Source organism: Aristolochia californica, unplaced genomic scaffold, assembly GCF_029961685.1.
Source record: "Aristolochia californica isolate CCGP_79_NKW_82.1479 unplaced genomic scaffold, dmAriCali1.0.hap1 SCAF_6, whole genome shotgun sequence".
Classification (NCBI taxonomy): domain Eukaryota; kingdom Viridiplantae; phylum Streptophyta; class Magnoliopsida; order Piperales; family Aristolochiaceae; genus Aristolochia; species Aristolochia californica.
This window is the reverse complement of record NW_027182257.1, coordinates 28,039,449-28,111,537: the sequence shown is the minus strand read 5'-3', so window position 1 is coordinate 28,111,537 and position 72,089 is coordinate 28,039,449. Positions and strand designations below refer to the sequence as shown.

Genomic DNA, 72,089 nt, shown 5'->3' with positions numbered 1-72,089 from the left:
CAATGCCTAGACCCACTACCTAAAAAGTATAGAAATGTGTCCTACATCCAGATTGAGTCAAGTCTTTTATTCTTCACCCAAGAGATTATTTGTGTTTGAGTTACCCTAAAAAAGTGATTAGTTGTTATGCCCCATTTCCATGGATCGATCCACCTGACGATCTTCTCTCGGGTCCTGATTGGAATACGTTTGAGAAGATGGGTTGAAGTTCTTGTAATTCCGGATAGGATACAAGGGCTCGTAGGCAGGGTACCAACTAAACCCGTAGGGAGACATGGAGAGGAAAATGGAGATGGTGAGGGATGAGAAACTCGGGATGAAGAAGGTGAAGAGGCATCGGTGGATGAGAGCTTGTGAGGAAGAAGATGAAGAAGGTGAAGAGACGTGAGGATAACCAAGCTTTGAATAAAGCTTGCACCTAGACCTCATTGGGAGAGAGAGCATCCAATCTTAGGCCTCGTGAGAGAAAGAACCCAATCTCATTTACTATGCTCAATGCTTACTTTCCATTCAAATGATGCCCCTATAAATAATAGGAACACCCCCTTACACAACCGACGCAAACCCAAGTTCTGAATGAAATTACATAAATGCCACCTAAGAGAACATTCAAAAAATTACCTAAATTATCCTCTATGTCTACCTACTACTCTAGTCATAACATTACTCCCCTCCTGGAGAACGAGCTTGCCCTCAAGCTCGAAGGTAGGTGTGCTTGTTCGTGCTGTTGTTTGGATCCAGGCACAAGTGTCAACTGCGATAGCTGTGTCAACCCGCTAGACTACAAAAGTAGAGCATTGCGGTATCCGACGAGCTGACAACACAAAAGCTAGAGATGGCAGCATACGACAGATTGTGTAGAGAATCCCTACGAACTTCGCCGATGAAAATGAGATGATGACCAGCTTACTGAATTCCGGAGGGTTGGAAATAATTATACCCAGGATGTAAGTCATCATATCCAGCAAGGAGTGAAGGGAGTTTTGGACTCCGCCCACAACACATCAATCGGATTCAAGGACTAAATCCTGCATTAGGTGCATAACAGATAAATCAAACATCCACAACCCAAGCTGAGAAACTGCAACTCTAGACATCAACATCCACGCTGAAATATGGTCACTTTGAACCCATATTGATGCAACACATACCCCCAAAAAGCACCACTAAAGCCATATAGACCCTAGTCCTGTTCTTAGGGTTGAGCTAGGAGAATGCAGGACTAGGTATAGAAATGCTGCACTTATCCCTACAACAACAGTTACACCTCGAGCTATTCCAATAACATAGGCAGGTAGCTTTTTCCATTCTAAAGTAGTTGTCACCAGTGTCCCAAAACGGAGAACTGTAAAATATAGTAGAGCCAAAGCCACTCCTAGAAGCACCACTTCTTGCTTTAGGTAGACAATCCATGCATCCATACAAAAATATTTTGTGATCAAACAAGTTACTTTTCTGACATACCCATTTTTCGATGACGATGAAATTGTCGCAGAATAAAGCAAATCCTTTTCCTGAGGAATTAAAGAACTCTCCCATGTGGCATGAGATGCAAGTTCCCAAGTCCTTTGGCTGGTTTCACTCAAGGCCGGATATCCATTATATACAGAAAGCAGAAGCCAATATTGTAGCCAAAAAGATATAGTGTTCCAAAGAGCCAGGATTTCAGAAGCCAATATTGAAGCCTTGAGGGAGATAAAACAAACGATCAATCAGGTAAATACAGGAGCCCTTAACTTGTAGATGAGATCAATCCGTCTAATAGTGGATTTCATTTTTGTTAGGACGTCGTGAGATGTTCCACTTCTCAACCACCCATTCCCTTTCAATCATAATGGTGCCAGCCATACTTGAAAGAACAACAGTTGCTCCAGTCAGATTGGTTAAAAGAAAATAAATGCTGAGAAGGTTGTTGACTTCAAGTTGTGATAGAACAGAAGCAAAAAGACAGATAATCCAGCCACCGCAAAGGACATATTTTGCGTCAACAGCCATGCTCGACGAACCTGAATGTATGTAAATCGGTCTAAGCATCTGCCAACAGCTGGACCCAATAATGCAACATATCCGGCTACATCGACACCATAAACAACAGCAAAGAGCAAAGAGTTCGGCCAGACATTAATCCTGTATTAACCTACTGCAAATTCCCACCTTCTAATTTGGGGCCTAGCAACCCCGAATTGAAGGTCGTGTACTACACCACGAACAGGGGCCTCATCTTGTTGAAGCCATCTCAATCCAAAATCTGTTGTGCGAGACCTCTCTTCTGCCGCCAGGGTCACGATTTCAACTTCGAAATCGAAAGCTCTGGGTTTTGGGGGTGGCGCGTTGTCGTATGTTTGTGTCCGATGGTGAACCTCGGCAAACTGGTGCTGAAGTGTCGAAAGTGGCTGGTGCTCGTGGGTCTGTTCCGGCAGAATTTGTGGTCTATAAGCTGCAAATCATCCAGTGTCGTGGGTTGCGTCGCCGGTGGAAGTGGGATGGCGTTCCATGAAACAGGGGTTGTACAATACCCCTCCGAAGTCCACCAAATGGGGTGGCCGCCACCCAATTTCAGAAATTTAGGGAGCTTTTCCGAGACAGAGAACGCCGGGATTTCAGGCGACTTCGGTTCGGGAAGACGCATGGCGTCCAGTGAGAAAGTGTTTGACGGCAAATCCCCCTCCGATTTTGGAATATCGGAGTCCCCGATTTCGAATGTTCACTGATTTTTGGCTTTGCCGATTTCTTTGATTTCGTTTATGCGGCACAAGCAGAAATCCGAGCAAATTTGTGCGTCAATTCGAAGATTGAATTGAAGCATAAGCTCCCTTATCTCCTTAATATCGGTGCGGATTGCGGCGAAGCTGTTTAGTGTTTCGATCTGAAATTCCACCAGCAGAGTGCGGCAATCATTTTGAGAAGATAATCGTCGACGGTGGTCAGCTCTGATACCATGTTGTTATGCCCCATTTCCATGGTTCGATCCACCTGACGATCTTGTCTCAGGTCTTGATTGGAATACGTTGAATACGTTTGAGAAGATGGGTTGGAAGTTCTTGTACATAGGCAAGGTACCAACTGAACCCGTGGGGAAACATGGAGAGGAAATTGGAGATGGTGAGGGATGAGGAACTCGGGATGAAGAAGGTGAAGAGGCGTTGGTGGATGAGAGCTCGTGAGGAAGAAGACGAAGAAGGTGAAGAGACGTGAGGATAACCAAGACTTGAAGGAAGTGCACCTGGACTTCATTGGGAGAGAGAGAATCGGATCTTAGGCCTCGTGACTCAATGCTTACTTTCCATTCAAATGATGCCCCTATAACATTCAAAAACATACCTAAATTATCCTCTATGTCTACCTGCTACTCTAACCATAACAGTAGTCTCTTTGTTAACCTCTAAATTTTGGCTATTTTTTCGCTTTTAAAATTGAGTAGAATGTGTTTTAGATTATAACCATTTTGACTAGTGTATGGAGTTTTATTGTACGACAATGAGTAATTTTATTCTCCCACATTGTATTTTGTGATAATAATCCTAATTGTGAGAGGTCCTAGGTCCTTATCGTTTCTAAAAATAAAAGGAAAAGTTGCAAATGAGAGGTTAAGAGAGTTGGAATAAGAGAGAAGCAACGAAGAGAGAAGTAAAATAGAGGAAGAGAGGGAGATAGAGAGAAGAAGAGATGAGAAATAGGAGGGAGGTGCTAGGCCCGAATTTTAGAGGGAAAAGAGAGATTTGGAAAAAGCTTGATTGATTTTTCCTTCAGCCAACACCCATACTTTTACTTTTTCTAATATATTATTTGGAAACTCCTAAATCAACTAGGGTTCCCTAATTACATAATTTTGTTGAATTTATGGAAAAGAGAAATACTTCATTAACTTTTATAATTAGAGTACATGAATCCCTAATTATAATAGAGGAATGTAGTAGAGTCCAATTGCAATTAAACTACCATTGTCCCAATTACACCCAAACTTTAACACTTAAAGATAAGTCTTAGCATAATTAAATTACTCAACATAAATAGAAGACAAACATAACTAAAACACCTTTAAACTTAAACTCTTCTGTGAGACCTCCTTCCATAATAATTGTGGCTCTGTAAGACTTCTTATTGTGAGAGTCATGTAAGACTCTTCCATATTTGTTATTCAACACTCCCCCTCACGATGGAGTTTACAATTACTGCTTGTAATGAAAAGGGTTCCTGGTCTTCAATTTTCTTTTTCTGAAAAAAATTCTTGACAAATACAATTCTTCGCAGATGCAAAAACTTCATCTTTTGTACTCCCCTTTTCTTGAACATTTTGGTCACAAAAAATTTACCACAACATATGGAATAAAATACTTATTTCTTGTACTTCTTCTTCTACTTCTCCCCCTCAAGTTGGGAGGTAATGGCAGTTATTCCAGCTTGAACCAAATAACATAGATGTAGTAATAAGCTCCTCCATCATGGTGTCCCAACCTGGGCACCGACTCTCAAAGGTAGAAATAGGTGATAAGTGGGTAATGCTTGTCATTCACAAGACAAAGATAAAAGACCCACGGATACATATAAAAAGTCTCAATGAACTTAAAACACTCATCTCTCTCTCTCTCTCTCTCTCTCTCTATATATATATATATATATATATATGTAAAGGTAAACCAACCGCAGCAACACATAAGAGGTTACCCCAAAGGGGTATGTGAGAGTCAAATAAATGATGGTAGGAGAAAGGTTGCCAAATAACCAATGGGTAATTGGTAAAGAGGATGATAAGATGCTGAGGCCACCATCTGCTTTATTTTTCTAATAAATTCAAATTCTGTATCAAACAAACCAATGTCGACAACAGTCAGGAAATAATGAAGCTAAGGCAAGAAATCGAGAAATTCTTCAGAAATAATGTCTCAATCAAAGAGACACAATAGCAGCAGCAGAAATGGGTCAATGCCCAAATAACATGCACCACATGTGTAGTTGTATAGTAGTGGATAACCGGTAAATAATGGAAGCCCTTAAGAGTAATAAGGACACATGAAATAGTCCGCAACAAGTCCATCATTAAATAAGGAAGTTTTACCAAATAGTATATTGGAACTGAGTAATAATCCAAGATAATAATCTAGCTAGAGATCAAGAACCGAGTTGAGCCGACTCAAATATCTGACCAATATTGTAGAGTCTCAGGAGGAATCGGCATAGAACTTGGGACTTGGACCCGTATATCGAGGCAAAAAAACAAGTGGACCAAGTCAAGTTGACCCAATTCGAGTTGGTCCGAGTTGACTCGGTCATGAATAGAACCAGTAAGTAGCCTCGGGTTGCTGGGTTAACTCGGCCCGGTCCGGGTTGCTCGCCTGGCACTCGACCTGACACTCGATTAAATCAAGATTCCTAACTAAGGAAACTTGATATTCAGCAACAGATCTTCTTCTTCCCCACAACGCTTATCAGAGCAGTCGTCTTATTCCCCGTGACACTAATTCTCGAACAGCATGGGACAGTAAAAAAAAAAACTCGGCAGACTGGTGTGGCTTGGTTTCTAGTGGCAGCAAAACAATCCAATAGAGAGATCTTGAAGACGAAAACAAAAACTTTTCAAACAGAAAATTTTGGAAATTTCCTGTTAACCAGCAAAGAGGCAGAGACTTTCAAAGACAACAACGAGAGTCGAAAAAATCTCGAAGATGAGTAATACGACTTCCGAATAATTTCTGAATTTGGCTGACAGTAGAGAAGATACGATTCTATCTTCAGAAGGTAGCAGAGGATACGAGCAGGAGCTAACCAAGAAAAAACCATTCCATAATCTGAATAGTAGTTGAGTACTACAAATCATCAATAACTTGTTGAAAAAAAACATCAAACAACAACATCCCAATATAAATCAGTAAGACTTTCCTTAATTCAACAACATGACCTGCTGGATATAAACACGTATCTTGCTGTAAACTTTCCAGAATGATAGCTGCATGCTGGAACTTCTCCTGAAAACCAGCACTGTGCTAAAAAAATTTCTTTAACCAGTGATTAGTTTCTGAATCACTTGCTGCATCCAATAGGGGGCCTTGTGATTCTCATATCACTTTCTAGATTACGAAAGTCTCTTAGCAGATATTATCGTATCTTGATTTCCAACAAGGCAGCAACAAGTCTTGTTAGAATTCCGAACGGCAAATTATTCTCGAAGAGGCAACAATGAGCGATCTCGGACAACAATCACGGTAGGACATTTTTGAGAAGATTAGAGATATTAGGCAAGATTACCAATTTTGATTCTTAGAATAAAACTCCGTCAATATATAATATACAATATTAAAAGCTCAGTAAAGAAGTGAAAACGTACATCAAACAATGGGTATAGGGACTGAAAAAGAGAAAAAAAAGGTAATACAAACCTAAACTGCTATAGATAATAGATCAGAAAAGGATCACATTATCTCTGTGGGTTGATCGAGTCAACTCATAGAAACTGCTCTAATACCATGTTGAATTTATCGAAAAGAGAAATAATCCACTGACTTTTGTAATCAAAGTACATGGACCGCTATTTATAATAAAGGAAAGTAGTAGAGTCCAATTACAATTAAGCTACCCTTGTCCCAATTACCCCCAAACTCTAACACTTAAAGATAAGTCCTAGCATAATTAAATAATTCAACATAAATAGAAGACTAACATAACTAAAACAGCTTTAAACTCAAACTCTTCTGTGAGACCTCCTTCCATAATAATTGTGGATCTATAAGACTTCTTATTGTGAGAGTCATGTAAGACTCTTTTATATTTACTCTTCAACAAAGTTAAGTAAATATCCTAGGAGATTAAGATATTACATTAATCTAAGAGAGATTCTAGGAATTTAAAAGATCAAATCAATCAAAGGAAAAAATATTTCTATTCTAACAAGAGAGGCAAGTTTGACTCTAGATTTCACCAACCCCTTAAGGGGTAAATTTATATTTTTACCCTTGAGCTCTTACTTTCAAGGATGTGGCACCACTTTCTAATGTTTGGGTGGTGCCACTTTCTATTTTCTTTCTTCTTGTTTTCTTCTTCTTCTTCGTTGGGGGTAATTCTGGGTCTCTATCATTCCACCCCTCTTGAGAATCAACCTTTTCCTCAAGGTTGAAGTTGAGGAATCATAGAAGGAATTCATCTTCATGGGTCCAAAGTAACACACTCTAGATTTTCTGGAAAACAAAGTCAAATTGCCACTTTTACCCTTAAGATGGCACCCCTTAGATTTTTTAAAAATAAATGTCCTCCAAATTAAAATTTTTACCCATCCCATAGCTTGTTACATGCATGTTTTTACATAAATTTGGGTTTTATCATCTTGTCCAAGTTGGGTCTCTATGTCATTTTTATCCCCAACTAGACAGGAACGAGTATAAGAAAGTGGTATTTTGTTCCACATGTTGTGGTAATTTTTTATGTGACAAAAATATTCAAGAAAAATGAGAAAAAAATTTAAGTTTTGCATATGTGGAGAATGTTTCAGCAAAATAAAATCGATGACTGTTAGGTTCTTCCCTTGTCATGGATCGAGTCACCCTTCTTTCCTCTCTTCCCTCCATGGATGATCTTGACGTTGGAAGAGAACCCTTGTTTCTTGAACGAGTAATGGTGGAACTCAATTAGAATGAAGGAGCTTTGGAGGAAGCTCAAACTTGGACCTCAAAGGGAGAATCCGACCTTGACCTCTGAGGGAGAATCAGACCTGTAAAATATAATTTTCTCAATACTTGCCTCTCTTTTCCTTCACGTCCCCCTAAATAGGGTTGAGGACGAAAATACAAAGATGACCCATTAGGTCAAGTGGTTCACGCCACATTACACTGAACCAACCCAAAGTAAACCAACCCAAATAAATTAAACCAAACCGAATTGAAATTACATGAAAAGTAAATTGACATAATTTAATTCCTATGCCTATGGATAACTCGTGATGCTATGGAGTCCATAACATCACCCCCAACCCCCCCCCCCCCCCCCCCCCTGGAGAAAGAGCTTGTCCTCAAGCTCAAAGTATGGGTAGAGGGTGCGAAACGCCGCTAATGGCTCCCATGTCATGTCACTGGGGTCAGCATCTGCCCATTGCACTAAGATCTCCCAATCACGCTTAATACGACGAGTTTGTAATACCTGTGCCGGGGTAGAAAGTACACGTCCCTCATGGAGTGGTGGCAGCGGGGTGTGCAGCAAAGGCGAATCTCCGTGGAAGGCCTTTAATTGTGAGACATGAAAGACGTTGTGAATTCTAGCCTCTGGCGGAAGCTGCAATCTGTAAGCCACTGTCCCAATGCGGTCCATCACCTGAAAGGGACCATAATATTTTGGAGAGAGCTTGTGACGTTTGGAGGCTATCAACGATAGCTGCCTGTAGTGTTGGAGACGCAACCAAACATAATCTCCAGGAGAAAAGAAGACTTCCCGGTGCTTCTTGTCATAAAGGTAGGTGGCCAAATACACTTTCTCATCCGCAGTTGTTTTTTGATGGTAAAAGAATTGATAACACTTGGCTAACCAAATCAAAGGGTCCTTAGACCCATCATACGTAGGAAAGTCAAGTTTTAAATACCTAGGCACAGTGATTGGTCCTTGAACGGCAGGCCCCAGATGGGAATGGTGTTGACGCATTGGTGGTTGTGGGGGAGGTGGTGGGTTGAATGGATGGTGTTCGGCTGGTGGAGAGTAGGCAGCTGGAGGGTGGGCTCGTGTATCATGGTCCTCTTGTCGCCGGAGGAGAGCTTGGATGGCAACATCCATTGATTTTATTGCCTCACGCAAATCAGAGGTTGTTTAACGCACCTCTTCCAGGGCATGAGCCTGGTTATCTGTCCTTTGCCTATTATCTTCCACTAACTATCTCAAATCGTCAGGGGAAGAGGAATCCCCAAGGGTGGACCTGACTGATACCAAGATGTTAAGTTCTTCACTTGCCATGGATCGAGTCACCCTTCTTTCCTCTCTTCCCTCCATGGATGATCTTGACGTTGGAAGAGAACCCTTGTTTCTTGAACGAGTAATGGTGGAACTCAATTAGAATGAAGGAGCTTTGGAGGAAGCTCAACCTTGGACCTCAAAGGGAGAATCCGACCTTGACCTCTGAGGGAGAATCAGACCTGTAAAATATAATTTTCTCAATACTTGCCTCTCTTTTCCTTCATGTCCCTAAATAGGGTTGAGGACGAAAATACAAAGATGACCTATTAGGCCAAGTGGTTCACGCCACATTACACTGAACCAACCCAAATAAATTAAACCAAACCGAATTGAAATTACATGAAAAGTAAATTAACATAATTTAATTCCTATGCCTATGGATAACTCGTGATGCTATGGAGTCCATAACAATGACCAAGAATCCTTTTTATTACAAGTTGGAGTTATAAAATCCATCTTGAGGAGGAGTGTTGAAGATCAGGTATGGAAGAGTCTTACATGACTCTCAGGAAGAATTCTCACAACCAACATGGGTTTTTCCAAGGCTACCCCTACTTTATTCGCTGCTCTCATCCCACACTCCAATATCTCAACACCCAAGTGTTCAAGTTACCACTATTATGTCAAAACCTTCTAACTTATTTTGGATGCAGAAATTTTATTTGCTGGAATGTTTCATTGCTGACTTTGGGTAATGAAACTATGATTTTTATATTTATACTTGCATCTAGGATTCAATATGAACTAACAGCCAATTGATTTTTCTCCTTTGTTGAATGTCTTGTAATTTTTGACATGTTCATCACCAATGATATTAGACCAGAGCATCCTGAAAAATTCAACCAGGCTCCTCTATCAAGAAAATACAAAAAACTGAAAATAGGTCAAAATAATACAGCACTAAGGTATGCCAGGTTTCGGGTCACACAGGGATGTCACCAACTTATAAGAAATAGCAAAGGGAAAAAATCAAGAAAGATTACCTCAACAACACATAAAAAAATAGGTAGAGAAGGATGACTACCTCTCATCCATTTTTGTGGACCAGACAGGGCAGGCTCCCACTTTTTCACTGCAAGGATGGGGAAGCAACATTACCACAAGGGATCCTCCCCCCCTTTTTAGCTACACGCAGTGTTGGGTATACGACCAAAGGCAGCCTTACGTTGGCTCATAAGTGAAGGGTCACCTCCACTCCTAAGTTCTACACAATAGATTGGAGGACAAAAAGTCCTCACTAGCTAGGGCAAGGAGGTGGCAGTTGCCTACACATAGGGTTGGCATCGAACCGAGCCGGTTCGCAAACAGCTCGAGCTCGGCTCGGTTCAGCTCAATAAATCCTGATCTCAAAGTGAATTTGAGATCAGGCTTGGGCTCATTTAAGTAAACAAGCCGAGCTCAAGTGAACTATGGTTCGATTCAGTAGCTGATGAGCTGGCTCGTTACTTAATGAGCAATTTCAAGGAATCAGTGGATCAAGGATTTTTTGTGGCTTTTTTTCTTTGGGTTCGATTTTGACTTTCTCTTCGAATTTCTATCTTCGAGCTTTGATTTCTGGGAATCAGCGAATCAAGGATTCGAGGTTTGGCAAAATCAAAGGAAAATTGGAAGGAAATCAGAAGAAAATCTCTGAAGGCGATGCAAAGTTCCCTCAAGTGGATCTTTCCCAAGTCTAAACAGAGAAAGAAGAGGTCTACAATCTGCCCTTTTAGGTATGTTTTGTTTTGGTGATGCAAATTTCCCTCAAGTTGATCTTTCCCAATTCTAAACAGAGAAAGAAGAGGTCTACAATATGCCCTTTTAGGTAAATTTTCATTTTTATTCGATTTCATCCTCTAATTCTACGATTTCCTCCTCAATCTCTTCGTTCTTCATCGTGAATAGATTTTTTGTAACCGAGAAACAAATTATAGAGGTGAGCAGAGCCTGTTGAAAAGTTACGGAACATAAGGAAGCTCATCTGCCCCCTTTCTCTCTCTCTCGGCTAGAAATGCTTGTGGCCAGTAGGAAGTAGTTTTGGCTTTAGAGCTAAGACCAGAGGTATTTGCTTGCTTGCTTGTAGACCTACTGGGCAGGCGATTTCGAGGTCTTTGGTCTAGTCATTAGTGAAAGCCTTCTTTCGAAACTAAGTCGCAGTGATGAAAGGAAGGCAAACGCATATCCCGCAGGTCAAATCAACTTGCCCCTTATTTTTCTATGAATTATTGCCTTTTTTTTGTTTTAATGGTGGTTTTAGAGTTATATTTATGTATATTATTGCCAGTCTTTTAGGTATATATAGAATTATTTTATACCTCGCAGGATACATACAAACATGTCAGCATAGATAGTCAAGAGAGGACTTCTGTAGAAAGAAGTCCTCTTCAATTATCCTCTACAGAAACTATCCTCTTTAATTGTCTTGTTGATGAAACAAATTCGTGAAGGTAAGAATTGTCTAGTAGCTTTATGTACAGAACTAAGGAGCACACTTACACAAGCTTTATGAACAGTTGAAGATTGCTTAATAAACTATTTATAATCTATTGAAATGGCCATTTGCAATAGATCTCTAGAGGAACAAAGATTTCACAGCTTCTAGAAATCCTTTGTACCCATGGTAGACTAGAAAAAAATTGAAAATACAGACAAAAATTCCTCAAAAGAAAGCATATTTGTTGAAAAACAAATAGTGACAATAGCAACAGCAAGGAACTAAACCCAGGTAGAGTAACTTGATTATGAAAGGCTCTAATGGCTTGATCAGCTTCCTCTAATGTTGCATATTTAATAAAACAACATCCTGTAAAAGTAAAGATTTAGAGCGTTATTTCCATTAGGTTATCAACATCCTTCACAGACAAACAATGTATGTACATGAGCCTAAAACTTCCTTCATAGTCTAACAATATATTGTTACGGTCTCGGATCTCATACGGTGATTCGTAGGGAAGCAGAGGAGACGAGAAGAATCAAGCCGAAGGAAATCTTGAAAACCCTAGGTTCGTTAAGGAGAACACACATCCCTAAACTCATTTAGGAGGACTCAAAACCCTTGTTTACTCTAAATCAAGACTTACCATTTCTCATTTCTTTAACCCCTTAGGTAGGCTTCACGCTAACAAGGTTAAAGATAAAATATTACAATAATGCCCCTATGGCATATTAACTCTTCAACTGAAATAGAAATAGAAATAGAAACAGAAATAAAAATAAAGTAAAAGTAAATTGAAAGAAAAGAAATTAACTTAATACTAAATGATATTTCATTTAATTTTTTTCTTTGATTATCGAATAAACTTTATGCATAATAATACTATGCAGTGTTTATGAATAATTTTATGCAGAGTGTATAGACAATTTTATACAGGTCTTATGTACATAGGTTATGCCAAATTTTATGTAGAGGTTATGTCCAATTTTATGTAAAATTTATGCATAATTTTATATATTGTTTATTTAATATGTATTTTACGCAAAGTTTTAAATGTTGGTTCGGTTTAAATTATTAGGCTCGAGCTCGATTATAATTTTAGGCTCATGTTCGAAATATTTAAATCAAACCCAACTCGAACATAGGGAGGTTCAAGCTCGGCTCGACTTGATGCCACCCCTACCCACACATGTCTAAATCGTTTTCTAATACAATACTGAACTTTTGAAACTTTCCTTAATCATAAATCTTACCATCGACCATAGAGGTGGCTGCATTTACACCGTGAATGATAAAAGTTTTAACTTTTGGCACCCTCCATTTCAAATAATAATATATATAAAGGTGCTATTAGTGCACAAAGGGAAATTGAAGATAGTAAAAGAATAATTTGGATCAAACAAATGTTAACAAAAACTTCCAACATTAACATTACCATATCCAAATGCTTTTCTCATTTTAGAAATAGATGTTTCATATCAACTTGGGCAGTTGTATTAAAATGTAAAAAAAATGATTCAGAAAAAATATGCAAATATACTATCTTTTCTCATTGAATTAAACTATCATTCTTATGAAAAAGAGATTTTAGCTTTAAAAAATAGTATTAAAAAATTCCTCACATCTTACTCCTATGGAATTTTTAGTAGGTACCGATTGCAAAAACATTGTAGGTTTCATGAAAACAAAGCTCGAAGTTTCACTTTGCTGAGGAAGATTACTCCAATGGCAACAATGGTTTTTTCAATTCTCTTTTATAGTTAAACATATAAAGGAGAAAAGAAGTATTTTACCTAATACTTTGACTCGAGAATTTTCTTGTGTTCTACATAGAAAAGATGGCAACTGATCCACTCTACAATTGCCTACATGATTTAGTGGCAACAATTACTACACTAACGGTATTGTTCTCCACCCTACAATCTTTATTCGACATTCTCCTAGTTCTTTCTAAAAGAAGAGATATTGATGAGAATTGTCCCCTATGCAGGTTTAATGCTGAAGATTTAAAGCTCAAAGTTAAGCATTTAACTTCTGAGTTACAAGAACTTCAAAATCTGCATGAAAAGAAGTTCTTCCGAAACTTCTACTGGATCTCTGTTGCAAGAAAAGGAAACCATAACGACTGTTTGCCACGAATGACTGTATTACTCAACTGAGTAAAGGTCAACCAGGGATTTCTGCCGATCACGCTAGGCATGAAAAAGAAATCATAATTCAGTCTTCTTGCAAGACAAAGGAATTAGGGGTTTCTACCGACCAGTCCTGAGCCGGAAAGGAAGTGGTAAAAAAATGGATTCTCTATCATAGAAAATGGATATGCTTGTGAAAGAGAAATCTTTTAAAACACGTTTGGTTATCCTTGCTGAGTTCACTCGATTGAAAAAATGAGTAAACTAGTAAGTAAAAAGCCAAGAGAGTTTGACTTTCTTCGGAAAATAAAACCACTTAAACTTGCTGATATAATTTCTAAGGAAATTTCACTAAGTATTAAGTTGTGGAGCCTAATTAATGCCTGACACTGAGTTGGTCCATGATATATTAAATGTTATTTCATTAAGGGCAGTTTGGGAATTTTACTCTTGTATGCGGTTGCCCTAATTTTCTCTTTATAATTGAGGGGTACAATGATTAGGGTTTGATCATCTTAATCCGAAGAGCATTTTGTAGCTCGAGAGGTTAGAGAGAACACCTATAAGTGTGTGATTTCTCTTGTAAACTATTTTATCTTCATAGTCGATTACTGCAACGGCGGAAGACAGGACGTAGTCTCACCTTGAGGCGAACCTTTATAAATCTTGTTGTGTTTCATTTTCATTTCTTTCGCGATTATTATTATTATTATCGTTAGTTTGGAATTAGGGCGTTTAATTCCTAACAAGTAGTATCAAAGCTTTGGTTCGTGATTGAGAGCAATGGCCAACGGAGAAGGATCGACACTAGGGATCAACAAGTTTGATGGTATGAATTTTGCATTCTAGAGGATGCAAATCAAAGATTATTTGTACAGTAAAAAGCTGCACGCACCACTTCTGGATATGAAACCAGAAGGTTTGAGAGATAATGAGTGGAATCTCCTTGATAGAAGAGTGTTGGAAGTAGTCTGTTATGCATGAAATAACATTATTAAGTTATTTAGAGTTTAATTAATTGTTTTTCTTTAATTTACTCTATTTTATTTCAGTTAAAGAATTAATAGGCCATAGGGGTATTTTTGTAATATTTTATCTTGAACCTTGTAAGGGTGAACCCTATTTAAGGGGTAAGAGTAATGAGAAAAAACAAGTATTGATTTAGAGTAAACAAGGGTTTTGAGCTCTCCTCAACGAGCTCACCGGTGTACATTTTCCTCAACGAGCTCAGGGGTGCACGTTTTCCTCAAAGAACCTAGGGTTTTCAAGCTGCCCTTTGGTTTGATTTTCATCTTTCTCTTCTTATTCCCTATGAATCGTTGTGTCAGATCCGGGATCATAACAACTGGTGTCAGAGCGGGAACACAATGAGTGATTCTCTGTCCCAAGAAAAATGGATTACCATGCGCAATCTATTGGAAGAAATACGTTCAAGGTGTTTAGAATGGGAAGAAGCCTTGTGTGATGGAATGCGTGAATCTTCCATTAAAATTTCTGTAATTGAGAGGAATCTCACTGTTGCAGAAAAGAATGTCATACGACCTAAACTCGCTCGAACAAACGCAGTCATGGACAGGAAGAAAGGCCACAGGGCCAGAAAAATTCAAAGGAATTCCAAAGGCGTAGTCCAACGCCTGGACATCCAAAATTTGGGACAAAAATCTGAAATCGGAAGGATATTCAGCACAACCCTCGTCGGTAAGGGCTGATTGGGGAAAGCTCCATCGAAAGAAATTGGAACCCCAAAATTGCTACCCCGATAAGCCCAAGAAGCTTTTTCCCCAACTCTTCAGATAGTCGTCGGGGTCCCTCATTCCGACAGCCGACAAGGTGAGGAGAACATGGGAGAGAGGGTGATGAGAGAAAGGGGAACCATAGTGGAAGACATGGGGTCGACAGAAGGAAGAGAAATTAAGACATGTGAGAGTTGACAAGGAGAAATTTGGGGGAAAGTTTCTGAAATGCCCTCAATTTTTATTACAAAACGCATCTCTCATGGGGGTGATGGGGCTCAAAGGGGCTGAATAGCAGCAACACTGCTCGAATTTTGGGGACGGGGGTTTTCTTTTTTGTGAAGCAGAGCAACAAAGCGATTACTCCAATTTTTATAGAATTCTGATTTTTGGGTTTGAAATGCAAAATAGGAATTTTTTGAGGATTCTAGGAATGGTAGAAATTTTTCATTGGGTGATTTATGTTTCTGTTGATGAGAACAACACCAGTACGTCTGTTCTTTGTCAAATTGAAAACGTTGTGATTAATTTTTTGGGTGATATGTATGCTGCTCGGCCATTGTTCGTGTCATTTCTTCAACCAGTGTGAGTTCTAGAAATGAGATGGTAGCAAACGTGGGAAAAACTGGAGAGACTACTAGGTTGAACAGTCTAACGAATTTTCAGCTAGTTGCTGGTATTGCAGTGCAAAAAGAGGCTCAAGTAGATAGACTGGTTGGAGCTAATCCAGAGGAGATAAGGAAAAAGGAAGATGACAGTCAGTTGTTTGATGAAATGCCTATGTTGGAAGATGGGCTCAAGCCCACAAGCTCAAGGCAAGAAACTCACACGTCAAAGGAGTTGCACATGTGTGAATTATGATACTTCACTTAAAGACGGCATAGAGGTGTAAATATGTGTTCTTTTTATGTCTTTTATTTTATCAAGTTGTAGCCCTAAGGGCATTGTAAAGACTATAAATAAAGGCATTGGCTAAGAGATAGAGCATTGATGCACTATCCTCTCTTACCACAAATTCATCCAGCCCTCACTTTCACTTTGACGCAAACCTCTTTCCCCTTAATCCAAACTCTCTCCTTCCACGTCCTTCTTTTTCTTCTCTCCTTCTCTCTTCTTCTTCTTCTTCCTCGATGATCTAAAGTTCCTTTCATGAGATCCTAAATTCCACACGGTATCAAACCAAGGAGTTTAAGATCCCTCTTGATGAAGTTATTATGGAATCTGTTCAAGAAGTTGTAAAAGAAGGAGTTTAGTCATGAAGAGATAAGTTCATTCTCTTCTTATTTACATTTTATTTCCTTTCCTTATTTACATACTCCTCTTTATTGTTTTTCTACTTCTTGAACTTTGAATCACATCAAGTCAAGATAAATCTTTATATGTTGTGAAGATTTATTTGTATGACTAAATTGATGTTATAACCTTGATCTTCTTGTAAATCAATTACAAGTGTGATCAAGATCATTTGCTGTTTGCGTCTTATTAAGATTGATGGGTGAGATTCAATTACCTTTAGGTAACTTGAATCAATCTCATTTGAGGTAGAATTACAGCACATGTTGTTGTAACTTCTCCTACTTAATGTTGCTCACAGGTTTGTGTTATATTGTTGGATGCCCACTATATGTTTGATGAAATTCCAGCAGCCATTTACCCTTTGTAGTTCCTTTTGAACTTCAACAATTGATTATTTTTTTATGTTGAAGTATCCCATGAGCTGATGATAAATTTCTTCCAAGTATCTTGATTTGCCTTTAAATCTTATCTAAATATTTTCTCTATCTCTCAGTTTGTGTTGGAGTTTGGATTAAGGCCTAATCGGTTGCATCTACCTTCTTCTCTTTGTTTTTAAGAATACAAGAGGAGTTGAGTGATGGCTGTATGTTATTCTCACTTGCTAAAGGCATAAATTTGTTGATAATTTTGTGTTTGCTCTTGTGAAAGAAATTGGTTCTTGTTCTCTTTTTTGGTGACTGATTTGGTCCACGGGTTCTTCAAATTACATTGAGTAATTGTTCTTTGAAGAAGGCCCCTTCCCTTGACCTCCACATTTGACTTGCCTCATCATGGAAAGTGGACACAACAGTAATAAGAGTGAGATACTCCGTATTACTACAATTCCACTTAGAGGTTTCTCCAATTACAGGAGTTGGTCACAATCGGTTCGAAGGGTTCTTATTACTCAAGACCTCTTAAGTCACGTTATTAAATTTCCTCCTCCGGTTGATGAAGAATATGAGACCTACTACAAGTGGGTTAAGCATGATAACATGGTAATAAGTTGGCTCACCAATAGCATGGAAGAGCATGTGGCCAATAATGTGGTCCACTTGGAAACCGCCAAGGACATATGGAACACTTGTGCTAAGCTTTACTCAAATACTTCGTCATTACAAAAAATATATGATGTCGTATAAAATATGCTGCATACAAGACATGGAGATAATATTCACGAATTTTTAGAATGGTTTCGAGGCCTTCTCCAAGAATGGAAACTAGCTCAGCCATACTCCACTGATATTGTCGTTCAAGACCGACAACGAGAAGCTTTGGCAGCAACCATTTGCTTATCGAATATTAAACCTTACCTTGAGGTTGCCAAAACTCAACTTCTAAGTTCTTCCGCTCTTCCATCCTCCGATGACATTAGTGCTACATTACTTCGGATACCGGATCCATCCCCTCCTTCTGCTATTGATGCCCCATCGACGATGTTCTCGGGAAATCGGGGTACATCTTCCTCATACCGAGGACGAGGCAGAAATATGAGAGAGGGTTGAACTATGAGAGGGGCTGAAAATAGAGGTTGCTAGAACGGGTCCGAATTCTTCCCGTACTGAGCCTTGAATTTTCACTTACTGTGGTGGTCAGAACCACCTTGTGGCAACATGCTAGAAACTTCATGGCAAGCCTGATTGGGCCATGGCTAACCCAGTCTCTGTTAGCGTTCATAAACAAGAAGATAAGGCTGAATCATCCTCTAGAAATGTGACTCTTACTGCTGAAAACATGTTGCCTTTCAGAAAATGAAGTCCTTCATGGAATCATCTATTCCCTCATCATCTATTGTTGCCACTACTATTGCCTCAGGTATGCTTTCTTTCTCTTCTTCCTCTTCCTCTTGGATCATCGACTCCGGGGTCTCCGAACATCTATCAGGTAACAAACACTTGTTGCAATCCTTGTCTCCTTGTTATCCTTAGAAATTCGTTACTAGTGCTAATGGTACCCAAACCAAGGTCCTTGGCAAAGGTTCCTCCTCTCTTACCTCATCTATTTCCCTTCAAGATGTTTTGTTTGTCCCTCAATTTCCTTTAAATTTTCTCTCGGTTAGTCAATTAACTAAACAATTAAATTTCTTTATCACCTTCTCACCGTCTTCTTGTATATTTCAAGATCTCACTACGAAGCAGGTGATTGGTGGCGGCCATGAAAAGGGGGGTTTGTAATACTTCACTCTTCCATTATTAGCTGCATTATCATCCACTACATCCGAGGCCCAACTTTGGCACAACCGACTTGGTTATCCGTCTACCCCTTCACTTCGTTCTTTTCTTCTGTACTTAAAAGAACTTTCTAATTTTAGTTGTGAGGTTTGTCAATTAAGTAAACATATTAGGAGTACAAATTCTCCTCATCTTACAACTGCAAGTACTGCTCCTTTTGAGCTAATACATTCTAATGTATGGGGATCGTTATGTGTCTCAAATATTTCCCAAATTAAATATTTTGTCATTTTTTTTATGATTTTACTCGAGTGACTTAGTTATATTTATTTAAAGAGCGTTCAAAAATTCTTCCTTTGTTTAAAAATTTTCATGCTATGGTCTTGACACAATTTGGGAAGAAAAATCAAATCCTTAGATCTGATAATGCTAAGGAATACATGTCTCATGAATTCAAATCATTTTGTGAGAGTAATGCGCTTATTCATCAAACATCATGTGCCTATAGTCCTCAACAAAATGGTATTGTTGAAAGGAAGAATTGTCATCTTCTTGAAGTTGCTCGGGGCCTCCTCTACTCCATGAAGGTACCCTATTTCTATTGGCCTCGTGCTATACATACAACAGGCTTTCTTATTAATAGGTTACCTTCATCAGTCCTTCATCATAAAACTCCTTACTCTATGTTATTTAATGGTGAATATCCTTTTTCTCTTCCTTTGAAAGTGTTTGGATTACGTGTTTTTTCATGTTACATCCCCACATAAAAATAAACTTGATCCTCGGTCTATGAGGTGAATTTTTTTGGGGTACTCTCACACCCAGAAAGGTTATGTCTATTACAATCCTACCCTTCGGAGGATGCTTATCTCTAGGGATGTGACTTTCTTTGAAGACACCTTCTACTCCTCCCATGATGTTCCTCCAAGATGGACTTGTCCTTCTACTACTCCTTGTCCGCTTGTGACTTTTAATCTTGAAGTTAACCCATCCCCTGATGCACCGGTCGTACGTTCACCTGTGGAGTTGTCGGATCCACCAGAGGTAAGTCTTTCTCCTCCTACGTATGGGCCTGAATTTGATACTTGGCCTATTTCTTTAAGAAAGGAACGTCATTCTTGTACTATTTCGCATCCTATCTCAAATTTTATGTCTCACCATCGCTTGTCTTCCGAGTGTTTTCAATTCCTTGCATCTCTTTCTTCTACTTCAATTCCACAGTCGTATCGGGAGGCTCTGAGGCATCCAGGATGGAAGGCGGCTATGGATGAAGAAATGCACTCCTTATATGAAAATCAAACTTGGTCCTTAACATCACTCCCGAAAGGTAAAAGACTGGTTGGTTGTAGATGGTTTTTTTTGGTAAAACATAATCCGGATGGATCGGTTGCTCGTCTTAAAGCTTGACTCGTTGCTAAGGGCTATACGCAGTGCTATGGGATAGATTATTAGGAGACCTTCTCTCCTGTTGCAAAATTGAATTCGGTACGCATCATCTTGTCTATAGTTGCTAACTCATCATGGCTCGTCTATCAATTGGATGTTAAAAATGCTTTTTTAAATGGTGATATAAGTGAGGAAATTTATATGGTCCAACAACCTGGTTATGTGGTTGAGGGGGAATCAGTATGCCAGTTAAAAAAATCTTTATATGGGCTTAAGCAGTCCCCTTGGGCGTGGTTTGATAAATTTAGTCAAACACTTCTATGGTTTGGTTTTCATCTGTGCTCGGTTTATCATTCCATATATTAAAAAGATACAGTCAAAGGGAAAATATTATTGGCCGTATATGTGGATGATATTATCTTAATCGGTGATGATGCTTTGAGCATATAAGAGATGAAGAAGATGATATGTCAGGAATTCAAGACTAAAGACCTTGGTATGCTTAAATATTTTTTGGGTATAGAAGTTCATCAATCCAAATATGGGATAATATTATCTCAAAGGAAATATGTCTTGGATCTCCTTGAAGAAATAGGAATGAAGGGTTGTAGACCAGTTGACACACCTATGGATACAAATATAAAATTATGTGCTACAAATGAAGAAGATATTGATATTGGCAAATATCAAAGACTCGTGGGAAAACTGATTTATCTCACTGTAACTAGGTCAGACATATCATATGATGTAAGTGTGGTGAATCAATTCATGCACAAACCACAAATTACCCACTGGCAGGCTTTAGAGAAAATATTACGTTACCTAAAAGGAGCTCCAGGAAGAGGATTGATGTATAAAAAACATGGGCACTTTAACATAGAAGGCTTCTCATATGCAGATTGGGCTGGAACACCTGATGATAGAAAATCTACATCAGGATATTGTACTCTGGTTGGAGGAAACTTGGTTACATGGAAAAGTAAGAAGCAAAATGTGGTTGCAAGATCTAGTTTTTCATGAAAGAACTAAACATATTGAGGTGGATTGTCATTTTATATGGGAGAAGTTTCAAGTAGGAATAATCTCTCTCAAACATGTGTCATCTCAAGAGAAAGTAGAAGATATTATCACTAAACTTGTTACATCTAAAATCCTATCATTTATATGTAGCAAGCTGGGTATTTTTTATGTATTTTCTCCTCCAGGTTGAGGGGGAGTGTTGGAATATTGGCAGAAGCCCACAAGCTCAAGGCAAGAAACTCACACGTCAAAGGAGTTGCACATGTGTGAATTATGATACTTCACTTAAAGATGGCATAGAGGTGTAACTATGTGTTCTTTTTTTGTCTTTTATTTCATCAAGTTATAGCCCTAAGGGCATTGTAAAGACTATAAATAAAGGCATTGGCTAAGAGGTAGAGCATTGAAGCACTCTCCTCTCTTTCCACAAATTTGTCCAGCCCTCACTTTCACTTTGACGCAAACCTCTTTTCCCTTAATCCAAAGTCTCTCCTTCCACGTCCTTCTTCTTCTCCTCTCCTTCTTCTTCTTCCTCGTTTATCTAAAGTTCCTTTCATGAGATCCTAAATTCCATAGCCTGGAAGAAAGTTGGAGAACTAGATTTCTATGCTTAGAAGTTTTATTGAATAGGGGAATTTGATAAATTATATTACTGTTCATATGCACAGTGGCAAATTTTGGGCGGAATAATGCCTCACAGAGCACAACAATGTTAATTTTTCTATTATTTTGAAGGCTTCTTCAAAATTAAGTGATTTGAACAAAGGGAGGAAGCTCCACTCTCTTATTTTTCAAGTGGGGAGTCATGATAGTTTTGTTTCAACGGGTCTTATTGACATGTATGTTAAGTGCGGATCTGTTGAATTTGCTCGTGATGTGTTCAATGAAGTCTCTGATAATGATATGGTTAGTGAAGAATGGTTGATGGCTGAATTAAGACCGATGGTTTCGGTTTCAGGGGAGCCCCTTCAGTGGCTTAGTGCCTATATGCTTGAATGTCTTGATGCAAGTTTGGCCTACTCAAGAAGTTCGATTTACAAAACACTAAAATGCAATGAGACTGGAGTCCTCCACATGTATGCATAACTGGTGTTGATGATTCTCAATCTGCCTATGCTCGAGGAGGTGGGTTCCACATTATAGGACAGAGGCTGGCAAGACTTGCTAATTCTTGCAATGTGCCTCTTGAATTCCATGTTGCAGCCATGCCAAGATGTGAAGTTGAATTGACACATTTGCATGTTCCACCTGAAACGGCTCATGGGTTCTTCAACAAAATGATGTATGTTGTGCCAGTGCAGAACACAGTGCTGCCAGACAGCCAAGGACACAATGCTGCGGTGGTAGTGAAGAAAACATTGCTGTCAGACAGCCAAGGACACAGTGCAGTTGTGGCAGTGCAAAAAAAATTGCTGCTAGATAGCCAAGGACACAGTGTTGTTGTGGCAGTGCAGAAAACATTGTTGCTAGACAGCTAGAAACCAGTGCTGAAAACAGTGGTAGTGAAGAATGAAACAGGTGCTATTAATTCTAGAAATCTAGGTAACTCTTTGGCTATAATTGAACATATGCTCCATAAATTTTTTTGGTCTTTAACAGCCTTAATTCTGGGTTTGGATAGTCATGGATCCTTAGAAGAAGTTGCTGTTTTTTGTAGCACATGGATTATGCAGATATCCACCTATTATTGGGGTAATGTAGCCTACAAGATCTATGTTGGCATGCTCAGAGGGATTCATCCTAGTGTTAGGTGCAGGTTTGCATAGTGCCAATTATTATGGGAGGTGCTACAGAAATTTTGTATGTTGTCCAAATAAATAATCTGAGTGCTACCACGGGAACATTAGAGGCTACAGTAAATTTATTTTTCAATATTGCACACTGTTCCAGCGTTATTGAAGTGACCAATGAGTGGGCTCTGTGTGGTTCCAATCTCTCTCCTGTAGCAAAGCAGCATTATGAGCTATTGTCTTCAATAGATGCTAGTGATAAAGAACAACTATAGGTAACTTACTTGGGTCTAGTCAGCATGCTGCTAAGTGTTTGCGCTCAGGGTATTTTAGTAAAGAATGTTGGGCAATTTGCTGAACAAGGACTGCTTCCAAATATTGCAAACGATGCCTGCTGGGTGGCTGTTCTCAGTCGAGCAAGTCAGTCCCAGCATATGCCAACTGAAGAGGCTTTTGGGTTCTTAAAAAATATGAGGTCTATAGGTGTTAATCTAGAGGGTGTTGCTGTTCTTTCATTCCTCTCCACTTCTGTCCAGTTGAAGGACTTCGATAGTGGTCTGTGGATTCTTGAATTGGTTCATACAAACCATATTAATATGAGTAGCCATTTAATAGTGACAGTGGTTGCCAGGTATGCCAAATATACAACAATCAATGATGCTCAATCTATTTTTGGTAACAGAGACCAGTAAGTTCTACCAGCATTGAATGCTCTCTTTGCTGATTACTTCCAATTGGGAAACCTTACCAGTGCTCGCTCAATCTTTTCTCAAAGGGACAAGAAGAACAGCATGATCTCTACCTTGTGTTGGAATTTTTGTGGAGCCATAGCAGCATTGTATGCACAGTCAAGTGAAGGACCACTAGATGAACTTGGGCAGCCAACTGTAATTAGGAACCAGCTTAATCTGATTACTGAGGTCACCGTGGACATGTTACATTTTGTCCATGGGGCAACCGTTGGGCAGGTCACACAAGGGTTGTTAATGTCGATGTAGAAGTTGCCAGTTTGGAGTAGTTGATGATTCAACTTGTTGTTTGGTTGCTTATCCGTATTGGGGTGTGCTACAGCAAGTGATGCTAGTAGTGTAGACAAAAAAAAAAATTCTTCTCGGGTGGAATGCTCCAGTTTTGTCATCCAGAGTGCTGACACAGATACCGCGGATGCTACTTGGGAACAGGTGGAGACGTCGGCAAGCAAAACCTACCTTCGAGTTTGAGGACAAGCACTTTCTCCAAGGGGGTGTAATGTTATGCACGCAATAACATTATGAAGTTATTTATTGTCTAATTAATTTTTTTCTTTAATTTACTTTATTTTATTTCAGTTAAAGAATTAATAGGCCACAAGGGCATTTTTGTAATATTTTATCTTGAACCTTGTAAGGGTGGACCCTATTTAAGGGGTAAGTGTAACAAGAAAAAGCAAGTATTGATTTAGAGTAAATAAGGGTTTTGAGTTCTCCTCAATGAGCTTAGGTTGTGTGTTCTCCTCAACGAATCTAGGGTTTTCAAGCTTCCCTTCGGTTTGATTTTTGTCTTTCTCTTCTTCCTCCCTACGAATTGATGTGTCAGATCCACGATCGTAACATAGTTCAGTTAACACAATCGAAGAACATTGCTTACAATGTGGGGTCAGAGAAAACCACAGTGGGGATGATGAAGATTTTGTCTGACATGTATGAGAAGCCTTCCGCAAACAATAAGGTACATCTCATGAAAAAATTCTTCAATTTAAAGATGACAAAAAATACATCAGTTGTATCGCATTTGAATGAGTTTAGCACAATTGTCAATCAATTAACATCCGTTCAAATTAAATTTGATGATGAGGTTCATGCTTTAATTCTTTTGGTGTCTCTGCCAAATTTTGGGGAGTCTATGAGGGCTGCGGTCAACAACTTTGTAGGCAACGGGAGGTTGATCTTTAATGATGTTTGGGATACTGTTATGGACTCTATAGCATCACGATTACCAACAGGCGTAGGAATTAATGAATGAGTTTTTCAATTTCCATGTAATTGTTTCTTGGTTTGGTTTTGTCTTTGGTTTGGGTTGGTTTAGCATTTATTGGTTTGAACCATTGACCCAAGAGGTCTTTAGGGTTTTGGACGTCCTCCACCCTATTTAAGGGGACGGCTAGGTAATGAGAATTATGAATTGAGTTCACTTTAGCTAGCATAATTTAGATAAACAGGTCAAGAGCTCCTTCAAGCTCTCTTCCGTTTTTCCCCCAATTCTCCTTTCCGAAATTCAATTCCCTTCAACCCCTCATTCCATCTCAACGTCAAGCAAGGTAATGGAAGGAAGAGAAGAGAGGAGGGTGACAAGATCCATGGCTCGTGAGGATCCTAACAATGTGGTATCAGACAGGTCCACCCTCGGTGATTCCTCTTCTCCAGAGGACATACATCAAGTACTTTCAGAACTTCAACAAGGATCCACTCTTCAAGGTACTGAAATTTCTCACATCAATACTACCTTACAAACACTGGAATCATCTCTACAAACCATCCTCCGACAACTTGCTGCACTTCAAGCACCAACGCCACCACCAGCAACCAATTTTCAACCACAACCAGTTCCCCACCAACAATTCACGCCACCACCAAATTCACCCCTGCGCCAACCAATGGGTTCAATGGCCACTCACGCACAAGGACCATCAACGGTTCCCAGGTACTTTAAACTTAACTTTCCTACATATGATGGCTCTAAAGATCCCTTACTGCGGTTCACGAAATGTGAACAATTCTTCTATCATCACAAACGGTGGAAATGGACAAGGTTACTTTGGCCGCCTACCACATGCTCGATGAAGTGCTCATGTGGTTCCATCACTACCGAAATGTCCATTCCATTCAGGATTGGCTGCACTTTAAACATGCTTGCCAATTGAGGTTCGGACCTCCAGCTAGCAGCAACCCAGTGGGGGAATTGATCAACTATAAACAGACCAGCACCTTAGAAGTTTACCAAAAAACGTTCCAAGAAAGGTTGGCCCGAGCTAGTGAATTTGTTCCTCCTCACCTACATGTTCAGATTTTTAATGCTGGATTGACAGAGGCAGTCAGATTGGAAGTGGAATTACTTGGTCCGACAAATTTGGACTCAGCAATGAATTATGCCAGAGCTGTGGAACACAAACAGAGAGTTCTAAAAGAGTCTTTACAAAGAAAACCATTTTGGAACAACAGAATACAGGGTACTGCATCTGGTCCACGTTTTGGGTCCTCTGCCCCTAACCGAGCAGATCAGGCTACCAATTTGCCTCCACACTCTAAGCCACATAAATTTTTGACTAAACAGGAAATGGACGCTCGACAGGCAAAGGGCGATGTTATGGACTCTATAGCATCACGAGTTACCAACATGCGTAGGAATTATTGAATGAGTTTTTCAATTTCCATGTAATTGTTTCTTGGTTTGGTTTTGTCTTTGGTTTGGGTTGGTTTAGCATTTATTGGTTTGAACCATTGACCCAAGAGGTCTTTAGGGTTTTGGACGTCCTCCACCCTATTTAAGGGGACGGCTAGGGTAATGAGAATTATGAATTGAGTTCACTTTAGCTAGCGTAATTTAGATAAACAGGTCAAGAGCTCCTTCAAGCTCTCTTCCGTTTTTCCCCCAATTCTCCTTTCCGAAATTCAATTCCCTTCAACCCCTCATTCCATCTCAACGTCAAGCAAGGTAATGGAAGGAAGAGAAGAGAGGAGGGTAACAAGATCCATGGCTCGTGAGGATCCTAATAGATACCATTCTCACGGAGGAAGTTCGTAGAAAGGACTCCGGAGAATCGTCAATATCTAATTCTGCCCTAAGTGTTGATACTAGGGGCAGCAACTTTGAGAGGAATTCCAACAAGGGCAATGGTAGAGGGAAGTCAAGGAATAGTAGAAGCAAGTCCAAATTCGAAAGGAATATGGAATGCTGGAATTGTGGCAAGTTTGGTCACATAAAGAAGAATTGTAGAGCATCGAAGAAGGATGAAAAGAAAAACGATGCTGCAAATGCGATGATTGAAGAGGTACAAGATGGTTTACTCTTGTCGGTTGATAGCCCTATTGACTCTTGTGTATTAGATTCAGGAGCTTCTTTTCACACCACCACACATCGTGAGATCATGGAGAATACATTGCTAGAGATCATGGGAAGGTGTATCTTGCTGATGGAGAACTTTTGGATATTGTCAGTTTCAGTGATGTCAGTTTGAGGATGTCAAATGGGACAATGTGGAAAATTCACAAGGCGAGACATGTACCAAAACTAATGCGTAATTTGATTTCAGTAGGGCAACTTGATGATGAAGGTCATAATGTGACTTTTAATGGTGTTGCCTGGAAAGTCACAAAGGGATCCATGGTTGTTGCACGAGGAGTTAAAAGTGGAACTCTTTACATTAGTTCTAGTTGCAGAGACATGGTTGCAGTTGTTGATGCTGTTACTGATTCTGACTTGTGGCATTATAAGCTCTGTCACATGAGTGACAAGGGAATGAAAGTGCTTCAATCCAAAGGGAAGCTACCATGGTTGAAAATTGTAAACAACAGTTTGTGTGAAGGCTATATTTTTGGCAAGTAGAAAATGATTTGTTTTTCTAAGGCTAAAAAGGAACAAAAGACAACAAAATTGGAGTTGGTTCACACTAATGTGTGGGGGCCTTCAACTGTTACTTTCCTTGGTGGTTCTAACTACTATGTGACATTTATTGATGATGCAAACAAAAAGGTATGGGTTTATTTCCTGAAAAAGAAATCTGATGTCTTTGATACCTTCAAGAGATGAAGAACAATGGTTGAGAATGAGACAGATCTGAAGGTGAAGTATCTGCAATCAGATAATGGAGGAGAATAAATAGATGATGATTTCAAGCGGTACTGTGTTGATAATGGAATCAAGATGAAGAAGATTATTCCTAGAAAACCTCAACAAAATGGTGTGGTTGAGAGGATGAACAAAACTTTGAACGAGTGTGCAAGGAGCATGAGATTACATGCGTAATTGCCAAAGATGTTCTAGTTTGATGCTATTAGCATTATTTGATCAATAGAGGTCCCTCAACACCATTGGATTGCAAAATCCAGACTAAGAGGTAAACTTTTCTTTCTTGAAAGTGTTTGGTTGTGTTTCTTATATTCATATTGAATCTGCTGCTAGAAGTAAACTTGATGTTGAATCTAAATTATATTTCTTTATTGGCTATGGTGGTACCGAGTTTGGTTATCACTTTGGGATGACCAAAGTTGTAAGGTTATCAGAAGCAAGGACATGATCTTCAATCAAGGTGCCTTGCATAAAGACATGTTGAGAACAGAGTCTGGGAGCACAACTGATGAAGCCAAGAAGTCTGAAGTGATCCAGTTGAGAGATCTTCCAGCAATTGTCATTGAGAATATTGCTCAGAAAGACTAGGAGAACATAGCCCCAGAAGTAAATCAGAGCATTCCTATGACTGAACTTAGGAGATCTACCAAAACTAGCAGACCACCACAGAGGTACTCCCCTATACTTAATTATATTTTGTTGACTGATAAAGGTGAACCAGAGAGTTATGAGGAACCCATGCAAGTTGATGAACCAACCAAGAGGGATTTGGCCATATGGGATGAGATGGATTTATTGTTATCCAATTAGACATGGCAATTGACTGAGCTACCAAAAGGAAAGAAGGACTTGCAGAATAAATGGGTGTATTGAATAAAAGATGAACATGATGGCAGCAAGCAGTACAAGGCAAGACTGGTGGTAAAGGGCTTTCAACAAAAAAAGGACACTGAGATTTTCTCTCCGGTAGTGAAATTGACTACTATTAGAATAGTGCTTGGACTAGTGGCAAATGAAGAGTTGCACTTAGAGCAATAGGATGTAAAGACAACCTTTTTTCATGGTGATTTGGAGGAAGAAATTTACATGATGCAGCCTCTGGGTTTCAAAGCACAAGGAAAGGAGAAAATGGTGCACAAACTTCAAAAGAACATGTATGGTCTTAAACAAGCTCCAAGACAATGGTATAAAAAGTTTGACACCTTTATGAGTAGTAATTGTTTCTTGAGGTGTCGGGTAGATCATTGTTATCATGTGAAGAAGTTTGATGACTCCTACATCATTCTACTGCTATATATTGATGACTTGTTGATAGTAGGTACTTGCAAACAGGAAATAGATAATTTTGAAAGGAAGTTGTCAAAGAAGTTTGCAATGAAGGATTTGGGTTCTACAAAACAAATCTTTGGGATGAGGATTACTAGAGATATTGATGTCTTGAAACTATCACAAGAAGAATATGTGAAGAAGGTATTGAGCAGATTCAACATGAATGATGCAAAATCAGTGAGTACTCCTTTGGCTAGTCACTTTATGCTAAGGAGTAGTCACCTTCTACAGAGTAGGAACGAGCCAACATGGACAATGTGCCTTATGCTTTTGCTATTGGCAGTCTCATGTATGCCATGGTGTGTACTAGACTAGACGTAGCTCATGTACTAGGAGTTGTGAGCAAATATATGAGTAATCCGGGTAAACAACATTGGGAAGCAGTGAAGTGGATTCTTAGGTATTTGAGAGGCACTGCAGACTCAACCTTATGTTTCAGAAAGTCAGACTTGGGATTACAGGGTTACGTAAATGCTGACATGGTTGGAGGCATTGATGGCAGGAAGAGTACCACTGGATATGTATACACATTGGGTGGTACAACAGTTAGTTGGGTTTCTAAGTTGCAGAAGATAGTTGCTCTTTCCACTATTGAGGTAAAATATGTTGCCATGACTAAAGCCAGCAAAGAGATGGAATGGTTGCAGTCTTTCTAGGAAGAATTAGGTCTAGAGCATGGGAAAAATGTGTTGTATTGTAACAGTCAGAGTGTTATTTATTTAGTAAATAATTTTGTTTAGCATGCCAGAACAAAGCACATACAGGTGCGTTATCACTTCATCAAATCGGCTTTGGAGGATGGAGCATTTGCACTTGAGAAGATTTAAGGAAATCAGATCCGGCTGATATGTTGACAAAGACTATTACGATCTAGAAACAGAAGTTGTGTGCAACTTCAGTTGGACTTCTCTCTGAGGATTGAGAAGTTGTTGCCGTTGAAAATGATATATTGATGATGGATTAGTCTCCAAGTGGGAGATTATTACGTTGTGGAGCCTAATTAACGCCCTCCAATGAGTTTGTCGCGGATATATTAATTGTTATTTCATTAAGGGTAATTTGGGAATTATTCTTTTTATCACGATTGCCTTAATTTTCTCTTTATAATTGAGGGGCGCCGCTATTAGGGTTTGATCATCATAATTTGAGGAGCATCTCAAGTTGTATTTTGAGAGGTTAGAGAGAAACACCTATAAGTGTGTGATTTCTCTTATAAACTATTTTATCTTCATAGTGGATTACTGCAACGGCGAAAGATAAGACGTAGTCTCACCTTGAGGCGAACTTGTATAAATCTTGTTGTGTTTGTTTTTGTGCTTTCTTTTCCTTTCATCTGCGATTATTATTATTGTTCTCATTAGTTTGGAATTAGGGCGTTTAATTCATAACACTAAGGCCCAAGGTACTTGGCAGTGCTAGTCCTCAAGAAACTATTGACCATCAAACCTAGTTCCAAGTATAGAATCAAAGGATTGGTGAAGGGATCCATACTCCCTTTATGATTACTGACTCCAACGGACTCTGGAACATGACAATCATATATCTTGAGACTGAATGTTAGTATATTCAGATCATATTAAAAAATGGCTTCATCAGTCAAATTCTCTTACGAGTAAATGACTGGACACATTTGGAGTTACTACCAAAGGAAATTACTGATACCTGCAAGGCATATAGTGGTAAAATACAAGTCGATTCGGTTAAAGTTCGTATCGACAATTGCAGAAATCACTGGGCATGATAAGTTCTTACCGAGTCTTTCGATAATAATTCTTGAAGCCTTAGAAAAAGATGGTGTACTTCACAGTTCAACCCAAAAACAAAGCCAAAAATGAAGGAATGCTCTGAATCCAAGTGGTGTTACCGTCATGCAATTGGCATAAGGATCATGGTGCAATATCATCAACGATTGATCCTAAAAAATATTTTTGAATAATAATTTATGAATAGTGTTTAAATAGCATTAAGACTGAATGATGTAGAATTTATGCCAAACAACGAATCTGTTTGTAACTTAAAATATTCGGTTACGCTTCGAGGTAAAAAACAAAACGGAGTTGTGCTCTACCTTGCAGAAGTAGCTAAGGAACCGCATCAGTTAGCATGTACGTTTTATGGACCTCTGAAAATCACGAGGTTTCCATAAGCAATTTATCCCAACTTAGTGACAACAAAAGAAATGTTGGGCATAATATAAAAAAATTGTGTTTATAAGAAATGATATCAGAGCCTAGGGTTTAGGTAACATACTCCCAAGGTTACGACTTGTTACTAGGTCAATTCCCCTACATTCGGTAGAAAAATGTACCAAAAATCACAATTTGTAAGTCAAAAGAGACTTAACGATCCTTCGAGTAGCACTGTACTCAAATCAGGATAAACCCATTAGATATGTCTTATTCTAGGCTATTCACACGGATGACATAGTGAAGAAAATCTTGTATTACATTGATTTAGTTGGAGATTTACACCAAAGCTTTTATCATAAAAACTGTAATGAAAAGTATTCTTCCGAATATGTCGATTTCTTATGCCAAGGGCTAGAGATCGAAATAAAATCCATTTGGAGAGGAATTCATAACTCATCTAGAAGAATTAAAATATAATTTTACCAAACCAATGGTATATGTCCTAAATGATCTACAAGTTTACGTAGAATAAAAAATTAATAATTCCCAAATCATAGAACCAATTAGGAAATTAAAAGAAAAGGTTTTAAAGAAATAAAACAACTAAAGAAGAAATTCAGGTTGTTATAATCAAAATAGTTGAAACCAAAACACTTAAAAATATCAATGTGTTTCAAATGATATCCGAAGTTGAAATAATAACTGACAAAGTCGAACTTAGGGATATTGTAGCACAATGCACTACCCCTATAAACACTATCCACTAGTTGGAAAGACTAATAGCAGTTTTATTCCAAAAACTAGAAGAAACTTCTTCTTATATACAATTCCTAACATGACTGAACCAATAGGAATTGAATATGCATCTCTCCAAAATAGCGTCATGTTCATCATGAAACTAGTGGAAAATATGAAGAACAACCTAATTTAATGCAGGATGGACAAAATTGGACGATCAGTATCCCTAGAAAATCTAAAGCCTATAACAATGATTGGATAGAATTCTAAAAGAAATCTTTTGTTTTTCAAAAGGAATTATCAGTAGAAGTCCAAGATATTGATTCAGGTACTTTTTGTTACCAACTCCTTTCAGAATTAGGCTTAGTAAAACTAGGGAAATTCAAATATGCTCATTATTGATTAGTTCGAATAGGGTTACACCCTTTAATACGAATCCATCAAAACTTAACGTTTATTGCCGCCATAGTTGATAATTCGGTAAAAAACAATTTTGAAAAATCTCTTTTCAGAGGAGTAAGTGTAAACTTAGGATTAAGTCCATTAGCTTTCACAACTTGGCCCAATCTCCAAATAGATTTTGAAGACAAGTATATCCAAGATACTTTGTCATTAAAAATCTATACAGACAACTGGTCGAAAAATAGAATTCAATTAGGAAGAAGAATTATGCACATACTTGTATGCGTAGTAACAAGAGGAATCAACACATGAAAAGTTCCTATAAAAGATTCCAAGAAAATTACAAGAACTATCCAAAAATATTGAATATTCAAAAAGCATCACGGTCAAATAACTCGACCCAAGAGAATTATCTAGGCCTACAAAATGGGTAGTTCAACCCAAGGCACCAAAATATTTACTTCTATCTCGAAAAACAATAAAAGAGATAGAGAGAAAATTGGTTATCACCAACACCAGGAATTGTTTTTCCCTCGAACCAGCTAGACCCTCTACCAGTAGAGCCTCTACTAATTCCAATTTCGAAGGAATAGTTAACCCCCAAGTCAAATGCCCATGTTCCTCTACATATAGACGATGGAACATAACGAAAGCCAATTCTCAAGAGCATTGGCTGCTATCCAGAATAGTGACCTATAGAAAATAGTCACTTATTCTCAACAAGCGTTAAAATCTTGTACCGAGATTTTAGCAAAAATGGAAGTTGCAATACCACATATGCAAACCAAAATAAACTTCATGTATGATTCCAGCAGACACAAAGAAATTTCAAAATGTTAAAAAATTCTAGACATAATTCTAGAAAAAATAGACGAAGGAAAGAGTCTTGTTTTCTTTAAAGAACGAACGAAACTAAAACATGGTTTAGAAAACCTAAACAAAGATAAAATGCAAATTATCTTAGATGAAATCTTAGATATAAAAAAACATTCAATTTCTAAAACAACAATTTCAAGGTATAAAAATCCATTTACCCCTTGGATTTTGGAACATGAATGAGTTTTTTTACTTGATTGAATTAGAAACTCCATTACCCTTAGGTCTTCCAAACATAACAGGTTGGCTTAAAAAACTCGTGTGTATAACACCATGAAAAACACCTTCTGAAACATCAAATTACAGAATGGTGTTAAGTATATTCTCATCTTCTAAAGAAGAAGTTGATTATTTAGAATATAATACATTTGGTAAAAAAACCAATCTATTATGTTCATGAGGAAAAACCATCCTCTAGCAAAGAAAAATTTAAGTAACAAGAAAGTGATCTAGAGCCATGGGATTTTGAATACAATATTGCTAACGAAATTGCAAAAAAAAGACATTATTCTACAAAAGATTTAAAATGCTTCAAATAAACTCAAAAGCAAAATCTTCTAGAGAAAAAGACTTTGTTGTTGAGGATAACATTCATAACCGATATTCTCATAACAAAATCTTCCTTGGAGGACAAAGATATTAGACAAGATACTCTTTTGTTGACCCGAATCATGCTAACAAAGGGTATCACTTGATAGACAGCATTAACCCTTTTAGATTTTATCTCAATTTAGATTGTCTAAAAGATGGAGAAAAAATCCTTAAAGATTGGGAAATAAGCATGACTAATGTTGTTAATATGCATGAATCATAATATAAGGATTCAACATATAATTTATTTACCCATGCTTTACAAGGTAATGTTGGCAATTGGTGGGATAATCTTTCCGAAGACCAAAAGGTAAAACCAGATGGAAGCACTTCCATTGCTGCAATCTGAAAAAATATTGTAGCAGAGTTTTTAAAGGAATTTTTAGGCATTCGTCCTTCCCTCGAAGCCATGAATGAAAATCTCAAATCTAAAACAAGACTACAGACAATACAAAAACTAAGCAAACTACAAATTTGTAATATTTTTTTATATGAAAAATATTATTACGAATTTGCTAGTTATTTTTACAAACTCAAAATAAAATATCAAAAACCTTATCTTTCTATCTTCTATTCAAAATTACCAAAACCATTTGCTACACACTATGAAAAAGAATATGTAGCAAAATATTGGCAAAATAACCCAAAATTTCTAGAAATTTCTATAACAATCTTTTTAAGAACACAAATTCTTGGAAGAAGACATAGATTTATGTAAGGCAAGTTTGCTAATCTATACAAAATGCAGCAACTTCAAAAGAAAAGCAATTGTGGATACAAACAAACAATTTTTTGTACACAACAAAATAAAATAGTAGGAGCATATGGTTGCAAGAATTGTTCTTCCAAACAAAGAAAAGCTTAAAAAAAGTTTTCTAAAAAGAAGTACAAAATACAAAAAAGTTTTCAGAAAAAATACTCCAAAAAAGAGATATTTTAGAAAGAAAATTTTTCAGAAAACAAATCCATATTGCCTAAAAGGAAAAACTCCTACTAAATGCAAATGTTGGATTTGTTAAAAATGACATTTTGCAAAGATTGTCTCAATGAAAAACAAAAAAGGCAATACAAAAGGATTAGAAATTTATCATTACGATGACATCCAATCCGAAGATGAAGTTTACGAACTTTAATTAACAACTGAATCTTCTGATTCCGAAATTTTAGAAAATATGTCTGAGTCATCTGGAATTAACGAATGAATCTAAAAATTGAAGCTGAGCATGTTTCATCAGGAAATTCCTATATCATTGTAGTCTTAAAACTATTTGGATATAACAAATTCCATATCCATACTCTGGTAAATACATGAAGTACCTTCTATCTAGCCTGACATACACTACCAAAAAATCTATGGAAACTTCTCCTTGACCCACATCGTGTAGCTATTGGCTCAAGAGAAATAATGCAACTTCAACATGAAGCATGCAAAATTCACCTCGACATTGGAGGTGAAATTTTTTTAATTCCCTTTTTATTAAGCCTCGGGAACACTACAAACGTTGTGAGATTTCACCTTTAGAACCACTACTTATTACGCAAACCACCAACAAAGAAGTCCAAAAACTTCTTGAATCCACTTGCTCCGATAAACCTCTAGAATGGTGGACAAAACAAAAATCATTCACTGATCTCGAACTTATGATCCCAATAAACTCATTTGAGTAAAACCTATGGTTTACACCCCTTTAGATGTTGAGGAATTCTCCCAAGAAATAAACGATTTACTTAGACGAGGCCTTATACGAGCAAGTTACTCTCCGCTTACCTCCCTTGCATTTTTTGTCAAAAATCATGCAAAAAAATAACCCAAAAAAATTAGGAAAGTCATTAACTATAAAAAAAAATTAATGAAGTAAAACAATGGATGACTATTATCTCTTAATAAGGAAAGATTAATTGCCTCCATTCGATAAAAACAAAGGTTTTCCATTTCAAAACAAGATTTTGGCAACACTTTCAGTAGTCTGAGATCGTTAGTGTACGCCACTTAAAACGAATGAAAGTAAAATCCAAGACATCACCCTTTGAATTCACTCTCACTCTTGATCTCAATTGCCCTAACCTCCATTTTTCTTGCTTCCTCTAACTCTCAATGCCCTTCTTTTTGCTTATTTTTTTCCTCACCCTGCTCCCCTCTCACTAGGGGTGGTTTCGAACCGAGCCGGCTCGCGAGCTGCTCAAGCTTAGCTTGGTGCCGGCTCAATTCGATTCGGTATCTCTAGATCTCGAGCTCGGGATCGAAGTAAAACAGATTAATATTTGTGTGTTTTAATCCATTGTTGAAATTCAATCCTGAACCACCCATCATTCTTTTTTTTAAAATGTATACATAATTTTATATATAATTTATTTGACATATATTTTATATAGAGTATTCAATGTAGTTAAGTTCAAGCTCGAACTCAGTTAAAATTATTAGGCTCAAGTTCGATTATAATTTTAAGTTTGAGGCTACGGTCGGCTCGAACTCGAGTTCAAAATATTTAAATCAAGCTCGGGTTGAACAAGGTTCAAACTTAGGTGGATTCAATGTCACCCTTATGCCCAATTTTCGGTAGAGTTCATTCCTAATTTTATGTAAAATATATGTATAATTTTGTATACAATTTATTTGACATGTATTTTTTGAAAAGTTTTAAATATATGTTGGAGCACGAACTCGAGACATGTATTTTTTGAAATGTTTTAAATGAATGTTGAAGCTCGAACTCGGCTCAAACTCGATTATAATTATTAGGTTCGAGCGCGAAAAAAATTTTAGGCTCGAGCTCGACTTTAAAATATTTAAATCAAGTTCGGCTCAAACATAGGCAAGTTCGGGTTGGGCTCGGTTCAATGCCACCCCTACCTCTCACTGTGCTCTTACCTACTCCTATAGGCAACCTCTCAACTCTCTCCTCTCATACTCTTTAACTTTGTATAAATAAAATATATGAATTATGTACTTAAACCATGTATTTTTATATAATAAAATACTCTTATTTATTAATTTTATATAAATTCATCTCTTAATATTATATTTAATTACTAACTTAAGAGTGAATAAGATAAAAATAACAATTTAATTAAACAAATAGACGTTAACAAAGTAAATATTTTGTTTAGGAATTTAATTTTATATTTACTTAATATTTTTATTTTTATTTATTTTATTAATTTAGATAAATCTAAATTTTATATTATTTTATTAATAAATATTAAAATAAAACCATCTTATAAATTTAAATTTATCAAATATTTTTATATAATTAAATTATTTATTTATTAATAAAAAATTATCGGAATTTTATTTTTATTTATTTTATTAATTTAGATAAATCTAGAATTTATATATTTTATTAATAAATATTAAAATAAAAACATCTTTTAAATTTAAATTTATCAAAGATTTTTATATAATAAAATTCTTTATTTATTAATAAAAATTATATTTTTTAATATTATATTTTTTTACAAATTTATGAGGAAGAATTTTAATCATTAAAAAAATAAAAATATTAAACGTTATAAAAATAAATATTTTTATTAATGTCAACAAACTTGAAATTTTCGTTTTTTTATTTTATTAATTTATACATATCTAAAATCTCTTATTTTATTAATAAACAACTAAATAAAGCCATCTTATAAAATTTAAATTTGTCAAAATATTTTATTAATAAAATTCCCTCTTTATTTATTTATATAAATTCTTATTTTTTAATATTATATTTAATGACTAATTTAAAGTGAAAATTTAGATAAAATAAAAGTATCAATTTGATTATACATCTAAACTTTATAAAAATAAACATTTTTGCTTATTATATAAACATCCACTTACCACGAGCGACGACGCCCCAACACCCCCACCCCCCCCGAAACTAAAAATCCCTCTCATTTCCTCTTTTCCTCTCCTCTCGCTCGGCTTCGTCTCCCGACGAATTTTTTCGCCCGACGTTCTTTTCTCATTTTCACTCTCTCCGCTCCCTCTGATCCTCTCGCTCGGCTCTCGTCTTCGTTCTTTGCTCCCTCTGCTGTTTCTGCTCCCTCTACTTTCTCTTGTTAGCTCTCGTTTTCGTCCCATCTCCCTCTCTCGTCTCTCCCTCTCGACCTTTCTCTTCCTTCTCCCTCTTTCGTCTCCCTCTCTCTTTTCCCTTTAGGCCTCCATCTCTTTTCACTCTCGGCCTCCCTCTTCCTTCTCGTTCTCGCTCTTCTCTTTCCTCCTCCCCCGATTTCCTTTGATTTAACCTATTTCAGTTTCGATATCCTTTGATTTCCTTCAATCTTCTTCGATTTTCGATAGTTAGGCGTCGATTTCTTCCATTGGGCTTATATTTCCCCGTTCGGCGGTGATTTCCCCCAAATTTCAGAAGGTAATCCCAAACCTTAATTTTTTTTCAACTAATTTAGTGTTATGTTTGAGTTAATTTGAATTTTTGTGCGTATTTTTTCTTGATTGTGGCCAAAATTTGGGATGTAGGGTTAGGGTTTATGGGATTTAGGGTTCAAATTCGTGTTGATAGGGTTTAATTTCGGGAGTAGAGTTGGGGTTTGGGACTTTTAGGATTTTAAGGTCTATGGTTTAGTCTTTAGGTCTGGAATTAGGGTTTATGTTTTTTTATAAAAAAAAACATAGGGTTCTCGGTTTTTTGGGTGATAGTGCTTTAAGTTCTTAGGGTCTAATTTCGGGATTAGAGTTGGGGTTTGGGACTTTTAGGGTTTTAAGGTCTAGGGTTTAGTCTTTAGGTATGGAATTAGGGTTTATGTTTTTTTTTAAAAAAATAGGGTTCTCGATTTTTTGGGTGATAGTGTTTTAAGTTCTTATGGTTTAGTGTTTGGGGCTTTTAGGGGTTTTAAGGTCTAGGGTTTATGGTTTGGGGGTTTTAAGGTCTAGGGTTTAGGGTTTAGGGTTTGGGACTTTTAGGGGTTTTAAGGACTAGCGTTTAGGGTTTGGGTCTAGGGGTTTTAAGGAATAGGGTTTAGGGTTTAAGGTTTATTTTAATTTGTAGGTTTCTCGGTTAGGGTATAGGATTTAGGGGGTTTGGTCGAGTTCAAACAAGGCTGATGATGTACGGTTCGTAGTGACTGCGAAGTCATATGGGGCTCTACCAGTGAATTTGGACTTCATGAGTTTGTTTTTGCATTGTTCTAGTCATCTGCAATGAAATTAGTTAGATTAATTTTGAAATGTGTTAGAATGTTGTTGAATATGTTTGAAGTGCTATGGAATGTTTTTGCCATGTGGTGAGGAGATTTTGGAGTTATAAATATCCACCACATGTTCCAATTCAAACAAGGCTGAGTCGCCTACACGGGCGTCCATTAGCCAACGAAACCCGACCCCCATCAATGACGATGTACGGTTCGTAGTGACTGCGAAGTCATATGGGGCTCTACCAGGGGTGTTCGCTGAATTTGGACTTGATGAATTTGTTTTTGCATTGTTCTAGTCATCTGCAATGAAATTAGTTAGATTAATTTTGAAATGTGTTAGAATGTTGTTGAATATGTTTGAAGTGCTATGGAATATTTTTGCCATGTGGTCCAATTCAAACAAGGCTAAGTCGCCTACACGGGCGTCCATTAGCCAATGAAACCCAATCCCCATCAATGACGATGTACGGTTTGTAGTGACTGCGAAGTCATATGGGGCTCTACCAAGGGTGTTCGGTGAATTTGGACTTGATGAGTTTGTTTTTGCATTGTTCTAGTCATCTACAATGAAATTAGTTAGATTAATTTTGAAATATTTTAGAATATTGTTGAATATGTTTAAAGTGCTATGGAATGTTATTGCCATGTGGTTAGGAGATTTTGGTCGCCGAAGTCAGATCAAGACTCATGAGTCTGGTGGTTGGACTTGGGGCAAGTTGGTTGTTCATCACCTAGAATAGAAGGATCAAGTTTGAATATGACCTGCCCCTTCCTGAATCGAGTCATGGGTCAACTTGCTAGTTGGAAAACCATCGTCTTCATGCAACTATAAGCTTTCACTGGAGAAAGCTTTCTTTTTCGTTTTATTTTTATTTTTCATACATTTACAACGCTCTTATTTATACATAGAATTATAACCGGATTTCCCCTAATTTTCCGGGGGACTTCTTCCTCTTGATTTTACATCAGACTTCCTCTTTTGGAAGATAGCTCATGCCAACAACAACTAGTCAAATGTTAATTTCATCGTGGTTAAGTGATACTGTTCAATGGTTAAGAAACTCGTTTGGCTGCAGGTGGAGCTGATCTCCAAGGAGAAGGAGATACAAGAAAAGTTGATACTGAAACACACGACGGTGGTTGACTCTTATGAGAAGAAGGCCAGCGGCCGTGAGATTGAGAACCGGGTTGCCGCCCTCCACCAAACACTTACATACCTGAGACAGGGGGTTGATGATCTGCTTGATGTTATTGACAATATCTAACGTCTTTCTAAGTTATAATTTGTATATACTCCTTGTTAAAAACGTCAACATAGGAATTTTGTTTTATTTTGAGAAACTTCACAGTGAACATCAACATTCGAAAGTTAGCTCCGACAATGAGTTTTGTTCTTTCTGGTCCTGTTACTGTTTTATTTATGTTATTTTTAATTGTTTGATGTAATTTAAATAATTTATTCTAGTCACACATAATTAGTATATTAATTTATAATAAACTATAATCATTAATTGGTTTAATTATGTTATTGTTATAATTAATTAAACAATTACGTTTATTTATTATATTCCCTTATATTATTTTTTAATTTTTATTAATTTTATATAATTTATTCTAATCACACGTAATTAGTATATTAATTTATAATGAATTATAATCATTAATTGGTTAATTATCTAATTTCTATAATTAATTAAACCATTACATTTATTTATTATATTCCCTTATGTTATTTTTTAATTTTTTTATTAATTTTATATAATTTATTCTAATTATTATTTTAATTTATAATAAACTATAATCATTAATTAGTTTAATTATCCAATTATTATAATTAATTACACCATTAAGTTTATTTATTATATTCCCTTATGCTATTTTTTATTTTTTTATTAATTTTATATAATTTATCCATGTCACACGTAATTATTGTTTTAATTTATAATAAACTATAATCATAAAAGATTACTCATTCTCTTCTTTATTTAGAAAAGGACACTGGAATCTGTTTTCCAACCACTTCAACTGGCCTGGACTAACACCCAAACACGAGTTGAGGTAAAAACAATTCATCTCACTTCAATTCAATTTTCCACTTCATTTTGGACTAACCCCCCAAGTCATTGCCCAATGATATGACCTCCCATCAGGTAGTAATTTATTAACTCAAGAGATACATCACTGACGATTCAATATATCATCTTCCACATGAGATTATTCTAACTATCGTCTTGGGCAAATACAAGAAGCATTGACTGCAAGCTCAGCGGGGAGCAACTGGGGCTGTATACCACAGATCTCCAGTCTTGTTATAAAAAAAAAGCAGCCAAGAATAGTTGTTAGCAAATATCAACTGAAACCCTTTCTTCTAGTTAAATAACCAGAATTCACAAACCTAAGATAAGACAAACAATCAGTAGTATAGTACTGTAAGTTGTCATATTGGAAGCTCAGAGTAAGTGCGCTTTAAAACAAAGCTAATTTTTGAAGGCACAAGGCTTTTCAGAAATAGATCTAGGGCAGCCATAACCAGCAAACGAAAAGTCCGCCCCACATGGTTAAAAAACAAATGGTTTCATGGACACTTTTCCAGCAACAGTTCTTACATCCTTATATGTTCAAGACAGATGAGAAAGTAATAAAATACAGGATGCTTCTAAGGTAACCAAACTAGAGTAACAAGTGATTATGACATAAATAGATGTAACAAACATTACGAACCTGCAAAGAGGTATCCATTCATAACTCATTAGGAAAAAAGAAAAAAAAAAAACTTACAGAATCCCTACTGTTTCTCTCTTACTCAAGATCTTTCTCGTCTAGGAGGTGACCTACACAACATAGAGAGAACAATGCTCCACTTCAAACACAATAAATAGCAAAAGTGATGGGCAAAAATATAGAACAAAAAAAGAATAAACATTGACATGCCAACCAAACCAACCTGCTATACCTCTCATAACCTGGGCTCTCAGCTCTGGCGTAATCAGGACTGTCTTTTGGCCTTTCATCTCTGTCATATGTGGGACTGCCCTTTAGTCTATCAGCTTTACCATAGTCAGGGCTGCCATCAGGTCCGTCAGCTTTGTCATAATCAGGAGTCCCCTTGGACCTTTCTTCTCTATCATAACCAGGATTAACTTTTTGCTTCTCCTCAGTGTCAGATTCGGGACTGCTCTTTGCCCTGTTATCCCTACCATACTTGGGACTGGCCTTAGGCCTTTCATCTCTATCAAAATCAGGACTCCCCTTTGGGCTGTTTCCCCCTCCATATTTTGGACTGCCCTTTTGCCTTTCATCCCTAGAATAACCTGGACTCCCCTTGTGCCTCTCATTTCCTCCACGATCAGGTGTTCCCTTGAGAACTTCATCTCTAGCAAAATCAGGGCTTCGCTTATGCCTTTCTTCTCTTCCATATTCAGAGCTACCTTTACGTCTCTCAACTCTGCCATCATCAGGACTGTCTTTTCGCCTTTCCTCTCGGACATAGTCAGGACTGCCTTTATGCCTGTCATCTTTGCTGTAGTCAGGACTACCCTTAGACCTTCTATCTCTGCCATAATCAGGAGTACCCCTTGCCCTTAGACCTTTGCCATAATCAGGACTGCCTCTAGGCCTCTCACCACCCCTGCCATAATCAGGACTTCCCCTAGAATCAGGCCTTCTGTATGGGCTCGGACCACGGCCATAATCAGGACTAGGCCGCTCAACTCTTCCATAAGGACTTCTAGACCGGCCATGGTCACGGCTTCTCCGCTCAGGAGACCTGGACCTATCCTTCCCTCCTCTCCGACCAGGGCTATATCCATTTCTTCTCTCATCATCATCCCGAACAGCATACTCAACAGATATCATACGATCCATCAACTTGCTGAATAATCCACAAAAATTTCAAAAATGTTAACATGCAAGAGATACACATATGTTGCATTTACCTATTTTAATTAAAGCTTTGAACTTCAATTTAACAAAAAATCAACTTAAGCATCCATAAAAGAAAATCAAAATAATAAAAGAAAAGAAAATACCTCATGTTGGTAGCATCCAATGCTCTAGTGGCATCTTCTTGAGTCTCATACTGAATGAATGCAAAATTTCTTCTAATTCTCACATTCAATATCTTTCCAAATGGTTCAAAGTGCCTCTCTAGGTCCCTTGCTCGGGTGTTGATTGGGTCAAAGTTTATCACAAACAATGTTTTAGTAGGTCTCAAATTTGCTGAAGATCTGGAACCACCTGGTCTCCGAATTCCACGTTCTTGCTGCCAAGCATACAATTCAAAGCCTTTATCAGAGAAGATACAATAACAAAACCAGTTTGGAAGCATGAGGTCATGCTAGTAGAAAACTACATAACCAAATGAACTAAAGTACCTTTGTCCATTCGACACGAAGCCGACGCCCATGCCTGCCAAATTCCGTTCTATCAAGTGCTCGAATGGCATCCTCTCCATCCCTCTCATCCTCCATGTATACAAATGCAAATCCTATATAAACAATAAATTAGTACTCAAAAACCCTTAAAGGAAAGAGGATATCCTTGGTTAAAAAAGGAAAAAATATGAGTTAGTCAAAATCCTTCCTACAAAAGGATATACTTGAGGACCAGAAAGCATTGATAGCCCTAAGAAATTACACAGAAGTTCGGTCAATGAAATAAGCACAATATCTAGCCATCTCTGTGAAAGCTAGAAACCAACTGACTTGAAATTTCAGAACAGACCTTCTTTGCTGAACTAAATGAGGTCAAGGAACAATAATCCAAAAGTGGTGAATGTCTCATGGTAGGACATCGAACAGATTGACGGTCTCCAGGTGCTCCTCTGCCAGGCTGCAACCTCGGTATAGGGATGATATTGAAGGTGGGGCGAAAGGCATGAGGAATGAAAGGCAATTGTTATCTCTTGAGAAAATGTAAGATGATGAATGCCATTGTGGATGAGATCAGCTCTGCTGAAAAACACAAGAAGATGATGAACAAGCTCAGGGCAAGGGCAGAAAAGACAGTGCACAAGAGCCCCTCAGCCAGAAGAAGAGCAATGGATGCTCCAAAACATAGTCCTGCGGCAAAGAAATTGCTGAGTACAGGGGGCTTACACTGCATAAAAGATACTGTTTTCTTAAACTTTTTCCAGATTGCCCTGTATTTTTCTCGAGTAGAGAGGACTCCCAGCGCCACTGAAGAATGCAAGTGAAGGTCCACGGCAGATTGAATTACTTCACCTTGTTGGAGCAAGTATATTCTCAGTATGAAATGGCATTGTCAGAGATGGATGTCCGGCATGTGACGTCAAATGTGTTGGGGAAGTTTATGATTTTTTAATTATTAACTTTCCATGTATTGAGGATCAAAGTAATACAGTTAAGCGTCTCGTTTCACTTGTAACTTCCCACTCAAAGTATACCAGCTGACTGCCCAAAAAGCATCTCTGCTGCATCTTGACTGATGGCTGCTATTTTGTGTAAGGCGACAAAAAAATTTTAATCATTGTTGCACTTATAAAGCATTCAAGAATCGTGCTTAAGAAGCTTTCAGAACAATTGGCTGATGCTCTCTGACTTTAAATACAGTCCCAGGGAATATTTACACTTAATAAAGAAAGTCCAGTTGATGCGCAAAAGCGCAGGATCATAATTCCAGATCACCATCACTAAACCTTGCCTTTACTTAAAAAGGAAATGAGTAACAGAGATCCTTAGCAATATTTGAAAATTATGAACACTTACCTGACTTCATATCTACTCTGTCAACTCTTCCATATCTACTGAAAATTCGCTCAAGATCTGATTGACGAGCATCATACTCAAAATTGCCACAGAAGATGGGCCTCATCTTTCCCAACTACAGCAGACCTCTGAAGAGCTCTAGTGAACTTCAGCTGACAAAGTTACAGAAGTGATACATGAATTCCCTAACTGGTAGTTTTGAGAGAACAAAAAGAGAAGTGGATCTTTGTTGACACAAAAAACAGAACATAAGACGCAACATGTAAAGTTCAGAATATGGATCCTTCTCAGAACTGATCAATATCATTGTACAGAAAAGAACTCAATCAGAAGGAAGACTTTTTCATCAACACAGATTAATTTTTACTTGGAAAAAAGCAACATAGTGGCAGTAAATTTGTCAAATAAAGTTTTAAAAAATGGCTCAGATAAAATTAAACAAGCAGGATTTTCTTTGCATAGATTAATTATTTAATTTTCAGAAAATGCACTGCAGTTGCAACAGAGGATGTGTCATTGAATGGGCAACAGAGGAAAAATAGTAAGAAACCACATAGTAAAGCTTCAGAGAAATAAGTAAGAATTATCATTTTTCCATAATCTAGGAGCAAGTTCCAAGTCCAGGACAACCCAAAAATGAAAGAAAATAGAGAACAGACTCAATAAGTAGTTAGTCAAAGTAGGGCATCAAATGCCCACTGTAAGTAGGCTACACACCCACTGTAAGTTGGCTACACAAAAGCAAGTATAGCTATTGATTTTAACTTCTTGTAGAACACGATACACACAAAACAATCAAACTGCCCGAAGTCAGGAACCAAATATTATGGATCATCAAACATCATTGAAGTTTTTTTTTTTTTTTTGAAAAAGCAAACATCATTGAAGTTATCAGCCACACATCCCCACGCAAGAGAAAAATGCCAAGGTTCACATAATAAAGTAGGGAAAAGATCACAAAAATTAATAAATAAATGATATTTTTCAAGAAAAAACCAAGTTTGCTTGGCTTTGATTAGGAAAAGAACATCTTGAAACGAGCTAACCAGAATAGTATCGCACACAATCATCTCTTTCACCGGTCGATCCAAATTTTAACATTTTATTTGTCAGGATGGACGCCCGGGTTAGCTCCCCCCAATTCTACTTCTAATACTAAAGAAACTTGGGTTCAACGGCCGCACTGACAAATGGAGGCTGATGGAACAGCCAAGACCAGAGCTCCAAGCTCTAGGTTTTCGTGGACAGAACCACCATGAACTGAGGCTGATGGCACAGCCTAGACCAAGAGCTCCAAGCTTTGAGTTTGGTGGATGGAACCACCACCACCAGGGGCTGACGGAACAGCCAGAGAGAAGAGTTTCAAGCTCTAGTTTCACCGTGAGGAAGAAGACACGAAGGAGTTTGGAAAAAGGGAGTGCTGCTCCCCTCCTCTTCTTTTCTATTTAAACTTAGGGTTAGGTTAATTACATTACAACCCATGGGTTAAATACAATGCAACCCAGCTCAACTAATCCTTTTCTAATTACCCTATGTAAATGACATAAATTATACAAGAAATATTAACATAAAGCCTATCTAATATACATTTCAACATATGGTAACATCCCCCCTCAAATTGATGTTGGGAAGTCGACCAACAACAATTTGCCAACCAGAAAATAATGCTGGGGTTGAGACAATGCTTTGGTGAAGACATCAACCACTTGAAGATCCGATTAGATGTACGGAAGAGATATTACCCGGCTCCAAAGTGTCGCAGATAGAGTGACAATCAACCTTAATGTGCTTGGTGCGCTCATGGAACACAGGGTTGGCAGCAATCTGAATAGCATTCGTATTATCCGAATGGAGAGGTGTAGGGGTAGTCTGAAGAAACTAGAGCTCATCAAGAAGACCGTGTAACCATATAACTTCAGAACACGTAGTAGACATGGCACGATATTCGGCCTCGGTAGGGGACTTAGACACCCAGTCTTGTTTCTTACATTTCCAAGAAATCAATGCATCCCTTAAAAACATACACCAACCTATAGTAGAGCGACGGGTATCGAGGCACCCAGCCCAATCAACATCATTGTAGGCAACCAATCGAAGCACAGAGCATGTAGGAAAGAATAATCCACAAGTAGGAGAACCTCATAGATAGCAGATGATGTGCCGTATTGCGACAAGATGAAGGTGCCGAAGAGAAGACATAAATTGACTAACCTGATGAACAGCATAGGAGATGTCAGGACGAGTAATGGTCAAGTATATGAGATTCCCAACCAAGCGTCGATAGATAGTAGGATCATCAAGAAGAGCCCCTTCATCTTTCTTGTATTTGACATTGACCTCCATAGGAGTAGCGACCGAAGAAGTGTCCTCCAACCCAGCTAGAGTAATAATATCTTGAATATACTTATGCTGGTTTAAAAAAATACCAGTGGGTCGATGATGTACTTCCAACCCTAAGAAATACGTGAGCTGGCCAAGATCCTTCATATGAAAAATTGCATGCAACACCTGTTGAAGCTTAGTAATCAGGCCAGAGTCAGTGCCAATAATGATGATGTCATCCACATAAGCCAAGAGAAACCATACCCGCGACAAACTTGTACTAGAAGAGAAGAATCATATTGACTGTGTAAACTTGTGAAGAATAAGTGTATTGCAAAACTTCTCAAACCAAGCTCGGGGAGCTTGCTTAAGCCAATATAGAGGACGGTGTAGCATGCAAACATCTTTAGGAGAAGAAGTAATCATACCAGAGGGGAGCATCATGTAGATATCCTCCTGTAGATCACCAAGGAGAAAGGCATTCTTCACTTCCATCTGTTGCAGTGGCCAGGACTGTGAGGTTGCAATGGTTAATATAGTGTAAATTGTGGTCATCTTGGCAACTGGAGCAAATGTATCCTCATAATCAATCCCATATTCCAGCTTGTTCCGTAGAGCTACGAGGTGGGCTTACCGATCCATCTAAACACAATTTGACAAAGAAAACCCATTTACTCCCAAGAGGCCGAATAGTAAAGGGGCAAGTAACAATGTCCTAAGTGTGATTTTCCTTTACAGATTGTAGTTTTGTTTGCATTGCCTTTTGCCAACACTCAAGTGTCATTGCCTGTTTGTAATAAGAGGGAATGGAAATAGATGATAAACTAACCACAAGAGATACAGGGGAGGAGAAACCATACCTATCAGGGGGCAAGTAGACCGGCGAAGAGTGGTGGAGGCAGGAGCAAAGGGATGATTAGGAGTAGGCGCCAGGTCGGGATCCAGAGGTGGCACAGATGAAGTGGGACAAGACTCATAAAAAAAATATAGATTTTCAAAGAAAACCACATTTTGAGAAACACGGATACAACGAGCATGTGAATCATAGCAAACATAACCTTTTTGAAAAATGGTTTAACCAAGAAAAGCAAGCATAACTGATTGGGCTGTAAGTTTGTGTCGTTTATGATCAAGTAGATACACAAAACAAACACAACTGAATGTCCGAAGATCAGTATATGACGGATAATAACCAAATAACTTAAAGAATGGAGAAACATGATGCAAGATAGGAGAGGGCAGGCGATTGATTAAATGAAATGAGGTACAAAATGCTTCACACCAAAAACAGGGGGGAACAAATGATTCAAGTAGAAGGGTTCGGGCCATATCAAGAAGATGACAATTTTCCAGCTCAGCAACCCCATTTTGTTGTGGTGTTGAGAGACAAGAACGCTGAGAGATAATGCCTTTGCTTTAAAGAAAATCCTGGAACTCAGTAGACATGTACTCGCCTCCAGAATCAAAGCACAATACCTTAATGTGAGCAAATATTTGAGACTCAAGCAACGCAAAAAACTTTTTAAGTACTACGAAAACTTTAGACTTAGCTCGTTAGAAATAGCCCCAAGTAAAACGATTGTAGTCATCAATAAAGGTAACAAAGTACTTCTATTACGCATGCGAGACAATAGGAGCGATTCCCCAAACATCACTATGAATAAGATCAAAACAATGGGAGGCATGACGAGGAAAAGGTAGAACCTTACTTTTGCCAAGTTTGCAAGATGAACAATCAAAAGAATGATCAATAGAAGAGCACGTTGGACTGCCTAATAAACCAGATTTAAACATTGTACGAAGAACATCAGAGTTTGGATGGCTTAGACGTCTATATGCCACATCTAAGTACCAGAAGCAACAACGTTCCATACAAAAGAAAGTATAAGAACACGTGGAATAATGGTGGAGAGAGACTTTAGGCCCCTTCGCGATTACCTTCCCTGACGCTTGATCCTGCACAACACAACACTACACAACACAACCAGAGTGAGAAAATTGAATATTACAATTTTCATCAACCAGCTGACCAACAAAAAGAAGATTTGTAGAGAGGTCAGTGGGACACAAAGACATCAGCTAAGGTAGGAGAGAGATCACCAACAACACTGATAGGCAGAGAGCTGCCATCAGCAAAGTTGATTTGCATGTTTCCATCATACCTTCGGACATTAGAAAGAAACACGGCATTGTTGGTCAAGCATCGGAATCAAAATACTATAGCTGAGCAAAAACTTTATGCTTACCTGAGATACCAAAAGTAGAAAAAGCAGAGATGATTATTTGTTGTACCATTTCAGGGGTGAGTGTGTTCAGATTTGCGGGTGCTAGAGGAACAGGAATTGTAGTAACTGGGACGGTAATCGACAATGCGGCAAAACTAGAAGTACCAATGGAGGCATGATAAACAATATTCTTCTTTTTTTCAAGGTGAGTAGAACAAGCTACGATGAGATGACCGGATTCTTGCAGTAGTTACAAAACTTCTTGGGGCATTCTCGAATAAAGTGACCATAATCCTTGCAGTGAAAGCACTAGACAGAACTCATGTTCCGACCCTTATTTTTCCCTTTTACTGCATAGGCCACAGTAGTAGAGGTATCAGCCTAGACCTGAGTCTAAGTAGCAATGCGCTGCTCCTGCCTAAGAAATTCACTCAAACTGGAATCCAAAGACGACACTGGATGACGATTCATCAGATGTGAACATACAATCTCAAACTCGGGATGGAGCTTCATCAAGAATTGATTTCTCTTGTTGGTTTCATGTATGACTTGCACAGCAGAGAGAGCAGAAACTGCGACGTTCTCATAACTTATATCAATATGGTCAACACAAAGATTTTGAAAACCCAAAAAAATATTCTTCAATGGAACGGCATCTTTGTGCAAAGTTAGCCATCTCACATTCTACTTGAAACCGTCGAGCCGTGCTGTTTTGATTATAAACCTTGTGGAGGTAATTCCACATATCCGCTACAGTTTTATAGGGCTTCAGAACCCAAAACAACCACCATTGAAGTGACCAGACCAAGTGTCACCTTGTTGTTGAACAGCAGTGTAGCCGAGCACCTTCAACCTAGAACAACTTAGCCACGTCAACCAAATAGTTTTAAATAGAGAGACCCTTCAGCCCACCCCTCTGAGCTCGAACAGAAACACCAGCAACCACTCCAAGAACCTTCAGCCCAGAAACCCTGAGCTCGGACAGAAACACCAGCAACCACACCAAGAACATTCAGCCCAGAAACTTTGAGCTCGGACAGAAACTTTCAAACAGAGACCCTTCAGCATCCTTGGACAGAAACCGTGAGCTTGAACAGAGCTTTGACTCGTCGGACAGAGAGCTTGAACCACCACTCCCAGAAAATCTTTCAAGAACAGCTCCAAGCTCTGATACCATGACAAATGGAGGCTGATGGAACAGCCAAGACCAGAGCTCCCAGCTCTGGGTTTTCTTGGACAGAACCACCACAAACTGAGGCTGACGGCACAGCCTAGACCAAGAGCTCCAAGCTCTAAGTTCGATGGACAGAACCACCACCACCAGAGGATGACGAAACAGCCAGAGAGAAAAGCTTCAAGCTCTGGTTTCACCGTGCGGAAGAAGACACCAAGGAGGCTGGAAAAACGGGAGTGTTGCTCCCTCCTCTTCTTTTCTAATTAAACTTAGGGTTAGGTTAATTACATTACAGCCCATGGGCTAAATACAATGCAACCCAGCCCAACTAATCCCTAATTACCCTATGTACATGACATAAATTATACAACAAATATTAACATAAAGCTTATCTAATATATATATTCCAACATATGGTAACACGCACCACAAACTAAGATACAGCAAAATTGAGATTGAAAAGAAAGATCTGTATAGGAGGAAGATAAAAGATTGGTCACCATTTCCAAAATCAAATAAAAATAAAAGGATTTTCTAGAAGAACTGAATCCCGAGACAGGTTTATAAGGAGCAGACCTAATCCAAATCCTAAAAGAAATCGCCGTTGCATTAATCATTTCGGGAAGTAGCAAAAAATAATGGCCACAATGTACATATAACCAAAATAAAATAAAATAAATCAACAAATGAAATACAAAATAAAAAACTTTTTCAGAAGGATGGTGACAATCAAGTAGCACTCTTCGGATCGGCTTTATCAGCAAGGAAATAAAAATAACCAACAACAAAAAAAAAAAAAGCTATAAAGACTAATAACGTAGACAAAATCTGCCCAAAACTCGACGGAAACACTTAGATCTCGCAACTTCTCAAATACAACTCCATTAGTTAAGGACTAAATGCAAAGATCGCGTTCTTACCTCGGATCACTACGAAACCTCCGGCGGCTCCTGACGAGGACGCAACCGCTAAGAGAAATAGGGCTTTCAGAAAACCCTAAAACGCTAAAACCCTATCAGACAAGCTAACGCAGATGAGAAGCGGAAAAATACCTTTAGCAAATGACTTCTTTTATACACTAAAGACCACCAATAGAGGTTTGCCACGTTTATTTCTATGGCCGAGTAATCTCCCAAGTATACATTTTGACAACTTGTTCTAAACCGCCTTGCTAGTTGCCGCACGGGACACGGCCACAATGACGATAAGCTTAACACGGGAGGAATAGGGGAGCCGTTACACTCTGCTGGGGTTGAGTTTTCTTGTGCCCAAACTTAAATTCCCTGTCCACCGATCTGAAATCTTAACTACATAACAATAATAGAATTATTGGGATAATTATAAATATGAATGTCTCTGCATACCATAAACATCTCAACTACCACCATCAAGCATATCATAAGAAAACTTATAACCAATGTTTAGACATCATTTTATTAGAGAACTAGTTCAAACTAAGGTTATTAAAATTGAGTTTGTCTCCACCAAAAATTAATTAGCGGAATTTTTTACAAAGCCATTAGAATTTAACGGTTTCTCTAAGCTTCGAAGAGAACTAGGCATGAGCAACCCACCTTGATTCACTTCAACTAAAAAACTTGAGCTTAATAAACACATCCTATAATTATAGTGCCAAAAGAAAAATGAAAATCAAAATATCGTGTTTCAGTCACTCTACTAAGGTCATTAATTGATCGATCAATGCCTATTGGTTGATCGATCAACTTAAAAGATTGATCGATTAGTCGAAATAGAATAATCGATCATTCACGGTGCAAACAAAGTATATGAAGAGTCAAATTCAAAATTTTAACCTATCTCCCCATTCCAAATCATTTCAAAACCCATTCCAATGATTTTCTAGAGCTACAGTGACCCAAAACTCTATTTCATTTTCGCTTTCGAGAGAGCCATCAAATCCAAGGCTAACACCCTCATTTCTTTCTTTTTCTCTCAAAAACCGAACCGAGCAAGATGGTTAGAACAAAGGTTGATGCAAAGAAGAAGACTCTAAGGAAAGAGAACGAAGCTTGTGAGGAAATGCCAAATTAGAGGGAGCATTTCCAAACACGGACTCAAAGGGATAAGTATCTCCAACACTTTGCCTTAAAAAGCATTGTTGAGCCGAGTAATATTGATCTCTCCTTTTGCCAATGAGGGATTGTTGACTTTGATAGAATATTCAGATCTTACAAAGGTATATTGGAATGTAAGGAAGAGATTTACCCCACTTGTGGTAAAAGTCTTCTACACCAATTTGGAGGTAGAAGAACTCTCCTCTTGAAAGGTTCATGAGCTACATAAAAAACATGAGCATAACAATTATGACTAGTGAGCTCAGTGCATGGTTTGGGACGTCGTCTATGGGATTAATAAGATTTATAAAAGAGGGCTGGCCTATGAACCTCTAGTAGAATTATCTCAAAACATCCAAGACACCATCCAAGTGTCTCTTGGGAAAACGTGTGGAAGCTCCTATGAAGTTAAGATAAGGGACTTAAGCATGGAGCATAGGGTCTTCATGAAGATTGTGGCACATTTCCTCAATCCAAGGAAAGGCACATTCTCTCGCCTCACAACTGCCAACATCTTGTGGCTTTGGGCCATTTTCAAGTGAATTTTGCTCAACTATGGGTATATTATGACATGTTGTATATTAGACATAGCCACCAATACTCGAGCCAACGACCTTATTTTCGCCAAAGAGATCACCGCCAACCTACTTCAGAACAGTGTTGATTTATCAGATGAGGTATTCGTGGACATGACAAGGAAGATGTCCATTGAAGAAATAAAAGTTGGAAATTTTGGGTTGGCCAAATGGCAAGGACAGTGGATTCAAAAGGAAAAGATACTGAAGGAGTCAGCCCCACACCCTACCACATCTAGAGACGAGCTTAGTCTGAAGCCTCCTGTAGATCAATAATACGAGTTCATAAAGAGGAGAAGAACTGAAGAAGGTGCTTCATCATCATCATATTGGTTCTCCGCTCTTGAAGATGTTGTAGATGATGTTTGGGCTACTAAGTAGCAGTTATGCCCATGCTAGATTAGGTTAAGGCACGATTGTAGAGGATCGAGCTCCACTTTGATGCCATCCTCAGCCGACTTCCGCCTCTAGATTAGTTGACCTTAGGATCCATCCATCTATTTTTTTTACTCCTAGTGTACATGTTTTTGTTTGATATGCTTTTATGCCTAGCTCTTATATTCGTACACATTATTTTATAATCATTTGAACATCTTTATGATATGGCCCTTGTGCCACTTTTTGTTCTATTATGTGCATTTAAATTTCACTATCTTTTTGAGTATGACAAAAAAAGGGAGAAGAAATAATAGAGAACTTCGATAAAAAAGACCTAGGTACTCATAAAATTGCTCTTAAGAAAATATAATTTTTATATTTTCCAAATTAGGTTTTGTCTTCATAAAAAACGAGGAGATTGTTGACTGTAGGTTGACTCCCACATTGCTTTCGATAATAACAAAACTTAATTGAACTAATAATTTGCAAATCTAAAGTATTTCATCGCCATCCCCATCTATGCCCTTATCTAATGTTTTGTTTGTTTACAAATTTCCCTTGAATCTTATGTCTATTGCTCGAATCACAAAAAGACTTATTTGTTTTATCTCCTTTTATCCTTCTTAATGTGTTTTTCAGGACAGCCAGACCAAGCAAGTGATTGGTGGAGCCCATGATAGAGGAGGATTTACTTTCTGGATAATGACATCATTTCAGTAATGACCACTTCACCTCACATATTATTCAACAATTTTTTAAATGGTACAATCGGTTTGGAAATCCCTTTTTGAGAAAAATACTACACTCTTTTGTTTCTTCTTTGAAATTTGTTTCTAAATTATCATGTGAACTTTGTTTGTTAGGCAAGCACCATAGGAATATTTTCTCAGTATGTGTTTAGTTCTAGCCCATTTTCTTTGGTTCATTAAGATGTTTGGGGACCTGCTCAAGTTCCTAATATAGCTCAGTCAAAGTATTTTGTTATCTTTATGGATGATTGTATGCAAGTAACTTAGTTACTTTTACAAAATATAGATCTAAACTTTTTGCTATATTTGAGTCTTTTTATTATATGTTGAGACTCAATTCAAAAAAATAAAAAAATCAAGTGTTTCATTTAGATAATGCCATAGAATTTATGTTATCTCAATTCCATTTATTTTTGCAACAAAAAAGGGATCATCCACCAAACATAATGAACATATCACCTCAACAAAATGGTATGGCTGAAAGAAAAAATAGATACCTCTTAAAAGTTGTTCGAGCACTTTATCTATCCATGAACGCTCCACTGCTTGACTAATATTATGTTGTTTTGATTGTTTGCTAACTTACTAATTGTATGGCCTCTAGTGATCTTGCCAAAAACACACATTTTTCATCACTTCTACCTCATGAACAAGCTTTTCAACTCCTGCTAATGTATTTGGTTGTGTTTGTTTTGTTCATAATCTTTTACCAGGCAAAAATAAGTTTGGTCATAAATCTTTTAAATTGATTTTATTGGGATACTCTAAGCATAAAAAAAGGGCACGTGAATATAATCCTTCTTTGCGTAAAACCTTTGTTACTATTGATGTCAACTTCTTTGAGGAGCAACCCTTTCTTTCAAGGGGTTCTCTCCACCATGTTTTGAAGTTTCTACAAATATGTCCAAACTAATTAAACCCTTGAATCAGCCCCTTTAGCAGCCACATCAGCCTTAGACCAACCATTACAAGCTCCTTCCTCTTTACTAGCTGACCAATCACCTGTGTCATATGTTGATTTCAAAGTTAGCAATGCTCCTTCTTCTCCTACTATTTTTGGGCCTCCCTTTGATGCCCATCCTATAGCTAGATATCTGTAAAGAACCGTGTTAGTGATTCTCCTTCCACATCTCTTCCTATTTCTCATGTTATATCCACTCTCTCACTCTCCTCAGAGTGTTGTTCTTTTCTTGTTTACTAGAGGAAGAAATGATTGCAATGGATAACAATCATACATGGGAGTTGACTTCATTAACACTTAGTAAAAAAAGTGTAGATTGTCAATAGATGTTTATAGCAAAACACAATCCGAATGAGTTTGTTGCTCGGCCAAAAGCACAAGTGGTTGCTATAGGGTTCACTCAAACATATGACTTTGATTATGAAGAAACATTTTCTCTAGTTGTCAAACTCAATTCTATAAAACTTTTGGTTTCACTTGGTGCAAATTATAATTGGTTTTTTCATCAAGTAGATCTCAAGAATGCCTTCCTTTATGGTGATCTCCAAGGGAAAGTCTACATGCTTCAACCACCTCATTTTGTGGTTGAGGGGGAGAAGGTGTGTAGACTTAACATCACTATCAATTTACAATAACCCAAATAAAAACTATAAATCCTTTAAATAAAATCCTATTACTATTAGAGACTTACTAGAAAATTACAAGAAATATTTTTATTTTTTCTTAGGAAAGTTAAATGGACCTCTTATTACCTTTTCTAATGAAATAAATAAAAATTAATAATTAATCTAATATATTATTATACTTATCAATAAATTTTTAATCAAATAAAATGTCAAACACAAAATTGCTATGAAAATTGCCTCATGCTAAAAGGATTATATCACCAACTGCCAAATACTTATTCAAAATTTTTCTATAAAGTGTTTTAGCCCTTCTTGGCATGAAAATCTTACTTGGAAAATTATATGATTTTTTAACAAGAATTTATAATAAGAAAAATATTTTAAAAAAACATGAGGCACTAATTGTCCCTATATTTCTACTAAAAATTTCTTTTCAACATTTATTGAAAAAACCACTAATAGTCTCTAGAAACGTATTTCTACTAAAATATCTTTTCAATTTCTTCAAGAGCCATGAGGAAGGGACAAAAAAAAAATTCCTTGTTTATGATCTCGCACGTAGGGGTGTCTTTGAATAAATTATATATAAAATTATGCATACATTTAAAAAAAATAATGATAGGGGAGTTTCAGGATTTACTTTCAATAATGGATTAAAATGCACCAATATTAATCGTTTTACTCCAATTTTTGTCTAGCTTGTTTTGTAATTTTTGAATATGGCCATAAAAGTACTATGGCCTCCTTAGTGCCCCTAGATGAAAATTTAAATTCTAGGAAAAAACTAGAAATATTTTTCCTATGATACATATTCCAAAAAAAAAATATTTAAATAAAATTCTATTACTATTAGTGACTTATTAGAAAATTACAAGAAATATTTTTAAATTTTCTTAGGAAAGTTAAATGGACCTTTTATTGCCTCTTCTAGGAAAATAAATAAAAATTAATAATCAATTTAATATATTATTATACTTATCGATAAAATTTTAATCAAATAAAATGTCAAACACAAAATTGTAATGAAAATTGATTCATGCTAAAAGTATTACAACATCAACTGTTAAATACTTATTCAAAAATTTTCTATATAGTTTTCTACCCCATCTTGGTAGGAAAATTTTACTTAGAAAATTATATGATTTTTAATATGATTTTCAATTAGAAAAATGTTTAAAAAAAACATGGGACACTAATAGTTCATAGAAACTTATTTCTATAAAATGTATTTTTAATTTCTTTCAAGAGCTATGAGGAAGGAGAGTTTAAGGATTTTTTTTTACTTTATGATCTCTCACGTGCGAAGTCATCTTCGCGCGGGGGAGGGGGAGATTATTTCTCCCCCGAACTTAGTAGTTCAAGTTTTCCACCGAGACGACACGGAGGGAAGGAGCTTACGACGCCAGGGAGGACCTGTTGTCAAGGATGATGGCTGTGACGGCGGCGATGAAGGAAACAGAGGCGACGGTGAGGAGAGGAAGAAATCGAACGGATGGCCATAGAGTCGGCTGACGAGCAACTGTCAACGGCGGCAGAGGCGATGACAACAGCCGAAAGGAGGGGCTCGGCGGTGACGAGGGGAGGAAAAAATTTCCCCCCCTCGCTCTTGCTCACACTCCCGCTCCCATTCCTAACTCACCTCAAGCCGGCTCCCGAGCTGACAAACAGAACCTAGCTTCGGTTGAGCTTGACTCGTTAAGGTAAACGAGCCAATTTCAGAGCTCGAGCTCGATAGATAACGAATCGAACCGAGCCGGCACTGAGCCGAACTCGAGCCACTCGTGAGCAGGCATGGTTCGAAGCCACCCCTACTCAGAGCGTAGCCGAACAAATTAAGATACCAATGGTTTCTTGTTGGACATATTCTACACTATTTGTAAACTAATAAAATACTATTCATAAAGCATTGTTCAATAGTTACTATTCAAAAAATTATTGTTCATAATTACTATTCATGATTACTATTCAAACATAACAACACAATTCATACATACTATTCATAAACACTGTTTATACATATTGAGAATACCACCTTCCCCTGCATAACTACATCTCTAATGAAGTGGCAATCAACCTCTATATATTTCATTCTCTCATGGAATACGGGGTTGCTCGCAATAAAAATGGTTGTCTGGTTATCACAATTCATAACCATAGGGTCAGGTAACGTAAAACAAAACTCAAGACGCACAAAATTAATCTACAAAAGCTCACTAACTATATGAACCACTGCTTGATACTCACCCTCTACATTGGACCTAGCCACAACTTTCTGTTTCTTACTTTTCTAGCTTACTAGGTCGCCTCCAACAAAACAACAATAGCCTGTCATAGAATGTCAATCCATCTTACACATAGCATAATTGGCATCAAAATACCCAAGTACATCAACTTTACCATTCTAAGTATACGGAAGACCTTTTCCAGGTGCACCCTTCAAGTACGTCAAAATCCTCAGAGCAGCTTCTAAACGGACTTTTTGAGGATTTTCCATGAGCTAGCTCACAACTCCCACAACAAATGAGATATCCGGCCAAGTAACTATAACTTAGATCGGTTTACCTACTAACCATGGGTATTGAGTTTTAACCTTGAATGTAGGACCCTGGGCGTCATGTAGATTATGATTAACTTCCATGGGGGGTGGCTATGGGTTTAGCACCTAATAAACCATACTCCTGTAACATATCCAATATATATTTTATCTGAGAAATAACAATACCTTACTTGCTATGAGCGAATTCAATGCCAAGTAGGTACTCTAGAGAGCCCAAATCCTTGGTCTGAAAATGTGTGGCCACATATTGTTTAACTTTTTTAATACCGACAATACCATTACCAAATAACACAATGTCACTTAAATACACAATTAAAACCACCATACCGGTCTTCCTTTTAAGTAGGAACATAGAATAATCACAATGGCTCCTACAGAACCCAAATTGTAGTACCACATCACTAAACTTTTCAAACTAGGCTTGTGGACTATGTTTAAGTTTATAAATATCCTTCTACAACTTATACACCTTTTTTGTCTCCCCTTGAGCAACATACCGAGAAGATTGCTCCATATACACTTCCTCATGTAGATCACCATATAGAAAAGCATCGGGCTGAAAGAGAGGCCAACCCTTATTAACAACCACAAATATTAAGATATGTACCACAGGAAGTCTGGCCATAGGAGAGAATGTCTCCAAAGATATCAACTTCAAAAGTCTGTGTACACCCCTTCGCTACTTGCCAAGATTCTTACCATTCAGTAGATCCATCAACATTATATTTGATAGTATAAACCCAACGACACCCCACAATAGCAGCTTCTGCAGGTAGATCACATAGTTCCCCGAGACAACAAATCACTCATCTCATCATCCCTAGCTTGTTTCCATTTTAGAGAGCACAAGGCTTCTTGAACTAAATGGGGTATATGGGAAGTAGACAATGACACGGCAAAGGACTTGAAGGATGGGTATAAAAAATCAAGAGATACATATTTTGATATCGGATGAGAAGTACAAGATCATTTACCTTTTCATAGACTAATAGGCAGGTCCAAATTAGAAACAATAGGATCTGCAGGCAATGAGGAAACTAGTGGATCATGAGAATAGAGTTTTGTAGAGATCACTACTGGAGGCACTGTAGGAGCACGAGAGCGACGTTTGTAAACATGAAGAGACAATGAAGAACTCGATAAAGCTGGTACATCCAAAACTACAACAGGAACAAGATTATCTAAAGGTGATTCAAGTGATACAGGAAGCACATTAGATGGTGAAAAATATAGAGTATGTGTTATGGACTCCATAGCATCAAGAGTGGCTAACCGGAGAAAAGAAGAGATGGAGTAAACTTGTATTTCAGTACCTTTGGGTTTAATTGTAATTTGAAGTTCCATAAGGGTCTAATTGTAATTATAGAACCTTTGATGTTTTCCTTGACCTATTTAGGGCGTCATGGGATGGAATGAAAGCAAACATTGATCATTAGTCTAAATGAGATCAGGTTCTCTCTCTAAAGAGGCCTAAGGTTGGAGCTCCTTCAAAGGCTCACGTCCCTTCATCATTGGGCGTTCCAAGAACCCCAAATCCTTCCCTTCTTTGTCATTCAATCTGGAAGCTAGAGGAGATCGCCGGGTGACTCGATCCATGGCTAGAGAGCCTAACATCGTGGTATCAGATAGGACCACCCTTGGTGATTCCTCTTCCCTTGCAGAAATTCAAAATTTTGTGGAAGAGAACCATGCTGATCTACAATCTCAAATCAATAGCCTAGAGGGCAAATTCTAGATGTTGCTGTCACGCATGGAGGAGGGCTTTACCCAGCTTTTAGTCCAGATGGCATCCTCCTCACGCCCAGTAGATCATCTCAACCCTCATCCAATGCCTCCACCTCCTCCCCAGCGCAAAACACCTCCACCTCGTAGGGGCCTCAATCCAGCACCCCCTACCGTGCCAAGGTACACAAAGCTTGATTTTCCAACTTATGATGAGTCATCTGACCCTTTAATGTGGTTGCATAGGTGTGATCATTTCTTTTCCAATCAAGGAACTCTGCCCGAAGGCAAGGTTCAATTAGCTGCCTTCCAAATGCTCGATGAAGCGCTTATGTGGTTTCATCAATTCAAAAACGAGTTTGTGGTATATGATTGGGAATTTTTCAAAGAAAATTGTATGCTACGGTTTGGTCCTCCACTTCGCAGCAACCCAGTTGGGGATTTGGTCAATCTAAAACAGCTTGGCACTATAGAACAATATCAGAAATTGTTCCAAGAAAAACTTGCTCGTGCAAGTCATTTGGTCTGACCTAAACTTTATGTCAATTTGTTCACGGTTGACCTGGTAGACCCCTTCGCCTAGAAGTGGAATTGGAAGCCCCCACCTCCCTAGCCCACGCCATGACTTTGGCAAGAGCATTGGACACCAAACAGCGCCTCTTCCGAGAGTCATTAAACAAACGTCCCCCTTGGCCACCTCGCCCACAGCCCCATGGTCCTTATTCCACTAACCCCAGGCCTCATCCCAACCACCCCTCACCGCCACCACCACCAGCCTTTACACCCCCACCAGGATTTATCAAACGTCTGACAAAAGCAGAAATTGATCAGAGAAGGGCTCAGGGCCTATGTTTCAATTGTGATGAAAAATTCGTCAAGGGCCATCAATGCAAAAGACTATTTTGGGTAGAAATAGAAGACCCCTCAGAGGATGACTTTCAGGAGGATATGGACCAAACCGAGGAGGAAACACCAGAAATCTCCCTCCATGCCATGAAAGGCCTGTAGAGCACAAATACCATGCAGGTCCATGCCACCATGAACCATCATATTCTACAAGCACTCGTGGACTCAGGCAGCACACATAATTTTATAAGTAGCCAGGCAGCACAACAGTTGGGGTTATCACTACAATAGAAATCAGGAATATCAGTCTCAGTGGCTAACGGTGACAAGGTCACCACTGTGGGTTTTGGTTCAGCAGTGCCCTTTACTATTGAAGGTCATTCCTTTGTAGCAGATTTTTTGGTCATACCGCTGGCTGGGTTTGACCTCGTATTGGGCATTAAATGGCTACAGCGATTGGGTCCGATCTTATGGGATTTCCAATCCCTTACCATGATTTTTCAACAGGACACCCATCCGATCACCCTCCAGGGCAATAGCGCCCAATGGCCATGCAGCCTCCAAACACTTTCGTTGGATCCTTCAAAAGGGGATAACTTAGCTTCATTGTTGGCAGAATATGCTGATTTATTTCAGGAACCTGCCGACCTTCCTCCTGTACGAGAGTGTGATCACAGAATTCGTTTGAAAATGGGCACCAAACCAGTGGTAGTACGTCCCTACCACTATCCCCATGTGCAAAAGGATGAGATAGACAAACAATGTCAACAAATGCTCCAACAAGGTATTATTCAGCCTAGTCATTCTCCTTTTTCATCCCCGGTATTGCTGGTAAAGAAATCAAATAAATCTTGGCGCTTTTGTGTGGATTACCGTGAACTCAATGCTCGCACCATCAAAGATAAATTTCCAATTCCAGTGGTCGATGAATTATTGGATGAGCTACACGGCTCTCAATTATTTACAAAATTGGACTTGAAATCTGGCTACCATCAAATTCAGGTTTATTTGAAGGATATCGAAAATACTGCCTTCCGCACCCACCATGGTCACTACGAGTTCTTGGTGATGCCATTTGGGCTATCCAATGCCCCGTCCACCTTTCAAGCGCTTATGAACCAGGTATTTCGCCCTTTCTTACGGAAGCATGTCTTAGTTTTTTTTTACGATATACTGGTCTATAGCAAAACATGGGAAGCACATTTGCACCAATTGAGATAGGTTTTCACAATTCTCCGAGCACACCATTTATTTCTCAATCGTGCCAAATGTGACTTTGCCACATCCGAAGTAGCTTATTTGGGGCATGTGATCTCAGCATCTGGGGTGAAACCAGACTTCAGCAAGATACAATCGGTTATGGATTGGCCCACACCTCACTCTGTTACAGCTTTGAAAGGGTTCCTTGGTCTCACAGGGTATTATAGAAAATTTATCAAAGAATATGGTCACCTGGCAGCGCCATTGCAAAATTTACTGAAGAAGCATGCCTTTCAGTGGTCTCAGTTGGCAGACTCCTCGTTTAACAACTTAAAACAGGCATTAGCGTCAACACCAGTTCTCCATTTGCCCAACTTTGCCGAAAATTTCATCATCGAATGCGATGCATCTGGGGGAGGGATAGGTGCCGTCTTGCAGCAACAGGGTCACCCCATTGCCTATTTCAGCCACCATCTCGCTCCTCACCATCACAAGTTAGCCACTTATGAAAGGGAACTCATCGGTTTGGCCAAAGTCGTGTAGCATTGGAGGCCGTATCTGTGGGGCAGACTTTTTGTGATCCGGACAGACCATTGTAGCCTCAAATACTTATTGGAGCAGCGCCTTACTACATCCCCACAACAACATTGGCTCAGCAAATTAATGGGATTTTATTTTCAGGTGGAATACAAACCGGGTTATCTCAACCGGGCAGCAGACGCTTTGTCCCGTAGAGAACTAGGGGATTCACACTTGCACGCATTGAGCCACCCCAAGTCCCCTTTGCTGGACACAATCCGTCAGGATACTAGCCATCATCCAGATCTCCTTGCATTACAAGCTCAAATCGAAAACCATTCCAAGGACAAGAACTGGACACTATAGGACGGTCTCATTCTGTATAAAGGACGTATATATCTTCATCCTTCGTCGGTACTCCTTCCTGCCATTATTGCCTCCTTTCATGGTAGTACACATGAGGGCCAGCAAAAGACATACTTCCGCCTCAGTCGGGAGTTTTATTGGAGAGGTATGAAGCGGGTCATTGCTGAATATGTTGCAGCGTGCCAGGTCTATCAGAGGAATAAGTCTGAATCCTTACAACCCGCCGGCTTGCTCCAGCCCCTTCAACTTCCTCCACAGGTATGGGCAGATCTCTCAATGGATTTTATCGATGGTCTTCCTCCTTCTACAGGGAAATCTGTTATTCTTGTTGTGGTAGACCGGTTCTCGAAATATGCCCACTTTATGGCCCTCAACCATCCGTATACAGCAACACAAGTCGCTCAGCTCTTCATGGATAATATTGTCCGTCTCCATGGCCTTCCGGAGACCATCACCAGCGACCGTGATGCTATCTTCACCAGTAAATTCTGGGGGGAACTATTTAAGCTCCATGGCTCTAAGTTAGCTTTTTCTTCAGCATACCACCCTCAAACAGACAGCCAGACAGAGGTGGTTAACCGCACATTGGCGATGTATTTGCAGTGCTTTGTGGGGGACACGCCCTGACAGTGGGTTCGTTGGTTAGCATGGGCGGAGTATTGTTATAATACCTCATACCACACCGCACTGGGTACTACCCCTTTTCGAGTTGTTTATGGACGCGAACCTCCGCGCCTACTTTCTTATGAATTGAGGTCTTCTCGGGTAGTAGAATTGGACCAAGCATTAGCCGACAGAGATGCAATGCTTGCTCAAGTCTGCTTTCAGTTACAATGTTCACAAGCAACTATGAAGCATACTTATGACAAAGGACATCGTCCCCTTTCCTTTGCACCTGGAGAATTTGTTTGGCTCAAACTTCAACCATACCGCCAACTATCTCTTGCCACCATAAGCTTTCTCCAAAATTTTATGGGCCATTCCAGGTCATGCAGCGTATTGGCACTGTGGCATATCGTTTGAAACTACCACCAGACACCAAGCTCCATGACGTCTTCCACGTCTCCCTTCTCAAGCCGTTCAAGGGAGACTCACCACTGCTGCATACCCCTCTGCCTCCTCTCAAAGATGGCAGGTCCATGCCCATGCCCGCTCACACCCTCCAAGCCAGGTGAGTTAACAATGCTTGGGAAGTGCTTGTTCGGTGGACTGACAAGGAATTGATAGAAGCCTCTTGGGAGACACTCGAGTCCTTCCAGACTCTATTCCCCACTTTTGAGCTTGAGGACAAGCTCTTTCTTCAGGAGGGGGGTGATGTTATGGACTCCATAGCATCAAGAGTGGCTAACCGGAGAAGAGAAGAGATGGAGTAAACTTGTATTTCAGTACCTTAGGGGTTTAATTGTAATTTGAAGTTCCATAAGGGTCTAATTGTAATTATAGAACCTTTGATGTTTTCCTTGACCTATTTAGGGCGTCAAGTGATGGAATGAAAGCAAGCATTGATCATTAGTCTAAATGAGATCAGGTTCTCTCTCTAAAGAGGCCTAAGGTTGGAGCTCCTTCAAGGCTCACGTCCCTTCATCATTGGGCGTTCCAAGAACCCCAAATCCTTCCCTTCTTCGTCATTCAATCTGGAAGCTAGAGGAGATCGCCGGGTGACTCGATCCATGACTAGAGAGCCTAACAGTATGTTCAAAGAAGTTCACATCGGCTAACACATATGTCTTCCATCAAATAAGAACATAACATTTTTACCCATTTTTTTACAAGAATATCCCATAAAAACACATTTGACAGACCGAGGTGACAAATTATAACCGAAGTTCCAAACATATGAATAAAATAAGTACATCCAAAAATACGAGGAGCCACATCAAACAATTTACAATTGGGCTTTAAAACCTGAAGAGGAACTTGATCACTCAAACAGATGACGGAATACGATTAAACAAGTATCATGAAGCTAAATTATGTCTCCCTAGAAAGATTTAGGAACATTCATATGCAGTAATAGTGTCCTTCTAACTTTAAGGAGATGTCGATTTTTACATTCAGTCAAGCAATTTTGTTGTGGTGTATAAGGGCAGGACGTTTGATGCATATTACCATGAGAATCACAAAATACTAAAAATTTATGGTTAAGATATTCCAAACCATTTTTAGTACGAAGCACATGAAGAAAGGCACTAATTGATTTTTATTTCATTGAAAAAATTGAGGAATACATCAAATACCTCAGACTTCTTTTGTAGGAGATACACCTGAGTGGCTCTACTAAAATCATTAATGAATGACATAAAATACTTAAAACCAAATGGGCTAAGAACCCGACATGAACCCCATACATCAGAGTGGACTAATAATTCAAACAACTTGGTGCTTTAACTAGAAATAACTAGGAACTGGAGCGGCGATGCTTTCCTAGCTGACAAGATTCACAATCAAATGAAATATTGGGTGGCAAAGAAGAAAAAGATTGACACAACTTAGCTGATGAAGGATGTTCCAAGCGCAATTGACACAAGTAAGAAGAATTTCCAGTAGTGAGAGCAACAACTTGAGAAACAGATACATCATCCAACATGTAGAGCCCTCCCTTCTCATGTCCTAAACAAATCATCCTCTTCGTCTGCAAGTTCAGGAAAACACAAGAAGTAGAATAAAATGTTACTGAATAGTTTAAGGATTTAGGTATATGACTCACAGACAAGAGATTAACTGGAAACTTTAGTCCAAATAAAATAGAATCTAAGAATATTTGTGGAGTAATGTGAATTGTACCCTCCCTCTGAGTGGAAGAGGTGGATCCATTAGCTAAAGAAACTCAATGATATGAATGAGATGGACTAAAGAACTGAAATAGTGAGGGCATACCTGGCATGTCTGTAGAGGCTCTTGAATCAATGATCCAAGAAGATGAATGAGACACATTCGGTGCATTCATACATGTACTAACCATTGTAGCACTCACTAGAGAAGAAGGAGGAGTCTCAGTAGTCTGAGAAGTAGTAGATGAAGCAGTCAGTTGACCCAGTCACTATAAATAGTGATGAATTTCCTCATAGGATCCATTGTGTGAGAAGGCATCTTTATTTGTGTCTATAGAGTTGGCCCAATGGAAGGTTTATCAAAAATTTCCCAACATTTCTCATAAATATGATTAGTCCTACCACAATGAACACATTTCTAATCTCCTCGATCATCTTGGCCATGGCTACAGGTAGAGTAAGAGTGACCTCTACCTCTATTATTACCACCATGAAACTGACCATCAAGCTTACCAGTAGAAGTCTGAAGGTTAAGAGCAGTTGCTTCTGAGAGAGCTCCACTTGACTTATTCTTATTTACAACTGTACCTTTAGCTCGAAGAACTCTGTTAAAGGCTTTCTCAAGGGTGGTCACATTTTCATTGACCAACAGTTGAGCTTTAATACCATCATACTCAAGCCCCAAACCATCCAAAAATCGGGCTACTTGAACCTGATTTTATTTCTAACGAATGTCTTCAAGATTCGTAGTAAAAGAATGGAATGTACTAATCTCATGTAGTCCCTTCATCTCAGTGAAATAATTTGTCACTGATCTACCTCCATGCTCCATATTAAAAAACTACACATATAACTCATAGATCCTTGACAAATTACTTTCTTGAGACAAAATGGAAGCCCAGGTAGTCCACATTGTCTTAGTAGTACTAAAACTCAAAATCTGGTCACTAAATCTGGATTCCATAGTGTTGACCAACCAGGTCATTACTAAATTATCTCCTACCACCCAATCTTCAGTAATAGGCACCATGAGATCATTGATTATATATTTGGCCATTCTCTTGGCCCTCAAATACATAAAAAATGATATGAAGCAGTTTACATAACTTCATCTATTCAACCGGATCGTAGTTGTCTGAATAAACTGAGAGAATTTCACATATGAGCTCTCAGCAGTCCTTTGGACAGCAACCGTGTGCTAGAATCACCCATTAAAAATCCCCGAACACCACAATCCAATACACTAGAGCATCAATTAACCAAAGGGAAACACTTTCCCCCAATTTCTAGGCTTGCGCAGTTAAGTGGACCCACACCGAATTATATTAGGACATTTTAGCACCAAATTCACTCAATTTCGAACCAATAGTGATCAATTTCAGTAATTGAGATCATAAATCGATGAAAGAATGACCTAATTGTAAGAAACCAGGATGATGGTGCAAGCATTGGATTGATGACACACACAAATTTGAGAAAATTCCTCTGATTGGGGTCATCAAACACTTCTAAATTCTAACAATCAATCAAATAGAAGCAATAATCATTAAAAAAATAGCTAAGATTAGACAAAAGGGTAATTTTACCCTACCAGGCAAGAAATTTTGGAAAAACCTTCAAGGAGATTGCTAAAAAAATACCATGAAAAATATGTGATTTGTGAAGAAAATAGAAGAGGAAAAAGAATTTTGGAAGAGAAACAGCTTTGCTACCTTGGAATCCAAGCCAGAAAGACCTTTCCGGCTTCTTTATAATCAGGGTTTAAGTGAAAATTTATAAAAGGATAAAAATGCCCCTCAATACTCCAAATTACATATCTCCTAAACACATGTCTAAATTTAATGAAAATTTAACTAGAGATAAAATAAGACATTCACTATCTAATAGTCATACTATAAGAGAAAACTGTAATGTGAAAAATATGGTAAATGACCAAAATACCATTAGACTTGTATTTTGACTTGGTCTACTCAATCTTTAAATTTCATCTATTCTTCCTCCATATTCAACTTATCATATATAAACCCAACAAGAGTATGACATTCCAAAAATTAACCATCTTAATCCAACTCATGCCATCAATTTCAATAACCCACACTCCATATTCAAGTAATCATACCTAAATTGAACAGAGTTATCAAACTCCAAACATTAAATAACTTAAATCCTATTCAGACCTACGATTTTACTAATCCTTACTCCCTACCCAACTAATCAAGCCAAATTTGAACAAAAATCTGCAATTCCAGCAATTAAAATAACTTCCATCGAACCTGAATTTTCAATTTCAACTCTCCATACTCCATACTCACTAAATATGCTTAAATGTTACAAAAACATGAAATTCTAGCAATTAAAAAAAAAACTCTCATCTAACACAAATCTTCATTTTCAATGATCCACACTCCATACTCAACTAATTTTGCTTAAATTGAACAAAAACATGCAATTTCAGCAATTAATACAACTCCCATCTAACATAAATCTTCAATTCCAATGCTCCTTACTCCATACACTACTAATTATGCTTAAATTGAATAGAGATATTGTTAAAACGTAGGATTCCATGATGTATAATCATAGTAGAAGAAGATTAAAGGGTGAGAAGAAGAAGAAGAGCCGTGGAGATAAGGTTTTATGAGGAGAAGAGGAAGAACAACAAATTTAGAGAAAGAGGAGGAAGAATAGGGTAATGGACTTATTTCAAATCTTCCCCCTTGAGCTATATTTATAGATGATAAAAGTAAAAATATTACAATTATACCCTTCACCCTTGTAAGACTGAAGAGGAGACGTAGAACACTAATTACATCATATCTTCCAATACTCCCCCTCAAGCTGGGAGGTAAAGACAATGACCCAGCTCGAAACAAATAACATGGATGTAATAATAATGTCCTCCATCTCGGTTTCCCAAGGATAAATACGAAATCGATCACAAACTCTCAAAGGACAGAAATGGGTGATAAAGCATAAGTCAAGACCAACCTCAAATGATTTCAAACAAATATAGTGATAATAGTAACTAAAGTGGGTAATGTTTCTCATTCATAAGATGGTGATAAAAAAAATCCAAGGGTACCAATAAAAAGTCTCAATGGACTTAAAAACACCCATATATATAAAAAGGACCAACCATAGCAACACACCAAAAAGGGTTGGCCAAAGGGGGTAAACAAGAGTCAAATAAAGGATGGTAGGAGAAAGATTGCCAAATAATAAAAGAGTAATGGGGAACGAAGATAAGATAAAGAAGTTGGGCCCATCATGTGCTTTATTTTCCAAAGTAATTCAAATTCTTCATCATATGAACCAATGTTGACAACAGTCAATAAATAATGAACCCAAGGCAAGCAACTGAGGATTTCTTCTTCAATAATAATGTCTCAATCAAAGAGACACAATAACAACTACAGTAATGAGCCAATGCCCAAATAACACATACCAAATATGTTGTTATTAAGTAGCAGATAACTGGTAAATATTAATACTCCTTAAGAGTAATAAGGACACATGAGATAATCTACATCAAGTCCATCCTTGAATAAGGAAGATGTGTACCAAATAATAAGCTAAAATCGAGTAATAAGTTGCCAATAAGTTGAACCAAGTGTTTTTAATGACAAAGTTTTCTAGTTGAATAAAGGCTAATGAGAACAGCCAACGGAGTTGCTGGAGAGATCAGCAACGGCCACCACTGAAGGCTGACGAAACAGCCAAGAATAAGAGCTCCAAGTTCTGAGTTTCCATGGACAGAAACACCACCAAAGGAGGCTGACGGAACAGCCAAGAACAAGAGCTCCAAGCTCTGAGTTCACCATGAACAGCAAGACATGAGAGAGGCTGGAAAAATGGGAGCGTTGCTTCCCTCTCATTCTTTTCTATTTAATCTTAGGGTTAAGTCAATCACAAGACAGCCCATGGGCTAAAAGCCATACAACCCATCCCAACTAATCCCTTTCTAATTAACCTATATACATGTAAGTATCTATACAACAAATGTTAATATAAATCCTAACTTATATAAATTCCAAAGTATGGTAACATCCCCCCTCAAATTGATGTTGGGAAGTCAACCAACAACAATTTGCCAACCAGAAAATTATGTCGGGGTTGAGACATTGCTTTATTGAAGACATCAGCCACTTGGAGATCTAAAGAGATGCATAGAAGAGATATTACCTGATGCTCCAAGGTATCACTGATAGAATGACAATCAACCTCAATGTGCTTGGTTTGCTCATGGAAAATAGGTTTGGTAGCAATCTGAATAGCACTCATGTTATCTGTAGGGAAAGGTGTAGAGGTAGTCTGAGGAAAGTGAAGCTCAGCAAGAAGATCATGTAGCCATATAATTTCAGAACACGCAGTAGACATGGAACGATACTCGGCCTCAGTAGAGGACTTGGACAACCGGTCTTGTTTCTTACATTTCGAAGAAATCAATGCATCCCCTAAAAATATACACCAACTTGTAGTAGAGTGACGGGTATCGGGGCACCAGCCCAATCAGCATCACTATAGACTACAAGTTGAAGAGTGGAGCCTGTAAGAAAGAATAATCCACGAGTAGGAGAACCTTACATATATCGGATGATGCACCAAAATACCGCAAGATGGAGATGCCAAGGAGATGACAAAAACTAACTGACCTGATGAATGGCATAGGAGATATTGGGGTGAGTTGTGGTCAAGTATATGGGACTCCCAACCAGGCATCAATAGATACTAGGATCATCACGAAGAGCCCCTTCATCTTTCCTTTATTTGGCATTTACATCCATAGGAGTAGCAACATGTTGTCCATGCATTAATAATATTAAGTTATTTAGAGTCTAATTAATTTTTTTCTTTAATTTACTTTATTTTATTTCAGTTAAAGAATTAATAGGCCACAAGGGCATTTTTGTAATATTTTATCTTGAAGCTTGTAAGGGTGAACCCTATTTAAGGGGTAAGAGTAATGAGAAAAAAACAAGTATTGATCTAGCGTAAACAAGAGTTTTGAGTTCTCCTCAATGAGCTCAGGGGTGTGCATTCTCCTCAACGAACCTAGGGTTTTCAAGCTTCCCTTCGGCTTGATTGTCGTCTTTCTCTTCTTCCTCCCTATGAATCGACGTGTCAGATTCGGGACCGTAACAACTGGTATCAGAACTGCATAACATGGGGAATTCCAGCAATGGGGAGTTAAGAGTGTTGCTGATCAGAGGGCTGAATGTGTACATAGAGGCATAGGCAGAAAATGAGAGAAGGTTTGCTCAGATCATGCAACAGTTGGATCTAGTCCCAATTCTTAACCAGAAACTCCACATAATCGAGGGATGGTAGAAATGATTGTAGGGACCGCAGTCGAGAAGTATTTTTCCCAAATCGTAGAGAGAAAGGTCATGTAGCAAAAGTCATGAGCAGATGCTATCTCGGACGGGAAGAAAGGCCACTGGCCAGAAAATTTCAACATTTCCGAGCAGGGAAGTCCAGTGACGGCCCAGAAAAATTCAATATCCCGAGCATGGAAATTAGATGGTGGGGACTCAGAAATTCAGAAAGCAAAGGGGCATTCAGCACAACCCTCATCGGAAAGTCCTGATTTGGGTTCGGCATCAACTACCCCCTTCTCACGGGAAGCAAAAAGTCTCCCAGAACAGGAAACAAAAAATCCGAGAGACCTCTATCTCGGAAATTCCCCAAGTGCCGAAACCCCATATGGGTGCTATTCGCCACTGAAAAAAGAGGAGGCTCCGTTGAAAAAAATTCTGGTGGGCTTTAGCATCAGGACTCTCCTTCTCAATCTCACTCTCGGTCTCGATAGCATAGCGGAAAACTGACTACAACAATAATAGGGGGCATTTGAGGATGCTTTTATACTCGTTAAGTGACTGCCTCAGTTGGGCCTGATTGCTAATTCTGTTACTTATTGTACAATAATTGATGGGTGTCTTAAACTAGGAAGGATTTGTGAGGCACTTGAAATATTTGATGAGTACAAAAAGACTTTTCTGGCATCTTTTGGTGCTACTGGTTATAATTTCATCATTGGAGTGCTCTATAGAGAAGGTATGGTAGATATGGCAGCTACTCTATTTTTTGAACTCAAAGAAATGGATTGCAATTGCATGATTTTATTTATATGAAATTGATGGATACCAAGTTTAATGAAGGTAGTGAAGAGGGAATATTCGAGTTGGTTCACTGGATTGAACAATTAGATTCTGAGACACTTGGTTTGAGGTATAATGATGTTATTAGTTTTTTATGCAAGAAAGGTTGTGATTATGCAGCTTCTGATATTTACTTTGTAATGAGGAGATGAGGCATATATTATGGTCCTGGGTTAAGTACCTATGTCTTTGTTATGGACTCCATAGCATCACGAGTTATCCATAGGCATAGGAATTAAATTATGTCAATTTACTTTTCATGTATTTTCAATTTGGTTGGTTTACTTTGGGTTGGTTCAGTTGTAATGTCGTGTGAACCACTTGAC

The 72,089-nt window shown here is 38.2% G+C and overlaps 1 protein-coding gene and 1 pseudogene across 5 annotated transcripts; both read right to left on the bottom strand.

Moving 5' to 3' along the window:
- Positions 1-545: 545 nt before the first annotated feature.
- LOC137935292 (solute carrier family 40 member 1-like) lies at positions 546-2,444 on the bottom strand (annotated as a pseudogene).
- A 38,924-nt stretch (positions 2,445-41,368) lies between these two features.
- Positions 41,369-51,290, bottom strand: LOC137933965 (serine/arginine-rich splicing factor RS31-like). 5 transcript variants are annotated; one of them, XM_068778116.1, is made up of 7 exons: positions 44,540-44,562; positions 43,910-44,262; positions 43,536-43,765; positions 43,187-43,299; positions 42,842-43,074; positions 41,758-42,684; positions 41,369-41,644 (listed from the first exon to the last, which is right to left on the bottom strand). In XM_068778116.1, the coding sequence occupies exons 4-7, from the start codon at positions 43,280-43,282 to the stop codon at positions 41,617-41,619; spliced, it is 1,284 nt and encodes a 427-aa protein (XP_068634217.1). In that variant the 5' UTR covers positions 43,283-43,299; positions 43,536-43,765; positions 43,910-44,262; positions 44,540-44,562; the 3' UTR covers positions 41,369-41,616. The 5 variants fall into 5 exon arrangements, with proteins under 5 accessions (XP_068634217.1, XP_068634214.1, XP_068634215.1 ...); XM_068778113.1 differs by lacking the exons at positions 43,536-43,765; positions 43,910-44,262 and adding an exon at positions 51,181-51,290 and having other exon boundaries at positions 44,540-44,691; XM_068778114.1 differs by lacking the exons at positions 43,536-43,765; positions 43,910-44,262 and adding an exon at positions 51,181-51,290 and having other exon boundaries at positions 41,767-42,684; positions 44,540-44,691.
- Between the last annotated feature and the right edge of the window lie 20,799 nt (positions 51,291-72,089).

Bases quoted from the DNA above. Each gene is read 5' to 3' on its own strand.
- LOC137933965 (XM_068778113.1), bottom strand. From the start codon at position 44,645: ATGAGGCCCATCTTCTGTGGCAATTTTGAGTATGATGCTCGTCAATCA. The intron at 42,685-42,841 runs GTATTTTCTTTT...TGGATTATTCAG, and splicing joins TTGGATGCTACCAACATGAG to CAAGTTGATGGATCGTATGA. The intron at 41,645-41,757 runs GTTGGTTTGGTT...TATGTTGTGTAG, and splicing joins GGTTATGAGAGGTATAGCAG to GTCACCTCCTAGACGAGAAA.